The sequence below is a fragment of the Solanum dulcamara genome, chromosome 9, assembly GCF_947179165.1.
Source record: "Solanum dulcamara chromosome 9, daSolDulc1.2, whole genome shotgun sequence".
Classification (NCBI taxonomy): Eukaryota; Viridiplantae; Streptophyta; class Magnoliopsida; order Solanales; family Solanaceae; genus Solanum; species Solanum dulcamara.
In genome coordinates, this window is record NC_077245.1 from 9,878,915 (window position 1) to 9,951,003 (window position 72,089).

Sequence of the window (72,089 nt, forward strand, 5' to 3'; positions counted from 1 at the left end):
ATGGTTTAAATTGACAATGAGACTTAAAACTAACTCACGGTTCATTGTTGCTCTAAAAATAAAACTATAAGCAAGTTGCAAAATTTAGGATTAAGAAAATATGACAATCAACATAGGTAAATATTGGTTTTTCTTCAAAGATATTTAGGAAAACTCTCTTTACTGAAACCAAACAGCTTGAATATTTGCTCAAGGCATTATGAAAAGAACCAATACAACCAAACTCACAAATAATGAATATTGGGGAAAAAAATCAACGCGATAGTTGTATGACACACCAAAACAAATAAAAACATTAGTTATTGTCGTTGACACGAAGCTACCAAAATATTATCATAAACAATTCCAAAATCTTGGAAGTGCACCAAGATCACACGAATCATGTTTAAAACCTCAAGATCGACATGTCCAAACTTACGAGTCTAAGCAAACAAAATCGAAGACTATTAAGTACTGAATAAATCCATGTCAGTATCAAGTATTCAAGGGATGAGGCATCCATAATTATGGGCTCAGCGCAATCTACTGGCCTCCCTCTCAGACTCCAACAATGTGAGAATATCACCCTTTCTGACTGGTCCCTTGACATTTCTCATGAAAAAACCATTCTGATCGTCCAGAAACTTGACTCTTATCTGAGTCACATGCCCTCTGGATCTGGTACGAACCATGATTTTAATCACAAGTGCATGCTTGGTTACAGATTCCATACCGAAAATACAGAATATATTTGTAAGAAGCCATAATGGATAACATATTGAAAGGGATCAAATGAAACAATAGCAGGCGAAAGCCAAACAAACCACACCAAAACCTAACATTCAATTAACTTAAGAATCTAATAAAATTAAATATTCAAAAAAAAACACTCCAACACTTTCAACTATTGAAGCATTTCATCAGCGGCAGATCCATGATCCAATATACTACATTTATAACATCTCTGCACCTATTACACCTCCGTGACAACAGGTCTGGGACTTGGTTCAAACATATACTATACAAAAAATTTCAACTATCCATCACATTGTTTAATGCTATATACCAAACAGACATAACACATGTTGAATGACATTGTAAATACGCATTGGAGACTTGGAGGTAACAAGATACCAACACACAGTAACTTAGCAACTTCCATTATTGCAGGTTCACATATCTTCTCCAACCAGTATAAGCTTCAACAATAGTATGCTGATATTTATACCTCAAAAATAGAGTAAGTTTCACAATTTCAAGTGTGTCAATAATATATTGATTATTGAGTTAGACCCTTATTTTTGTTAGCTAATTATAGAGTAAGGTTAGCTAAGATACACGTTAGCGTTACTTGATTTTTTTCTAACGCCTTACCTATATTCTGTTAGCATGTAAATGTAAGACTATCAAATGAAAAATCTTATATTTTCCTTTTTTCCTCCCTCACTTCCTTCTCTTTTATCTTCTCCTACAAAACTAACATTGTTGAGCTCATCAGAGCTAGACTTCATTGGTGCATATAAAAGCCAAGACTTTACATTTAGTCACACAAAGATGATCTTATTTTCAATCAAACCTTCAATACTAATAACCATAAAATTCAAAGAAATAAACCTTAGCAACGACATAATTCAAATAAAACATAACAAAGATGCAACCAAGGGTGTGACCGAGTAGTTAATAAAGTGGGTTGCACACTATCCCAGGTTCAATTCCCAACAAAGACAAAACACGAGATGATTTCTTCTATTTGTTCTAGATTTTGGTGTACAGATTTAATTGATACGTATTGCTTATTCGATCCAAAAACAAATTTTACATAAAAAAGAAAGCACTTGTTTTCCAAAATACCGATTTCATCAACAACCAACATTCAATCAGAAAAAATCAATAGCAAAATGATATGATAGATATATTATAAAATTCTAGCAAACTAATAACAATTGATTAAAAAAAATAGCTAAGCTTGAAAGAGGGGAAGTAGGAGAACAAAGCTATGACGGCCGAAGAAAAGCTCACGCAACACTAAAAGATTTTGGAGAAAAAACCCTAAGGAGTATAGCATTTATATATTGATTGATGAAGTTCATTGAAATTACTTTTCTATGCCTAGTCATAGTCAACAATGGAGATTATTAATTAGTTAATTAATAGAATAAATATTCGAATACATAAAAATGTTAATAAATAAATAAATATCGATATTAAGAATTCATTTGTTTCAATTTTTTTAGCTTACTTTCTGTTTTAGTTTGTTTGAAAAATACGTCTTTCTTTTATGACAAATTTTTAATTTTAATTTTTTGTAAAACATATTTAAGACCACAAGATTAATAAATATTTTTGGTACTTTCTCCGCATTTTTGTTTAAGACTTCAAGATTTAAAATTATTATATATTTTTTCATAAGCTTAATGTCAAGTCAAAATCATACAAATAAATTTAAAAGGATGCAGTATAAATTATCTCAAATTGGATAGTTATGTGTATATACAATTATACAGTCAAGTCAAACCTTTCTATAACGACGTTGTATATTGGATATTTTTTGTCAATAACAAAGAACATATAATATAATTAACATTGAAATCGACTACTAAGAAAACTTGGTTGTTATTGAAAAGATGATTGTGATAGAATATCTGACTATATATGTGATTGAGATAAATATTATCTCTCCATCCTTAACTAGAGGTATTGATTTTAAACCTTGCGTCTCGAATTCGAATTAGTCGGAGTTCAATATGGATACACAACACTATCAAAAAATAAAAATAAAATAAAAAATATGAAAGGAGTGTAAAATACTCGATTTACGATTTTAGTATAAAGTTGCATTGTATTTTTGGTTCCTATCAAACTTAAACTAATGTAAATACCTAATGAAGATTGAATACTAGCTTTTTATATTTGTTGTCACAGTAATGTTCGTTTTGTTTCATTTTTATTTGTTTTTGCAATGGATGTTATGATGCGACATATTAATTTAAGGGGAGGTGCTTTGGCGTCTGTTAATTACTGATGACATTATATTGATTGACAAGATGCGTACGTAGCGAATTTAATAACAAGCTAGAGGTCTTAAGGTTTCAGACTAAACAGGACTAAGAAAGAATATGTAAAGTGCCTCGTGTAAGTTATATGTATGGAAGTGGGGTTGGATTCTCAAGTTATCCCCAAGAAAGGGAGTTTCAAGTACCTGGGGCTATTATCCAAATCAATGAGGAGATTGACTAGGATGTCACACATCGCATTGGTGCGGGATAGTTGAAATGGAGGCTAGCATCCGGTGTCTTATGTGATAATAAGGTGTGACTACGACTTAGATATAAGTTTTATAGAACAATAGTTAGACCGAATTTATTGTATGAGAAGGAGTGTTGGTCAATCAAGAACTCTCATGGCCAGAAGATGATAGTTGTGGAAATGAGGATGTTAAGATGTATGTGTGCGCTTACTAGGAGAGATATAGTCAGAAATGAAGATATTCAGGCTAAGGTGGAAGTGACCTCTATGGCGGACAAGATGCGAAGGCTAGGCTGAAATGATCGAGCATGTCAAGAGAATATGCACATACGCCCAAAGGAGAAGGTGAGAGAGATTTACGCTAAGGGGCCGATGAGAGGTAGAAATAGGCCGAAGAAATATTGCTGAGAGGTGATAATACAAGACATGGCAAGCCTTCATCGTACCGAGGACATACCCTTGATAGAAAGATGTGGAAGTTGAGGATTCAAATAGAAAGCTGGTAGTAAATAGTTTCGCGTTTAGTCTCTTCGGCTAATAGTATTAGTATTAGTTTCAAAATTTTTATTATTTTACTATTTCCGTGTTTCCCACTCTAAGTTTTCTACTACTTGTCTCATATGCCTCTATTTTGTTATTATCATACGATTACTTATGTCTTCATAAATGTTGTATTTATGCTTTCTTTGAGACAAAGGTCTTTCGAAAACAAACTCTCCACCTGAGAAGATAGAGGTAAGATTTGCATAAAATCTACCTTAGAAGATCTAAGCAAAACTCGGATACCTAGGATACCATGTCTTCAAGCATTCAAAACCCATCAAAGTAGAAGACATTTTTGTAGACCTTGCACACACGTCGATCAATTTATTATTTCCTACCCGCATAGATATTGAGTAACTATATCCACTAAGGCGTAGATAAATAGGAAGAAATCACCTAGCACTTTTGGCTCCACTGAAATAATTGAGTAATTGAGAACTTGAAACATTCTGAAGTCTCTAAAATTCTTGACCAAAAATAGAAGAAGAATAAGGATTATCAGATGAACGCAATTGAATAAGAGAGAAGTAATTATGATAGGGGTTGTTTGGTTTAAATACAAGTTATGATGTGATTAGTTATGATGGGATAAATTATGCTGGAATTAATTATGAAGGGATAAGTTATGTTGGGATTATTTCTTATTGATTGGTTTGTTTGTTGTGCTCAAAATAATATGCATTGCATAAATTTTAAGAATAAATTATTTGTTTACAAAAAAACCCTTCACTTTATTTAGTTTTTTATATTTTCTTTGCAAGCTTGGTTATTCATTCTTAAAAATAAATTTTTTATCTTATTTAGCTTAAATATTACCATATGTATTTAAAATAAAATATTCATCTTATTTAGTTTGAAAATAGAATTCTTATCTTAAATTTGTTTAAGTAAAAGAAGGTTTATTATTTGTATCATTTCATTTAAGCACATGTCTCTCTTAAATTGTAAAATACTAAAGTTTTCATTTTATTTGATATATAAAATACAAGCTTTCAAGTGACTAAAAAAATATATAATTAAAAATATGTAATTTAGTAGTAGAGAAATCAAAACATAAATAAACACAAGAATTAGTCTAATAAATTAATAAATAAAAATTATATTTGTATAGACTAATTTTTTAATAAAAAAATAAAGAATTATCGTAAAAATAAAAAGTAGTGAAGATTGTAAAATTTATTATACATAATGTGAATATACATGGATATGAAAATTGATATATAAAATGGATATAAAAGGATATTTTTGTCATTTTCTCTACTTTATCCCGAGATTACTATGCCACCCAAGAGGAGGGATAACTTATCCCGGTTCTAATTATTAATCCCGGAATAAGTTATCTCTAACTTGCCAACCAAACGATAAATTAAGTGTCACTATAATTTAATCCAGGACTATTTGATGTTATACTTCATACCAAACGATTCCTTAGTCTTTTATTCTAAATAATTTTCAAAAGAATGTGTTAAAACATAATCTACATCTTTCTGTACATACCTATACAAGGAAAATGATTCAAGAGGGAAAAAAAGATACAAAAACAACCAAAAGTGGAAAAATGCTAGCAGAAAATTATTTTCCTCTCTGGAATTACTAATTAATCAACCAAAAATTCCATCTCTTTTTACTGATGGAGTATTTGATTCAGAGAATACAACTAGTTCAAAATCGGGTCTTTTGCCTTGATCATTTGCTTCTCTAGAAAAGATTGTTGGCGTATAACGACGAGTAAATTTCGAGGAAGTTGGAAATGCAGTTCTTGGAGACAATTGGATTTCCTCCATAACGCGAAATTAGAGCTCGGATGGATAGTCCCTCATGCACCCGATATGAGGTCCAGCTCCCGTTGTCCATCTACATGAAGACAATTGATGAGCCAAATGATTTGACTGTTGGGGAAGGAAGCACCACAACTAAAGTTTGATATGACAATAAATATGAAAATAAATTGGACACGAGAATTTTACGTGGAAACCCTTCAAACAGATAGAGGTGAAAAACCACGAGGTAGAAGGATTTTACTATTCAAATATGGAAGTACACTGCTCTCAAATACAAGGAGAAAATAACAATTAACACTCTTCTCTTGTAAAAGGAACAACTCATTAAAGAGGGCACTCAAGACTCCAATATTTATCTTGGTGTATAACTCTCTTTGTATTCTTACTCTCTTTTTTCTGGGATGATTTCAATGAGGGCAAGATGCCATCTATTTATAGGAGCAAAAATGCGTAACAATTTACGCGGTGCATTTCTGTTAAACGCATATACGTGTTAAAAGGAAAAGTTGCTGCTTTTTATTGCTGCTTTTTCTTCCTCTACTTTTCCTTTTTTCTTCCTCCTTTTCTATTTTTTCTGACTTTCTTGCATCCTCCCACTTGAAGATTTAATTGCGAATCAATTAAGTCTTCGCACCATTCTTTCTACCCAATTACTGCAATGTTATATTTTTGCTAGGCCAATAGAAGATCGACACCATATGAACTTATTATTGTTGATCGACTTTATAAACATATCTGCTAGGTTGTCATTGGTGTGAATTTTCTGAATATCCACACTGCCTTCTTCCACCTACTCATGACCAAACTGATACTGAACTCGTATGTGCTTTGTACTTGAATGAAATGCTGGATTCTTTGCAAGATGCAAAGCACTATGTCTGTCACAAAATAGAGCAACCTTCTTGTGTTTGTGCCGAGCTCCTCTAGTAACATCTGCATCCGTATTGCATCTTTGCTAGCTTGTGTAGCTGATACATATTCTGCTTCCGTCATAGATGTAGCCACGATAGATTGTAGTTTTGAAACCCAGCTTACAGCTCCTCCAGCAAGAGTAAACACATAACCTGTGGTGGACTTGCTTTTATCAAGATCACCTGCATAATATGAATTAACATAACCTTTAACAGTAAAGTCTGATCCTCCATAACACATTGTAACATCTGAGGTACCCTTGATATATCTCAATATCCTCTTAACAGTATTCCAATGCTCTCTACCAGGATTAGCCATGTATCGACTAACCACTCTCACTGCTTGTGTAATATCAGATCTTGTACATACCATGGCGAATATTAAACTTCCCACTGCTGATGCATACGGTATTCGAGACATATCCATCCTTTCTACTTCATTGCTAGGACTCATACTTGAGGATAACTTGAAATTAATAGGAAGTGGGGTAGAAATTGACTTACAATCTTGCATCTTGAAGCTTCTCAAGATTTTTTTCAAGTAGTTCTTTCTAGAGAGCCAAATCTTCCTATTATTTCTGTCTCGATGAATTTGCATCCCTAGAATCTTCTTTGCTAGTCCCAAGTTTTTTATTTCAAACTCCCTAGCTAACGGTGCCTTTAAATTTGTGAGACGATCTTTGTTGGGGCCTGCTACCAACATGTCATCAACATACAACAGCAAAATAACAAAATCGTAATCACCAAATCTCTTGTAATAAACACAAGGATCTGAACTATATTTGTTGTATCTAAAGCCTATAATGAAGGAATCAAATCTCTTATACCAACACCTCGGCGCTTGTTTGAGACCATATAGAGATTTGTTCAACCTGCAAACCAATTTCTCTTTTCCTGTTCTTCAAAACCTTTTGGTTGGAGCATGTAAATTTCTTCTTAAAGTTCTCCATGAAGAAATGTAGTTTTGACATCTAACTGCTCCAAGTACAAGTCAAATGTAGCACACATCGCCAGAACCACTTGAATTGTTGTGAGTCGAACCACCGGAGAAAATATCTCATTGAAGTCTATACCTTCTTTCTGAGCGAATCCTTTCACCACCAATCTTGCATGATACTTCTCCACTTGATCATTACCATTGCGTTTGATCTTGTAGACCCATTTGTTTCCAATGGACTTCCTTCATTATGGTAATTGAACAAGATCCCATGTTTTATTTTTATGAAGAGCTTCAATGTTTTCTTGCATTGCTGCCACCCACAGAGATGATTCTTGGCCTTTCATAGCCTCATGAAAAGTTGAAGGCTCTCCATTTTCTGTTAGTAGACAGTATGCAATATTACTCTCCATAGAATAATCTGAGTGCCAAGCTGGTTTTCTTCTCTCCTTAGTTGACCGTCGAACTTCTAGAGTTTCGATCTCAGCTTGCTCTTGTTCTTCGTGCTCTGGTGCTGCTTCAGAAGAAATTGGAACTTCTTCTATTTCTTCAACTTCAACTGTAGTAGTCTCTAATTTTTCTTTTGAAGTGCTACTTTCTTTTGCTTGTATCTTGTTTTCAACAAATACAACATCCCTGCTGATTACCACCTTGCGGGCTGTGGGATTCCACAAGCGATACCCTTTGACTCCATCAGCATACCCTAAGAAAATGTATTCCCTGGATTTTGGATCCAACTTCAATTTTTCTTGGGTGTTGTACATAATATAAGTAGGACTTCTGAATATATGTAAGTGAGAATAATCAGTTGGTTTTCCTGTCCACATCTCCATTGGCGTTTTCAGATCAATTGCAGTTGATGGTGACCGATTGATCACATAACAGGCAATTTTGACTGCTTCTGCCCAAAATGGTTTTTCCAACCCTGTAGTTGCCAACATACCTCTTGTTCATTCCAACAAGGTTCTGTTCATCTGCTCTGCTACTCCATTTTGTTGTGGAGTATATGCCACCGTGAACTGCTGTTTAATACCTTCTTGTTTACAGAAGTTATCAAATTCATCACCAGTGTATTCTTCTCCATTATCTGTCCTCAAACACTTGATTTTTTTCTCAGATTCAAGTTCCACCCACGCTTTGAACTATTTGAAAACTGAAAAAACATTTGTCTTCCTCTTGATTGGATACACCCAACTTCTCCTGAAGTTATTGTCGATAAATGACATGAAATATTTTGCTCCACTTAGGGACTCCACCGGTGCTTTCCAGACATCAGAGTGGACCAGATCTAATATTTCCTTGCTTTTAGTAGAGGAACTTCTAAACTTTAGTCTATTTTGCTTACTGATAACGCAATGCTCACAAAAGGGTAGCGAAACCTTTTTGAGCACTCGAAGAAGCTTTTGCTTAGCAAGAATCTTCAAATCTCATTCAGACATATGGCCAAGTTTACGATGCCATATCATCGTTGATTCTTCAAATAAACTTGCTGATACAGTTGATGTTTCTCCTTCTTAGTGTGTTTCACCTTTAAGCACATATGGATTTACAGCAAGTTATTCCGCTTTCATCACTACAAGCGCTCAATTGGATATTTTCATGACTCCATCATGAGTATTATATGAACATCCATTATCATCTAATTGTCCCAAAGATAATAGATTCTTCCTCAAGTCTTTTACATGTCGTACCTCCTGGATGGTGCATATCGTGCCATCATATATATTTTTTTGATGGATCCAATACCAATAACATCCAAAGCATGATCGTCTCCCATGAACACAGACTCTCCTGAGATAGGATTATATTGATGAACCATTCTCTCCGGAAAAGTCATGTGCCATGTTGCTTCTATGTCCATGATCCAGACATCAGTGAAATGTTTTCTGCCTTCGTTATTTGATATTGCTTCACTACAAAAAATATCGCCATCATCCGAGGTACATGCAATAGTTCCTTGAGCATTTGATAGCTCAGGGTGTTCACTCTTCTTCTTGAACCGACAATCTTTCTTAAAGTGCCCTTTCTTGCCACAGTTGTAGCACTTGATATTCTTCTTACTTCTTGATTGAGATCTACCATGATTGTGACTCCCACTAGGGCCACGTTCTGTTGGTCTTCCTCTCACCATCATCAAAGTTTCAGCTTGCTGCGAACTTGCTTGTCTATCTTCCTTATTTTTGCGTCGATTTTCTTTTTCTAAGACGGCGGTTGCAATTTCATCGAAAACTCATCTGTCTGTATTGTTCGTCAGGTTAATGATGAGTTGATCATACGAGTTAGGCAGACTTTGAAGTAGAAGCTCCGCACGTTTAGTCCCCTCTATTTTGCAACCCATTGTTGTAAGTTGCGAAAATAGAGTATTCAAAGTATTGATGTGTTCAGTAACTGACATGGACTCTGCCATTCGAAGAGTATACAATCTTCTTTTTAAGAAGATTTTATTGTGCAAAGACTTGGCCTCATACAATCCCGTAAGAGTATCACATATTTCCTTCGCAGTCAGTTTTTCAGCCACACTAGATAACACTTGATCAGCTAGTGTCAAGTGTAAATCAGCAACTACATTGCTGTCTATGTCGTTCCACTTGCTATCATCAGTGAAGTCTATGTGCCTGCCTTTAATTGCAGTTAAGCAATTGTCTTTTCTTAATATCGCTTTTATTTTCATTTTCCACAATGAGAAATTAGTCTCATTGAATTTTTCAACGTCAAACTTTGTTGTACTCGACATTGTTATTTGCTTCACATCCTTCTAGATCATTTCTGAATATTTTTATGAACAATCGTGACAAATTGTACCGTCATCGAAATTTACTATTCACGTGAATAGTACTATTCATCGAATTTACTATTCACGAAAATTTACTATTCACGAATAGTACCTTTGCATAAAACAGATAGAATAACCGAGGGCTCTGATACCACTGTTGGGAAAAGAAAGCACCACAACTAAAGTTTGATATGACAATAAATATGAAAATAAATTAGACACGAGAATTTTAATCAGAAACCCCTCAAACAGATAGAGGGGAAAAACCACGGGGTAGAAGGATTTTACTATTCAAATATGGGAGTACACTGCTCTCAAATACAAGGAGAAAACAACAATTAACACTTCTCTCTTGTAAAAGGAATAACTCACTAAAGAGGATATTCAAGACTATAATATTTATCTTGGTGTATAACTCTCTTTGTATTCTTACTCTATTTTTCTGGGATGATTTTAATGAGGGCAAGATGCCCTCTATTTATAAGAGCAAAAACGCATAACAATTTACGCGGTGCATTTTTGTCAAACGCGTATACGCGTTAAAAGGAAAAGTTGCTGCTTTTTGTTGTTGCTTTTTCTTCCTTTACTTTTCCTTTTTTCTTCCTTCTTTTCCATTTTTTCTGACTTTCTTGCATTGACTTCATACCTATATGTGAATGTATTCTTTTGATTATCTTTTCTTCAGTAACAGGTTCTTTGCTATCTTCTTCGGTTTTATGATCGAATAAATTCTTCTTCGAAACTGAAAACTCTGTATCTGATAAGTACTCGTCTGGTGTTTCGTATCCGCTTGCTGGAGTTTCCACAGGCTGCATCTGTTGAGGTGTCCCCTTAAACAACTCGAAAATTCCCTCCTTTTTTTGGATTTCAACAGTGATTTTGGGTCGTACTCCTCGGGACTGTCTTGAAAAATATGGTACTGAAAACTCTTCATCGCCACAATCCTTGTTTGTAGAATCAATCTTCTTTGTGTCTGAGCTTTTGAGGCTGCTCTCTTCATTGGATTGGCTGAAATCCGTGACTGATAAGTTATTAAGTATGTTGGTACAACATTCCTTCCTGATAGAGGGCACTTCCTCCTCATAATTGGTGAATTTCTGCAATATCAGGATTGAATTTTAACAATTATACATAGCTCATCTTGCCATAGAGATCAAGGTAGTAACAGAGGCGAATTCAGAATTTAAGTTAGTGATCATTGATCAACTAATCTTTTATGGCAGGGAGTACAAATTTAGCACATATATATTATTTCTTTGAACTTTTTTTTATTTTTTAATAATAAGCTCTATAGGCAATTCTCAACGACATGTATTAGTGTAATTTCATAAGTAGGATAAAGAGGGTAAGATATACATAGACTTTATCTCTATCTTTATGGATAGAGAGGTTGTTTCTAATAGACGCCCGACTCAAAACAAATATAACTAATGCAGCAAATTAAGACAAAAAAGGGACAACAAAATAGCAAATCATGTACAAAGCAAATATAGCAACATTATATAATACACACTGAGAAAATTGGACTACATGATACCTAAATCATACTGCTAGAAGTACGATAACACTCGACGACCTACTACCTTTCTACCTTAATACTCGACTTTCAGATATTGCAAAATATCAATTTTGTTTGAAATAACAGTTTTTGCGTTAAAAGGACCATCTATTAGCAAATGCTTATATTTGGACAACAGCGATATCAACGTGATATTGCTTAAGAAATGACATGAATGCTTTGAAAATCTCCTCTATAGGGAGATAATGTCCACTCTGAGGCCAGACCGCCTATTTCTTGCAAGAATTTAGATACATCAACAACCTGTAGGTTATTTCGGAGAAAAAAACACACAACTTGTTGGCAAAATCATGGCAGTTCTCTTTACCTTTGTAATACCATCTTCCGCCACTAATCTCCCAGCAAACAACGCGGCACCACTTGACAGGAAACTTGAATGCTGAAATGTGCCTTTTTGCTTTATCCCAATGTACAAGATTTTGGACACGCTTAGCACAAATATCCACTTTGCCTCTGGAGGGCCTCTTTTCATATCGAGAAGCCTTCTACTCTGCTTGTATAAGAATTTTCCTCCCACAATGATAATTTCATATGCCTCCCTCTCTATCTGTGATCATTCATAGCTCGTGAGTTGCAATTAATGTTTTCTCTTGAGAAGTGAACTTACTGCTTCAAGCCAATGTTGCAAAGCAAGTTTTTGTGCTTTCCCATCTTTGGACAGACCTTTACCGACTTACCAACACACAAGTAAAGTCCTAAAATTAGAACTTAACCAACCAAAAAAAAAGGAAAAAACAAGAAAGAAATCTGGCAGGGATTTAGCGTAAATATAAGGTTAATTCATACCTTTGCAGCTCTAGTTAATGCTTGTGACCAACGAGAAATGGCAGTTTGAGGTTTCTTAGTGTCAAAGTATGATATAGAACTGTGCTTGAGTTCAACAGAATCCAGTAGCTTCCACCTGAAAATTACACCAAAAATTCCATAGTCAATGCAATATACGTGAAGGCGTGAAATGCCACGACAAATATCCACAACAAAAGTTCCCTAACTAATCCCTCCATCTCAATTTATTTGTCCGATTATAAGGAGGGAAACAATGCACTCACATATAGGGAGGGAATAAAAAATAGTGCATTTTTTCACAACAAGTCATCATATGATTCTTTTTTCCCATTGAACCTGATTATAGGATTTCTAGTCTCTAGGTTAGGTTTCCTTATATATGACTCATGAATTTATAAACTTCAATCCCATCCCCCTCGACGCTCTCCAGACCTTTTCTCTTGTTAAGGCTTTAGTAAGAGGATCTGCAAGATTTTCACAAAATTTGACATAATCAACATTAATGGTACCACTTATCAAATACGGTCTTACATTACTGTGTTTCCTCCTTATAGGTCTGGATTTACCGTTGTAATAATGAATTTGAACTCTACCAGTTATTGCAGTGCTATCACAATGAATTAAAAATGGAGGAATTGGGTTTTCAAAATAAGGTATTTGAAATAATAAATCTCTTAACCAATTTTCTTCCTCACTAGCTGAAGCTAAAGCAACTAGTTAAGCCTACATGGTAGAGTTAACAATTATAGTTTATTTTTTTGATTTCCAACAAACAACACCACCATCCAATGTAAAAATGTAACTAGTGGTAGAACATGAATCACCTGTTAAAGTGCTCCAATCTGCATCAGAAAATCTTTCAAGTACAGCAGAATATTTTCTATAAAACAAATCACAAGTTTTTATTCCAATTAAATATCTCGCAACTCTTGTTATAGCATGCCAATGCTCATTGCATGGCTTGCTTGTAAACCTGGTAAGTACTCCTACTGCATATGCAATGTCACGACCCAACCCTGTGGGCGCCGCGACTGGGGTCTGACCTGGACCCTCATATCCGTATCTATCAGATGTAATGATCAATATAAGAACTATCCATGAGAACCCCAGTGTGTCCTAGCATCTTCATACATGTAGCCTCTTTCATTTGTATCTTATCATGAAAGGGCGTGCAAGCCAAAAAGGCTGCCATAGTACCTTAATATTTACAACACATCATGTAGGCATAACCGAACCAAACTTACATGTATAACCCACACATATGTCTACAGACCTCTAAAAATATTAATAGTAACATATGGTGGGATAGGGCCCCCGCCGTACCCCTGAATAAACAATATATACATAGGAGGTTTGGTACTATAACTCAGCTCCAAATCAATTAAGCTCCTTCCAAACTGGCTGAGTAGAATCCTAAGCTGATAGACTCCCAACATCTGTGTATGTACTTGCAGGCATGAAACACAACCCCTTGGAGAACGGAGGGTCAGTATGACATATGTACTGAGTATATATAAGCATAACATAACTGAGATAACAACAGAAACAGGGATGCAGAAAATCAAGTATAGCATTTAATAGGGTGTTGTACCTGCACCTCACAAAATAAAGTCATGTATACAGTTATCACGTACCGTATCCGGCCTATCGGGGACTCGGTGTTACAAATACATCATTTATCATGACAGGCATATGCTTATTGTTAGCATTGTGGAACGTACAGACCGATCCATATATATATATATATATCAGGTTAGTGCCGAAGAGCGTTCGGCTCGATCCATACATACATAACATGTTAGTGCCGAGGAACGTACGACCCGATCCCTATACAAATAATACGTTAGTGACGAGGAACGTACGACTCGATCCCTATATAATATAATAATACATATACGTACATGTAAAACTCTGTAACATACCAAACAGCTCTCAGATATCACCATAAAGCATGTTCAAGAGCCCGTAGGTATAGGAGCTTACACATCCCATCATTATTCAGTATATAGAAGGCTCGAGGAATAAGAGTTTAACCACTTTAAGAATCATAACCTCAAGGAGTGAATACAAGTCACGAGTTGTACTCAGAATTTATGAATGGAATCACCTCTAACTCATATCATATATCGCTTCACTTACCTTAAACTGTTTCAAGAAAAAGAAGGGATAGGCTTCACGTGTACTACTTTTTGTCATGTAGAAGACTTACAAGTCCATAACTCAACTATCACAGGAGTTCTAATATCGAGAAGTGAATAAGATTGATGAACCATACTCGAGGTTCTATGAATGGAATTATTCTCATATTACATATACAATTCACTTAAGACTAAGATATGCCAAAGGGAAAGAAGATAAGTTTTACATACCTCGTACGGTTTACTCTTTGTCCCGTTCACCTCATCGTCCTTTGAACCTATTCAACACGGAAGTAATATGAATATCAACCACTCTTGACTTTCCATCACCTTAAATTGCACATTAGTTATTCATGGAACCTATTTCCTTGTTTGTCTCCTCGACTAGGTTTTTAACTAGTTAAGGTGTTAACGAAAATTGGGCAGCACCTCCCCTATAAAGTGCCCTATCCGAATTTCCGATTATATCCCTAATCACTACAGCCAACCAAAATCAATACCCTACAACATATATACACATAAAACAGGGCGACATCACACAACACAAGCTCCAAACAACTTGCTGAAATTACGACACCAAAATAGGGTTTCTAGTCTTTATTTCGCAAAGCCTTTATTTATACGAAACGAGGGGTCGTGTGGTTGCAACCAGCAGTAACCACACCCCTTTTAGAACACATTTAGGCCCTTCAACAAACCCCCACACACCTTCAGCAGTACACAACAAGCACAACACTTTACTTCGACGACAATTCAACTATAGCGACTCCAATTTAGTTTGTTTCGAACGTCAAGCGTTTCTATGACATTTTCACATTTACATCTACCTATAGGGCATGTAACACACTCCATAATAATACCATAAAGTCCAAATTGAAAGGAGAAACGTTACCTTACCCGAAATTGGCCAAAATTCGCCAAAACCACATCTTGGAAACTTCTTGATGTGCTAAATTGGGGCAGACTGTTTGTGCCCCTTATCCGCTTCCCCAAATTTGAATTTTATGTTATCAAACACCATTATATAACCATGGTATATCTTAAATAAATAATTCATGGAACGAAACTTGGAGGCTTACCTCAAAGGGGCCAAACCCATAGCCCTCCTCTTTTGCCCCTCTAGCGTTTTCCTCTTCTTCTTTCACCCTCTTCCAGGTGTAAAGCTAAAGAAATAACTCCGTAGATACCGTAAGACACATATATACATCTTCACATGCTTGAGGAACACCGTAGATAATTAATTCATGGAGGAAAATTAGAGACTTACCTTTGTTTTTCTTGTTGCCGTAGCTAGCCTCCCTTAGGCTCTAAGTTTTCCTTTCCTTTGTTCTCTCTAAGTTTCATCTCAAGTAGAATAGGAAATGACTTAGTAGTCATCAAAACACACTTATATACACCTCATTAGGAGGTGACACATGTCATCCCCATAGGGTGACATATGTCAAGCCCTTATTGGGCCACGAATCCATACATAGCCTCCAAGGCTGCCATGTGGCAGTGGGGTCCACCTCCCCCTAAGAAGGTGGGTCACCTACTTGACCCCAAGCAGTTGGGTCACCTGCTTCCTCGTGTCACCTTCTCCTCTTCCCTGTGGGTTCGTAATCTCGTCTTATTTTAAGAACTCCGTGTAATCCATGCTACCTAAGCATGATATGTCTTTAAGTAACTCAAGTGTATAAGACTTCTAAATTAGTAGCTTACGTAGGTAAATCAAGTCCTACGATTCATTTCTTGACCTCCAACTTATTTCGGATTCTCACGACTCTATTTCCAACCTTCCCTCTCACGGGGTATCGCATTATTCTTTCCTTAGAGTTGTTTGATGTGTGTGGACAGTGGGGATCTCATGGACACTTTCAAGAAGACTAGGAACACGTTTCAAGGTTCAAAAGTGCGGAGTGTAACATGCAATATCAGGCCTAGTGCAATCAGTCACATATCTCAAACTTCCAATTAAGCTAGCATACTCCTTTTGATTTATCACATCATTTTCACTTTGAATAGGAAACAAGTGTACACTTGAATCAAAAGGAGTTAAAATATGCTTGCAATCAAGAAAGTTATATTTTTTCAAATTTTTCTCAACATAATGTGACTGGTCAAGGAAAATTCCATCCTATGTTCTTGTAATTTTTATTCCAAGAATAAAATTTGGCTCACCAAGATTTTTTATATCAAAATGGCTTCTAAAAATGTTCTTAGTATCATTAATAACATTCATATTTGAGACAAAGATCAATAAATTATCAACATATAGGCAAATAATAACATGTATATTTTTTCAAGACTTATGATACATGTACTTATCATACTCATTTATTTTAAAATCATGCAGGAATCAAACTTTTCATGTCATTGCTTTGGTGCTTGTTTCAAGCCATATAGGAATTTAGTAAGTTTACATACTTTGCTTTTTTGGCCTGCTTCAACAAAAATTTCAGGTTGTTCTATATAAATTTCTTCATTAAGGTCTCCATTTAAAAAAATTGTTTTTACATTCATTTGATGAATATGCAAATCAAAAATTGCAGCCATAGCAATTAAAAGTCTAATGGATGTAATTTTAATAATCGGAGAAAAAGTATCAAAAAAGTCTAGGCCTTCTAGTTGCTTAAATCCTTTAGCAACTAGTTTAGACTTATATTTATCGATAGATCCATCCGGTTTTAACTTATTTCGTAAGATCCATTTGCAACCAATTATTTTACAACCTGGTGGTAAATCAACTAACTTCCAAGTTTTATTAGAAATTAGTGATTCTATTTCATCATTTACAACCTCTTTCTAGAAAATAGAATTATGTGAAGATAAAACTTCTTGTAAAGTGAAAGAGTCATCTCCAACATTAAAAACATAAAAATCAGGACCAAAATCTTTTTCTACTCTAGCTCTTTTACTTCTTCTTAACTCAAAATCATCAATTTCTTTATTTTTAAAATGGAAGAAGAAGAACTAGGTAGTGCTAAAATATTTTGTTCAATCATTTGACCCCTACTATTTTTAGAATCAAAAGGAAATTTATTTTCATGAAAAATAGCATCACCTGATTCTATTACAATATTATCTTCAGATTAAAAAATCTATAGGTTGTACTATTTGAAGCATAACTAAGAAAAGCACAAGTAGTAACTTTCTTACCCAATTTTGTAACCTTGGGATCCATTAAACTCACAAAGGCTAGACAACCCCAAACTCTTAGATATCCCAAACTTGGATTGTGGACTTTCCACAACTCAAAAGGTGTTAGTTTAATATTTTTATGAGGTACTCGATTTAACACATAATACGCAATCAAAATAGCTTCATCCCAAAAATTTAAAGGTGCATTTGACTCAATAAGCATGGCATTAGTCAATTCAACCAAAGTTCTATTTTTTCTTTCCGCTACATCATTAGATGAAGGAGAATAAGGAGAAGGAGTTTCATGAATTATTCTCAATGATCTAACAAAAGAATTAAACTCATTTGACTCATATTCACGACCTCTATCACTTCTAATTCTTTTTAATTTTTTTTCAAACTGATTTTCAACCTCATGGAGAAAAAAAAATTAAAATTTTCAAAAATATCACTTTTATTTTTCATCAAGTAGACATATGTAAACTTAGAAAAATCATCAATGAAAGTGATAAAATATGTATTTCCTCCATTAGTTAAAATTCCTCCAAGTTCACAAATATCAGTGTGAACTAATTCTAATAAATCAGTTTTTCTTTCAACTTGAAAATGAGGTCTTTTAGTGATTTTAACTTTATTACAAGCTTCACACTTTTCAAAAATCTTTTTAATTACTGGGATTAATCCTAAACTACTCATGATTCCAACATAACGATCATTAATATGACAAAAACGAGCATGCCAAAAATTAGTAGAAGAAAGCATGTAAATAGAAGTAGAAACTTTATTCATTTCAACATTCAGTTTAAACATCTCATCACAAGCATACCTCTTTCCCACAAAAATACCTTTTTTCACAATTACATATTAATCAGATTCAATAATCTGCTTAAAACTTGCTTTGTTAAGAAGAAAACTAGACATCAAGTTTTTTCTAATAGAAGGAGTATAAAGTACATCTTTCAAAGTTAATACCCTTACAGAGGTAAAATACAATTCGACATCTCCCGTTCCAAGCATTAGAGTAGTATGAGAATCATCAAACATGATGGTTTTGGGCTCTTCAAAAGGAGTATATATTTTAAACCAATCTTTGTCATAACAGACATGACGGTTTGCACCAGAATCAGCCCACCATCCATCAACATTCTCAATCATGTTTATGTCTGTATTTATTGCCACAAAAAGCTCTTAGGTAACGTTTTCCTGAGGTGTAGGACCACGTTTTCAGTATCTGCAAAATCGAGCAATATGCCCACTCTTGCCACAGTAAAGTACAGTCATTTATTATAAACTTGTTGATTTTGTGCTTGACTATATTCACCATTATTTTTCTTGGAAAGACTACCATTATTTTTCTTGAACTTTTTCTTCTTAGGCTTCAAAAAGGTATTTTTGTTAGATTCACGAGTAGCATTTTTTGAAGTTACTAAATTTACATTCGTTGTGATGTTGCTCTCTTCATTTTGTAAAAGTCCATCTTGGCCCCTTGCCTCCTCTTCCATGTAAATTTTCATTATCAAAGTCTCAAGAGAGGTTTCCTTTTGTTTGTGGCGCACAGTTTTTTGAAACTCCTTCCACGAAGGTGGAAGTTTGTCTATTATGCCACAAACAATAAGTTTGTCTCCAATTTTGACTTCCTCGAACCTGAGCTCTCCAACGATCATTATAAAATCTTGAGCTTGATCTATAACTGATTTGTCATCCACCATTTGGAAACAAAAAAATTGGCTAGCAACATATTTTTTCACTCCAGGTTCTTCGATATCATATTTACTCTGCAATCCTTTCCATATTTTCTTTGTACTAGAGTAAGTTCTATCATCATAATAATAAAAATTATCAGATAGACAATTAAGAATATAATGCCAAAACTTTTAGGAATCATTATTGTACTTTTCCACTTTCTCTTGATGAGAAATAAGTTCATCATTATCCATGGAGAGGATGTCAACTTTATTAGGATTTTTCTGAGTTAACACTTATGAAACATTGAGAAGACTTAAGTAGAAAAGTACTTTACCCTTCCATCTCTTGAAATGATTACCATTGAACCAAAATGGCTTGTTTAAATCTCCCATCTTGATATCCGCGGATTTTTCAATTGTAGCCAAATTGAATCTCCTTAAAATTGTTGTTGATATTACAAGATTATAAATTACAATTAAAAAAATAAAATGAAGAAAATAAATTCACTTCTTGGCTGAGTCACGGATATCTCGCTCTCTTTAAGAAGATTCAAGCCCACTTTCGTAGGGGAATAGAATAATTTTTGGAAATAGCTTCCTTATGGAGGAAATTGTACTTCCTTGTATATTTCCTAATAATTTAAGCCTATAATATTATTTACCTTATATTTATTTTTTCTATTCTCTGTTTTGTTATTATTCTTTTCAATATTGAACTCTCTCTTACAAAACTTATTGAATTACTTTTGCTTACAAATTGCAAAAGAACAAAATCTAGTATTGTTTTCAAAATTTTAAGAAGTGCAACAAGCCAACAAGCAATCATATATTGAAGGAATACAATACTATTTCAAAATCGTTATATCAATTTTATCAAATTCTTGAGCCAAATTTTATTATTCTAACTTTAATTTTTAGTTTTCTCTTGAAAATTTGTTATTATTGATATTCTTAGTTCCTAAGCATATACATTCTTGTTTTAGTTATTATTAAAATTTAGTCAATTTAAATATGTCGATTAGAAAATATGATTCCGATTTTATAAAAAAGAGAAAAAAAGAAAATTTGAAGAATTAAATTAATCCCAAAAAGGAACACTTGATAGATTTTTAACAAATAATAAAAATCTTGAACCGAAAAATATGGGAGAATGTTTTTCAAATGAACAAGTCACTAATAGAGTTGAGTATAATAACATCCAAAAAGAAAATCTAAAAGAAGTTGATGAAAAACATGACATATTCCCGATAATCAAGAACCCCTAAATAAATTAAATAGTTGCATTCCTAAAAATAAATAAATGTGAGGATCTTTTTTTTAAAAAAAAAAACTCCCTAAAGTTTGACTTTAGGCCTCCAATCTTGTTGAGTCGGCCGGTAATTACAAGTATGAATGTCAAACTTTTGTGGGGAGTTTCTCCCTTACACCTCCTTGACTTTGACACACCAACAACAAACTTGAATTGTGTTGTTAAATTGTTAAGACTCTATTGCATGTGAGCAAACTGTGAAAATTAGGTATACCATATTTCACTCATCATCTTTGTTCCACATAAAAAACAGAAGCAGACATAACTCATTTGTTCCTATTCTAATTTTTTACTCCCTAGCTCTATGTAATTCGACTTTGAGCAAAGTGAAATTTACTAGATTACCATAATTATAAATTGGATTCTGACGTTTACCCACATACGAATGAGTAATTCCTAAAGTAGCTACTGTACCGATACAAAGTATGTAAAAGAAAAAAGAAAAAGAGTTAAGTAAATCTGTCCTCATAGTAAAAGTGGTCATATTTACAGTAAATCCTCTAAAACTCATATACTAAACAGTGTGTTAAAAGGCGGAGGCATGAGAAGAAGAGAGTAGTGTGAAAATGTGTTATTGTGCCTTTTCGAAAACAGTGACCATATTTGAAATTTACCCAGCTAATCAACATTAATAAAAATCAAGAAATCAACATATTTATTCTGCTTAAGAGACTAAAATCAATTGAATTCAATAAGGTGATGAATCCTCTTTACAGAACTGAAATGCACACTACAAGTGTGATCTAATTATTAAGACTGTATTTTTATATGTGATTAAAGGTTCATATGGAAACAGTAACAGAATATTTCCAAAATCTTGGAAGTGCACCAAGATCACACGAATCATGTTTAAAACCTCAAGATCGACATGTCCAAACTTACGAGTCTAAGCAAATAAAATCGAAGACTATTAAGTACTGAATAAATCCCTGTCAGTATCAAGTATTCAAGGGATGAGGCATCCATAATTATGGGCTCAGCGCAATCTCCTGGCCTCCCTCTAAGACTCCAACAATGTGAGAATATCACCCTTTCTGACTGGTCCCTTGACATTTCTCATGAAAAACCTTATCTGATCATCCACAAACTTGACTCTCATCTGAGTCACATGTCCTCTGGATCTAGATAATTAAATTCCGTTAAATAAATTTTAATTTTTAGATAATTAAATATATGGCTACCACATTTTAAAAAAAAATAATTCAAATTATTTATTTAAAATTCTGTTAAATAAATTTGGAGTTATAATTAATTTTAAATAATTAAATTGTAGCCAATAGATGACCACCACGTGTTTAAAAAAATTATTCAAATTATTTATTTAAAATTCTGTTAAATAAATTTGGAGTTATAATTAATTTTAAATAATTAAATTGTAGCCAATAGATGACCACCACGTATTTAAAAAAATTATTCAAATTATTTATTTAAAATTCTGTTAAATAAATTTGGAGTTATAATTAATTTTAAATAATTAAATTGTAGCCAATAGATGACCACCACGTGTTTAAAAAAATTATTCAAATTATTTATTTAAAATTCTGTTAAATAAATTTGGAGTTATAATTAATTTTAAATAATTAAATTGTAGCCAATAGATGACCGCCACGTATTTAAAAAAAGTATTCAAATTATTTAATTAAAATTCTATTGAAATGGCCTAAAATACACTCGAACTATTGGAAATGGTACAAAAATGTCTCATCCATCTATTGGGCCTAAAATGCCCTTTTCTGTTAAAGAAAATATCAATTTTGGACCTAAAAGATGTCAAAGACATTTTAGGCCCAATATATGGATGATGGGCATTTTTGTACCCTTTCTAATAGTTCAAGAGTATTTTAAGCTTTTTTTCCGTATTGATCACGGTCATTTTGTTAGTCATATTTTCTTGTAATTTTGCTTTGAATATTTATCTTTTAAGTGGAGAGTTCTATTTTTTTCAAAGCGTATATTATTATTGGATTAATCATGTTCATGCATTTTTATTCAACCTGAAAATCTTGACAAGCAACTTGCAAAATCATAGAGCCCATTGGTTCATAAATCTTGTTATGTTTATATATTGTTTCATAGTTGTGTTTTTTTATCAAAATAATTCCTTATTTCGACGTCAAAGTTGAATAGATTTTGAATTTTATGAGTTACTATATAACCTAAGACTTGCATGCGGTGTGTTTGTAGATTTCCCGACAAGGAATTTGTTGGTTGTTGTAAAAACAATTTTCAAACTTCAATTGTAGTTACATGTCTTGTTAAACTTGAGTGTTAATATTATGTGGCAAATTTGAAAAAAGGTAGGAGTATTGGATTGTTTACTCAAAAAAGGTTAGAACCAAAATATATTGTTGCTTGACAAAAAAAGCTTTCTTCTTCCTTTAGAAATCATCATATTTTTAAAATGTTGTTTATATGCTTCAAAAACAAGTTGCTACTTGATAGGAGATATGAATGATTTGTGAAAACATTTGAAAGTAGGAGATATGAATGATTTGTGAAAACATTTGGAAGCTTCCAAGCATATTAAAACATATCAAATTTATTTATATTTCCAAATGTTTGAACACAAAATTTAGCTAAATTCTCACTATTTACTAAAGGAAATATATTACCTTTATGAGGTAAAAGAATTGTTTCCAGTAAGCTCTTGACTCAAAAAAATACATGATCAAAGGATCAAAGGAAAATTAAAACAGTAAAAATTAGCATGAAAGTAATTTTTTATTTTATCCCTTTTCTACACAGTTTTTAAATTATCGTTGAGGATCAAAACTTTTCAAATGTTGCGAGATTGTAACATGAAGGAAGAACTATACCTAATTGGGATTAGAAAATAAAAATTAACTAATATAGAGTTTATGGAATATACACATCCAAAGTATTAAATTTGAAGCCTTTTTTTGGTAATAATAATTCTGAATTCTAATAAAACCATCGACTCTGACAACAACCAATATAATCAAAATCACACATAAGGAACATTGGAAAAAGATTAAACATGATAGATGTATGTCCATCCAGTATACACAAAACAAATAAGAACCATTACTTGTTGCCATTGACGCAAAGCTAGAAAAATATTATCATAACACTACTCCAGAGACTTAAAGTGCACCAAAATCGACATGTCCAAACTTAAAAAGAGTCTAAGCAAACAAAACCAAAGACTATTAAATAGGGAATAAATCCCAGCCAATATCAAGTATTCAAGGGAATTTCAATATGGCACTCATAATTATGTGCTCAGCGCAATCTCCTGGCCTCCCTCTCAGACTCCAACAGTGTGAGAATATCACCCTCTCTGACTGGTCCCTTGACATTTCTCATAATAAACCTGTTCTGGTCGTCCAGAAACTTGACTCTCACCTGAGTCACCTGCCCCCTGGATCCGGTACGACCCATGATTTTAATCACAACTGCATGCTTGGTTACAGATTCCATTCTGCAAATGCAGAATATATTTGTAAGAAGCCATAATGGATAACACATTGAAAGGGGTCAAATGAAACAGCAGCAGGCAAAAGCCAAACAAACCACACTAAAACCAAATAATACTCTACAGAACAGTTGATATTCAAAAGAAACAACACTACAACACTTTCAAATATTAATGCTTGATAAGTAGCAGATCCATGATCTAACATCTCTGCACCTATCACACCTCCGCGACAACAGGTGTGGCCCCGTGGGACTTCGTTTAAACATATACTTAACAAAAATCAACTATCTGTCACATTGTATAATCATTAATAATACAGCAAAGAGACGTAGAGCATATGTTAGTGAAAGAAAATAAGCAGCGGAGGTAACTAGACAACACCACACATTCACTTAGCAGCTTCCATTATTGTAGGTTCACGTATATTTTCCAACCAAAGAGACTTAGAAGTTAGATAACTCCACAAGTTCATGTTTCTTTCTACTGCAGGCTCCTTTTTCTAATGTACCTCCTCATGATCAGTATACTGTGAACAATTTGTGTATGCAACAATGCATTTTTTTTCATAAGGTAATCATTTATAACAATGTAGTGACAAAACCATACATGTAATGCATGTATGAGCTTCACAGTACTACAATGATCTATTCAAAGTTAATAACTGAATATATATTGTTAGTTCAGTTAGAACTCTTATTTGTTAGTTAATTACAGAGTAAGGTTAGCTAGGAGACGACTGTCGATTGAAAAACCTTATTTTTTTACTCTCTCCCCCTTCTACTCTTTTCCCTCTGTAAAAAACTGCCATTGTTGTTCTGGAAGGAGCTCAACTTTCCTTACATACAAGTGGTAATAAGTAAAGAGTCCACACCTAATCATATAATTTTTTCCAGGCTAATTCAACAAACTGGATGCTTGTTAGCAGTTGCTGTGATATAATCCTCAATGGACATGTCATTGATCTTCACCAGAAATTAAGATCATAGTGATTAACAGATCTTCCAAATTGTATTCAAGATTACAGCCTTACTAATAGAACTTAAAATAATACTCAACTATAAAGGCAGAAGCAGAAGGAATATTCATCCAAGAACGTTACTGAGGAAAAATACACACTTCCACTGAGAACTACAAACTCTTGGATTCAATGCAGACTAGCAAAAACTATGGCAAAGTGGATGAAAAGAATTACATAGTTGATACCAATTTGCTAAGGTCAAGTTTCAGTCACTTTAGTAGCTTCACTCAAGGTCCAATGTTCACTCAAGTCTTTAAGGAAGACTTTAGACAAGAAAGTTTTCTGCTTTCAACATTTGGCCATAAAATTAATGTTGATTCTGCTTTTTGTCCAGTCCAAATTACTCCTCCCAAAAATTCAAAAAAACTCCAACTTGCATTCATAGCCAAACAGCACCAAACTGTTGAAAACAAGAACTATTTTTTTCAAATAATCAATTTTAATAGAGAAACACCCAATCTTGTTAAAGATTTATATACCTTTAAGAAACGTATAGAACTTCTAGTGCTAAATGGATCAACATCGACTCCGAAGATTCATGTAATCAGCCATTTAATGTGGAATCTAGCCTAATGTTGCTACCTTCACATCTACACATTAATAACTTACTGCTTTTCTATCCATTAGAGTCGGAAAAAAAATCAGTTCTTTACCCTTTCAAATCATGGAAGTTAATACAAATTAAAAAGCTACATCAATCACATTAGTTTATACTCATAAAAATTACAAAAGCTACATCAACCAGATTACTTTATACTCATAAAAACTAATACAAATTACAAAGCTTAACCAACCGGATTAGTTTATACTCATAAAAGTCCACACAACTTACAAAGATACATCAACCAGATTAGTTTATAGTCATAAAAGTTAATATAAATAATGAAGCTACATCAACCAGATCAGTTTATACTCATAAAAGTTAATACAAACTACAAAGCTACATCACCTGTAAAATCTAATAGTTAAACAATATATTTTGCTTGATTTTGAGTGTCAAATAAAGAGAAAGATGAGCCGCCGGCGTACCTTCCGGGGAGAGGAGTCTTTCTGATGTATGCTGCTGCTGTATTAGAGAATGAGAGAATGCTAGAAACCCTAGAGATTCTATAGTAGGGTTTCGTCAAAGAGGGTTGGGCTATTGTATATCAGGTCGGCCTAGTAATTATTGGGCTTTTTAGTTAAGCCCAAAACAGCTGAGGATCCTACTTATTATTTTATTTTTTTCAGCGAGGCCCTTACTTATTTTATTTTTTTCAGTCAGGCCATACTTATGAAGTCCACAAAGTTTGGATAATTCATGGATATAACTAACTACGTAACTAGGAAAATATAAACGTTCATTTTGTTAGTCATATTTTCTTGTGATTTTGCTTTGAATTTTTATCTTTTAATTGGAGAGTTCTATTTTTTTTAAGAGCGTATATTGTTATTGGATTAATCATGTTCATGCATTTTTATTCAACCTGAAAATCTTGACAAGCAACTTGCAAAATTATAGAGCCCATCGGTTCATAAATCTTGTTATGTTTATACATTGTTACAGAGTTGTATTTTTTTTATCAAATTGATTCATTATTTCGATGTCAAAGTTGAATATATTTTGAATTTCACGAGTTACTATATATCCTAGGACTTCCATGCAGTGCGTTTGTAGATTTCTGGACAAGGAATTTGTTGGTTATTGCAAAAATAATTTTCAAACTTCAATTGTAGTTACAAGTCTTGTTAAATATTAATGCTTGATAAGTAGCAGATCCATGATCTAATTAAGTGCATTGATAACATCTCTGCACCTATCACACCTCCGCGACAACAGGTGTGGCCCTGTGGGACTTCGTTTAAACATATACTTAACAAAATTCAATTATTAAGTACTGAATAAATCCCTGTCAGTATCAAGTATTAGATCAATCAACACAAATCTAAGTTGATCTAAAAGATTGAATCATATTATAGAATTAGAGCAAAAACAACAACTGATTAACAATAAATTTGTTACAGAACATTGAAAAACGTGAGGTGTTTTCAAGGAAATTACACAGAGAGGGATTCGACGACGAGAGCGGCTTACCTTTCAGGGAAAAAATTCTGTTGATGTATGCTGCTGTTGTGTATCAGAGAATGGAGAAAGATAAAACCCTAGAAGTTTTATAGTAGGGTTTCGTTGTTGGGTTGGTGGGTAGGCTATAATAGGATAGGCTCGGCCCAGTAAACATTGGGCTTTCAGCTCTGTTATGTCCTGGATCCAACTGTCTTCAGGCCCAAATCTAATATTATTTAGAGCAAATAATACAAATCTCACTAATTTAGGGCATAATTACGTGTCTTTCACTATAGTTTTTGAAATTACTTTTTGTATCACAATTACTTCAGATATATATTAGTCAAATTAGGTGTAATTTGTTTCAAATACATTATATTCGAGTGTGATTCATATGTATTTGAAATACACTGACTATCTCCCTCTTCTCTCGCCTGTCTCTCTACCTATTTATCTATATTTCAGTATGTAGATGGTATCAAATATACATGTTGAATATCTCTCCCGCCTCTCTCCTCTTTCACCCTTCTCTCTTCCAATTTATTTGTATTTCAGAATATATATGGTATCAAAGATACATATATCTAGAATCAAAAATACATGGTGACTCTCTCGCCCACCTTCTCCTATTTCGCTCCCACTCTCCCTCTCTCGCTCGGTTATGTACCTATATTTCAAAATGTATCTAGTATACTAGATACATGTATCTTGCATCAAAGATGCATGCACTTGGTACCAAACTACCTAATTAGTGAGATAATATGTAATTATTTTAAATTATAAAATAAATTAGTGTATATGGTAAGAATGCTTATGTAATTAGATAGTTTTTATTCTTAGTAGGAAAAGAACGATCTCTGATAGAAAGTCGAAGGTAGTCGGCCAAATTTACTTTTTTTTAATAGGTACAAATAGTTACATCTTAATTAAACATTGTCATACATATTATACATATATTTTATATTCGCCGACTAGTTTTAATTTAAGCCGTAGGGATAGTTATTTAGGTTAAAAAAAATCCCTAAATTATGGTAAAAATTTTCAAGTGTTCCTCCCAAAATCTATTGATTAAACCTTATCGATTCGTGTCATTTTATCAATACACACTAAACAATAAATTAATGAATCATTTTTTAACGAACCTGTCTATATAATTCGTCCCCAAAAATGTAAAAATCAATTTTTTGAAGATCCTTTTTTTTTCAGAAGCTCAGAAATTAACATTTGAATTTTAATGATTTAATTTGAGAAATAATGAAGTTTTAATATGATCACAAACGAATTGGTTGGATGACCCTACAAATTTATGGTTTAAATTGACAATGAGACTTAAAACTAACTCACGGTTCATTGTTGCTCTAAAAAGAAAACTATAAGCAAGTTGCAAAATTTAGGATTAAGAAAATATGACAATCAACATAGGTAAATATTGGTTTTTCTTCAAAGATATTTAGGAAAACTCTTTTTACTGAAACCAAACAGCTTGAATATTTGCTCAAGGCATTATGAAAAGAACCAATACAACCAAACTCACAAATAATGAATATTGGGAAAAAAAATCAACGCGATAGTTGTATGACACACCAAAACAAATAAAAACATTAGTTATTGTCGTTGACACGAAGCTACCAAAATATTATCATAAACAATTCCAAAATCTTGGAAGTGCACCAAGATCACACGAATCATGTTTAAAACCTCAAGATCGACATGTCCAAACTTACGAGTCTAAGCAAACAAAATCGAAGACTATTAAGTACTGAATAAATCCATGTCAGTATCAAGTATTCAAGGGATGAGGCATCCATAATTATGGGCTCAGCGCAATCTCCTGGCCTCCCTCTCAGACTCCAACAATGTGAGAATATCACCCTTTCTGACTGGTCCCTTGACATTTCTCATGAAAAACCCATTCTGATCGTCCAGAAACTTGACTCTTATCTGAGTCACATGCCCTCTGGATCTGGTACGAACCATGATTTTAATCACAAGTGCATGCTTGGTTACAGATTCCATACCGAAAATACAGAATATATTTGTAAGAAGCCATAATGGATAACATATTGAAAGGGATCAAATGAAACAATAGCAGGCGAAAGACAAACAAACCACACCAAAACCTAACATTCAATTAACTTAAGAAACTAATAAAATTAAATATTCAAAAAAAACAACACTCCAACACTTTCAACTATTGAAGCATTTCATCAGTGGCAGATCCATGATCCAATATACTGCATTTATAACATCTCTGCACCTATTACACCTCCGTGACAACAGGTCTGGGACTTGGTTCAAACATATACTATACAAAAAATTTCAACTATCCATCACATTGTTTAATGCTATATACCAAACAGACATAACACATGTTGAATGACATTGTAAATACGCATTGGAGACTTGGAGGTAACAAGATACCAACACACAGTAACTTAGCAACTTCCATTATTGCAGGTTCACATATCTTCTCCAACCAATATAAGCTTCAACAATAGTATGCTGATATTTATACCTCAAAAATAGAGTAAGTTTCACAATTTCAAGTGTGTCAATAATATATTGATTATTGAGTTAGACCCTTATTTTTGTTAGCTAATTATAGAGTAAGGTTAGCTAAGATACACGTTAGCGTTACTTGATTTTTTAGAGTAAGGTTAGCTAATTATAGAGTAATCACAAGTGCATGCTTGGTTACAGATTCCATTATCTGTCCTCAAACACTTGATCTTTTTCTCAGATTCAAGTTCCACTCACACTTTGAACTATTTGAAAACTGAAAAAATATCTGTCTTCCTTTTGATTGGATACACCCAACTTCTCCTGAAGTTATTGTCGATAAATGACATGAAATATTTCGCTCCTCTTAGGGACTCCACTGGTGGTGTCCAGACATGAGAGTGGATCAGATCTAATATTTCCTTGCTTTTACCAGAGGAACTTCTAAACTTTAGTCTATTTTGCTTACTGGTAACACAATGCTCACAAAAGGGTAGTGAAACCTTTTTGAGCACTCGAAGAAGCTTTTGTTCAGCAAGAATCTTCAAACCTCGTTCCGACATATGACCAAGTTTATGATGCCATATCATCGTTGATTCTTCAAATGAACTTGCTGACGCAGTTGATGCTTCTCCTTCTTGGTGTGTTTTACCTTTAAGCACATATGGATTTGTAGTAAGTTTTTCCGCTTTCATCACTACAAGCGCTTCTTTAGATATTTTCATGACTCCATCATGAGTATTATATGAACATCCATTATCATCTAATTGTCCCAAAGATAATAGATTCTTCCTCAAGTCTTTTACATGTCGTACCTTCTGGATGGTGCGTATTGTGCCATCATATATTTTTTTTGATGGACCCAATACCAATAACATCCAAAGCATGATCGTCTCCCATGAACACAGACCCTCTTGAGATAGGATTATATTGATGGAACCATTCTCTCCGAGAAGTCATGTGTCATGTTGCTCCTGTGTCCATGATCCAGACATCAGTGAAATGTTTTCTGCCTTCGTTATTTGATATTGCTTCACTACAAAAAATATCGCCATCATCCGAGGTACATGCAACATTTCCTTGAGCATTTGATAGCTCAGGGTGTTCACTCTTCTTTTTGAACCGACAATCTTTCTTGAAGTGCCCTTTCTTGCCATAGTTGTAGAACTTGATATTCTTCTTACTTCTTGATTGAGATCTACCATGATTGTGACTCCCACTAGGGCCACATTCTGTTGGTCTTCCTCTCACCATCATCAAAGCTTCAGCTTGCTGCGAACTTACTTGTCTGTCTTCCTTATTTTTGCGTCGATTTTCTTTTTCTAAGACGGCGGTTGCAATTTCATCGAAAACTCAACTGTCTGTATTGTTCGTCAGGTTGATGATGAGTTGATCATACGAGTTAGGCAGACTTTGAAGTAGAAGCTCCGCACGTTCAGTCCCCTCTATTTTGCAACCCATTGTTGTAAGTTGCGAAAATAGAGTATTTAAAGTATTGATGTGTTCAGTAACTGACATGGACTCTGCCATTCGAAGAGTATACAATCTTCTTTTTAAGAAGATTTTATTGTGCAAAGACTTGGCCTCATACAATCCCGTAAGAGTATCACATATTTCCTTCGCAGTCAGTTTTTCAGCCACACTAGATAACACTTGATCAGCTAGTGTCAAGTGTAAATCAGCAACTGCATTGCTGTCTATGTCGTTCCACTTGCTATCATCAGTGAAGTCTATGTGCCTGCCTTTAATTGCAGTTAAGCAATTGTCTTTTCTTAATATCGCTTTTATTTTCATTTTCCACAATGAGAAATTAGTCTCATTGAATTTTTCAACGTCAAACTTTATTGTACTCGACATTGTTATTTGCTTCACATCCTTCTAGATCATTTCTGAATATTTTTATGAACAATCGTGACAAATTGTACCGTCACCGAAATTTACTATTTACGTAAATAGTACTATTCATCGAATTTACTATTCATGAAAATTTACTATTCACGAATAGTACTTTCGCATAAAACAGACAGAATAACCGAGGGCTCTGATACCACTGTTGGGAAAAGAAAGCACCACAAGTACAGTTTGATATGACAATAAATATAAAAATAAATTAGACACGAGAATTTTAATCGGAAACCCCTCAAACAGATAGAGGGGAAAAACCACGGGGTAGAAGGATTTTACTATTAAAATATGGGAGTACACTACTCTCAAATACAAGGAGAAAACAATAATTAACACTTCTCTCTTGTAAAAGGAATAACTCACTAAAGAGGACATTCAAGACTATAATATTTATCTTGGTGTATAACTCTCTTTGTATTCTTACTCTATTTTTCTGGGATGATTTTAATGAGGGCAAGATGCCCTCTATTTATAGGAATAAAAACGCATAACAATTTATGCGGTGCATTTTTGTCAAACGCGTATACGCGTTAAAAGGAAAAGTTGCTGCTTTTTGTTGTTGCTTTTTCTTCCTCTACTTTTCCTTTTTTCTTCCTCCTTTTTCGTTTTTTCTGACTTTCTTGCATTGACTTCATACCTATATGTGAATGTATTCTTTTGATTATTTTTTCTTCAGTAACAGGTTCTTTGCTATCTTCTTCGATTTCATGATCGAATAAATTATTCTTTGAAACTGAAAACTCTGTATCTGATAAGTACTCGTCTGGTGTTTCGTATCCGCCTGCTGGAGTTTCCACAGGCTGCATCTGTTGAGGTGTCCCCTTAAACAACTCGAAAATTCCCTCCTTCTCCGGATTTCAACAGCGATTTTGGGTCGTACTCCTCGGGATTGTCTTGAAAAATGTGGTACTGAAAACTCTTCATCGCCACAATCCTTGTTTGTAGAATCAATCTTCTTTGTGTCTGAGCTTTTGAGGTTGCTCTCTTCATTGGATTGGCTGAAATCTGTGACTGATAAGTTATTAAGTATGTTGGTACAACATTCCTTCCTGATAGAGGGCACTTCCTCCTCATAATTGGTGAATTTCTGCAACATCAGGATTGAATTTTAACAATTATACATAGCTCATCTTGCCATAGAGATCAAGGTAGTAACAGAGGCGGATTCAGAATTTAAGTTAGTAATTATTGATCAACTAATCTTTTGTGGCAGGGAGTACAAATTTAGCACATATATATTATTTCTTTGAAGTTTTTTTTTTATTTTTTAATAATAAGCTCTATAGGTAATTCCCAACGACATGTATTAGTGTAATTTCATAAGTAGGGTAGAGAGAGTAAGATATATATAGACCTTATCTCTATCTTTATGGATAGAGAGATTGTTTTTAATAGACGCCCGACTAAAAACAAATGTAACTAATGCAGCAAAGTAAGACAGAAAAGGGACAACAAAATAGCAAATCATGTACAAAGCAAATATAGCAACATTATTTAATACACAATGAGAAAATTAGACTACATGATACTTAAATCATACTGCTAGAAGTACGATAACACTCGATGACCAACTACCTTTCTACCCTAATACTCGACTTTCAGATATTGCAAAATATCAATTTTGTTTGAAATAATAGTTCTTGTGTTAAAAGGACCATCTGTTAGCAAATGCTTATATCTAGACAACAGCGATATCAACGTGATGTTTCTTAAGAAATGACATGAATGCTTCGAAAATCTCCTCTATAGGGAGATAATGTCCACTCTGAGGCCAGACCGCCTATTTCTTGCAAGAATTTAGATACATCAACAACCTGCAGGTTATTTCGGAGAAAAAAAACATACAACTTGTTGGCAAAATCATGGCAGTTCTATTTACCTTTGTAATACCATCTTCCGCCACTAATCTCCCAGCAGACAATGCGGCACCACCTGCCGGAAACTTGAATGCTGAAATGTGCCTTTTTGCTTCATCCAACGTACAAGATTTTGGACACACTTAGCACAAATATCCACTTTGCCTCTAGAGGGCCTCTTTTCATATCGAGAAGCCTTCTACTCTGCTTGTATAAGAATTTTTCTCCCACAATGATAATTTCATATGCCTCCCTCTCTATCTGTGATTATTCATAGCTCGTGAGTTGTAATTAATGTTTTCTCTTGAGAAGTGAACTTACTGCTTCAAGTCAATGCTGCAAAGCAAGTTTTCATGCTTTCCCATCTTTGGACAGACCTTACCGACTTACCAACACACAAGTAAAGTCCTAAAATTAGAACTTAACCAACCAAAAAAAGAAGGAAAAAACAAGAAAGGAATCTGGCAGGGAGTTAGCGTAAATGTAAGGTTAATTCATACCTTTGCAGCTCTAGTTAATGCTTGTGACCAACGAGAAACATCAATTTAAAGTTTCTTGGTGTCAAGGTATGATATAAAACTGTGCTTGAGTTCAACAAAATCCAATAGCTTCCACCTGAAAATTACACCAAAAGTTCCATAGTCAATGCAACATACGTGAAGGCGTGAAATGCAACGACAAATATCCCCAACAAAAGTTCCCTAACTAATCCCTCCGTCTCAATTTGTTTATCCGATTATAAGTTGGTACGGACTCTTGAATCTAGTGTTTTAAACATGTCATGTTGAAATTGAAGAGTTACAAAAAACAAGAGAAAAGAGACACTCTTTTTGAAACGGATTAAAAAGAAAAGTAAGACAAACAAACTGAAACTGGTGGAGTTTCATTTATAAACTATTATACCATTTGTGCTCAACAAGAATATCACAATCAGCTAGCTGTCTTTGCCTACGAAAACTTTTATATGTCTTCTGCAACTTTACAGCAGCCTGATCTCTATGTTTTCCATACTCTGCTGGTAGCATCCTAGTATCTTTATCGGGATACTTTGCAATTTTGGAGAAACTTCAGCCCTGTTCCACAAGTTGTCTGATCTAGTGATTTTCTTATCCTCCTTATCGAAAATAAGAGTCCTCAATACAATCTTGGCGTCAAATTCCCTCTTTTTATAGGTAAGAGTTCCCTCAAGGATCATATTCCCAGAACCAAATGACTTCAAGATTTTCGACTTTCTAGTAATTTGGTCATTGAAATTCTTGGGTTGTAATGCATTCCTCATATCGTCAATTCCTAAACTTAATGTTCTCACCAAATATGATTCAACCCGACTATCCAAATCCTCGAAATTGGTATTAAAATGCTAAAACTAACAATCCTCCACTCATTTTAATATTATATAAGAGAGTTTATCATCTACACGAAGACTACTATACATAATAAAGGTGTGCTTTGCATTGAACCTCCACTTAGTGAAACAATAACATTTTCTCCAGAGTCGTAGTGGTCTCAGACTTGAACTGCGACTGCTTAAGGAACATAATATATTACTACTCACACATAGTAATAAGGTGTTGTCACGAGCTTTATAAGCCAACACATTACGGCCTTATGTTATTCCGATTTTATGAGTGCTTTTGAGAATAAGCTCAATTCTCATAGGAAGCGGCCTACTTCCACACTCACATAGGTGAAATCTGTCGAGAGTGCTCCTGTAAATTTAACACTCCACCCATACGGGCTACAGATTTTCATTAAGAGTTTTTTAAACTCAACCTCCACAATTCACTACAGGAAATAATGCACTCACATATAGGGAGGGAATAAAAATAGTGCATTTTTTCACAACAAGTCATCATATGATTCTTTTTTCCCATTGAACCTGATTATAGGATCTCTAGTTTCCAGGTTGGATTTTCTCATATATGACTCATGAATTTATAAACTTCAATCCCACCCCTCGATGTGCTCCAGACCTTTTCTCTTGTTAAGGCCTTAGTAAGAGGATCTGCAAGATTTTCACAAAATTTGACATAATCAACATTAATGGTACCACTTGTCAAATACGGTCTTACATTACTGTGTTTCCTCCTTATAGTTCTGGATTTACCATTGTAATAATGAATTTGAACTCTACCAATTACTGCAGTGCTATCACAATGAATTAAAATTGGAGGAATTGGTTTTTCAAAATAAGGTATTTGAAATAATAAATCTCTTAACCTATTCTCTTCCTCACTAGCTGAAGCTAAAGCAATTAGTTAAGCCTCTATGGTAGAGTTAACAATTATAGTTTATTTTTTTGATTTTCAACAAATAGCACCACCATCCAATATAAAAATATAACCAGTGGTAGAACATGAATCACCTGTTAAAGTGCTCTAATCTGCATCAGAAAAGCCTTCAAGTACAGCAGGATATTTTCTATAGAACAAATCACAAGTTTTTGTTCCAATTAAATATCTCGCAACTCTTGTTATAGCATGCCAATGTTCATTACATGGCTTGCTTGTAAACCTGGTAAGTACTCCTACTGCATATGCAATGTCACGACCTAACCCCGTGGGTGCCACGACTGAGGTCTGACCTGGACCCCCATATCCGTATCTATCAGATGTAACGATCAATATAAGGACTATCCATAAGAACCCCAGTAGGTCCTAGCATCTTCATACCTGTAGCCTCTTTCATTTGTATCTTATCATGAAAGGGCGTGCAAGCCAAAAAGGCTGCCATAGTACCTTAATATTTACAACACATCATGTAGGCATAATAGAACCAAACTTACACGTATAACCCACACATATGTCTACAGACCTCTAAGAATATTAATAGTAACATATGGCGGGATAGGGCCCCCGCCGTATCCCTGAATAAACAATATATACATAGGAGGTTTGGTTACTACAACTCGGCTCCAAATCAATTGAGCTCCTTCCAAACTGGCTGAGTGGAATCCTAAGCTGGCAGACTCCCAACATCTGTGTATGTACCTGCGAGCATGAAACGCAGCCCCTTAGAGAACAGAGGGTCAGTACGACATATGTACTAAGTATATAAGCATAACATAACTGAGATAACAACGGAAATAAGGATGCAGAAAATCAAGTATAGCATTTAATAGGGTGTTGTACCTGCACCTCACAAAATAAAGTCCTGTATACAGTTATCATGTACCGTATCCGGCCCGCTCGGGGACTCGGTGTTACAAATACATCATCTATCATGACAGGCATATGTATATTATTAGTGCTATGGAACATACAACCCGATCCATATATATATATATATATATATATATATATATATATCAGGTTAGTGTCGAGGAGCGTTCGACTCGATCCATACATACATAACACGTTAGTACTGAGGAACGTACGGCCTGATCCCTATACATATAATACGTTAGTGCCGAGGAACGTACGGTCCGATCCCTATATAATATAATAATGCATATACGTGCACGTAAAACTCTGTAACATACCAAACGCCTCTCAGATATCACTATAAAGCATGTTCAAGAGCCCCTAGGTATATGAGCTTACACATCCCATCATTATTCAATATATAGAAGGCTCGAGGAATAAGAGTTTAACCACTTTAAGAATTCTAACCTCAAGGAGTGAATACGAGTCACGAGTTATACTCGGAATTTATGAATGGAATCACCTCTAACTCATATCATATATCGCTTCACTTACCTTAAACTGTTTCAAGAGAAGGAAGGGATAGGCTTCACGTGTACTACTTTTTGTCATGTAGAAGACTTATAAGTCCATAACTCAACTATCGCAGGAGTTCTAATATCGAGAAGTGAATAAGATTGATGAACCATACTCGGGGTTCTATGAATGGAATTATTCTCACATTACATATACAATTCACTTAAGACTAAGACATGCCAAAGGGAAAGAAGATAAGCTTTACATACCTCGTACGGTTTACTCTTTGTCCCGTTCACCTCGTCGTCCTTTGAACCTATTCAACACGGAAGTAATACGAATATCAACCACTCTTGACTTTCTAGCACCTTAAATTACATGGAACCTATTTCCTTGTTCGTCTCCTCGACTAGGTTTTTAACTAGTTAAGGCATTAACGAAAATTGAAAAGCACCTCCCCTATAAAGTGCCCTATCCGAATTTCCGATTACATCCCTAATCACTACAGCCAACCAAAAACAATACCCTGCAACATATATACACATAAAATAAGGCGACATCACACAACACAAGCTCCAAACAACTTGCTGAAAATTAGGACACCAAAATAAGGTTTCTAGTCTTTATTTCGCAAAGCCTTTATTTATACAAAATGAAGGGTCGTATGGCTGCAACCAGCAGTACCCACACCCCTTTTAGAACACATTTAGGCCCTTCAACAAACCCCCACACACCTGCAACAGTATACAATAAGCACAACACTTTACTTCGATGATAATTCAACTATAGCGACTCCAATTTAGTTTGTTTCGAACGTCAAGCGTTTCTATGACATTTTCACATTTCCAGCTACCTATAGGGAATGTAACACACTCCATAACAACACCAAAAAGTCCAAATTGAAAGGAGAAATCTTACCTTACCCGAAATTGGCCAAAACTCGCCAAAACTACATCTCGGAAACTTCTTGATGTGCTGAATTGGGGCGGACTGTTTGTCCCCCTTATCCGCTACCCCAAATTAGAATTTTATGTTATCAAACACCATTATATAACTGTGGGATACCTTAAATAATTAATTTATAGAACGAAACTCGTAGGCTTACCTCAAAAGGGCCAAACCCATAGCCCTCCTCTTTTGCCCCTCTAGCGTTTTCCTCTTCTTCTTTCACCCTCTTCTAGGTGTAAATCTGAAGAAATAACTCCATAGACACCGTAAGACACATATATACATCTTCACGTGATTAAGGAACAACGTAGATAATTAATTCATGGAGGAAAATTGGAGACTTACCTTTGTTTTTCTTGTTGCCGTAGCTAGCTTCCCTTAGGCTCTAAGTTTTCCTTTCCTTTGTTCTCTCTAAGTTTCATCTCAAGTAGAATAGGAAATGACTTAGTAGTCATCAAAACACACTTATATACACCTCATTAGGAGGTGACACATGTCATCCCCATAGGGTGACATGGGTCAAGCCCTTATTGGGCCACAAATCCATACATAGCCTCCAAGGCTGCCACGTGACAGTGGGGTCCACCTCCCCCTAAGAAGGTGGGTCACCTACTTGACCCCAAGCAGCTGGGTCACCTGCTGCCACGTGTCACCTTCTCCTCTTCCCCGTGGGTTCGTAATCTCGTCTTATTTTAAGAACTCGTGTAATCCATGCTACGTAAGCTTGATATGTCTTTAAGTAACTCAAGTCTATAAGACTTCTAAATTAGTAGCTTACATAGGTAAATCAAGTCCTACGATTCATTTCTTGACCTCCAACTCATTCTGGATTCTCACGACTCTATTTCCAACCTTCCCTCTCACGAGGTATCGCATTCTTCTTTCCTTAGAGTTGTTTGATGTGTGTGGACAGTGGGGGTCTCATGGCCACTTTCAAGAAGACTAGGAACACGTTTCAAGGTTCAAAAGTGCGGAGTGTAACATGCAATATCAGGCCTAGTGCAATTAGTCACATATCTCAAACTTCCAATTAAGCTAGCGTACTCCTTTTGATTTATCACATCATTTTCACTTTGAATAGGAAACAAGTGTACACTTGAATCAAAAGGAGTTAAAATATACTTGCAATCAAGAAAGTTATATTTTTTCAAAATTTTCTCAACATAATGTGACTGGTCAAGGAAAATTCCATCCTATGTTCTTGTAATTTTTATTCCAAGAATAAAATTTGCCTCACCAAGATTTTTCATATCAAAATGGCTTCTAAAAATGTTTTTAGTATCATTAATAACATTCATATTTGAGGCAAAGATCAATAAATTATCAACATATAGGCAAATAATAAGTTTTATTTGAAATTTCAAAATTTAAATTGAATTTTGAATTGGCTTTAATCATATTTTTAGTATAGTAAATATTTAGAAAATTTTAGGAAAAAAGAATGCATAAAATAAAGAGAAAAATGCTGAGAGGTAAAAAAAAAAAGAAAGAACAAAAATACTGATAAAGGATAAAATAAAAGAGTCGACTAAGAAAGTTTATATGGAATTCTTATGAAATAAAATAACTAATATCATGAATTTAAATTAATAATAATTAAATTATTTTCTTTAATGTTGTGAACAAATAAATAAAAGTTTTAATTAAATTGGAAAAAGATAGAATTTTATTCTTTAGTACTTCCTCCCATTCGTAGATTTATTTTTCAAATTAGCAAAACTATTAAGTAATTAAATTAGAAATAAAGTAAAATTTGATTGTAGTATAATGTTAAATGTCAAATTGATAAAAATACAATTAAAAGTAACAATCATAAAATAGTAGCAAATAAAATATATTCTAAATGAATTATCATTTTTTACACTTATCCTAACAAATGAAAATTGTAAATGTTCTTTTATATATTAATAAGTTATTTCACTATTTAACAAATATAATTTGGTAACAAAAAATTAATAGTAAAATTCGTTGTTAATTTTATTTAGTGATGTATAGTGATGTATTAATAACAAATTATCAAAAAATAAATAGTTACTAGTAATTTAGCAATCGACTAATATCAAAATTTATAGCCAAGTACAATTTCTTTGATGTAATATTTTTTGGCAAATAAAAAATGCGCTTTTATTACGCGCAAGGCGCATGCGTATATTGTAATTGGTACCTAAAAATATATGACCTCAATAAATTAAAAAAGACAGAGATGTCAATGTAGATAGATAATGCAACTCTATAACTTTTGAAAATCATACTGCAGTGGGAAAATTTTGAGGTGAAAGTTAGAAATATATTAAAGTTAATTGATCATTTTGCCTTATACCAGAAGGAGTGAATATTATATTATTTTATAACAGGAGATAAAATTAAGGGAAAAGAGGCAAAATAACTTTTAACTTTACGATTTTGAGTTAGAAATATTATTCGTTAAAAATATGATGCATTTATAATCTAGTTTTGTAACAAATAGAGCACATTTACATTTCATTAATGGAAATCGATATGCAATATAAATAATTATTTAGATTATTTTTAATTAAACAGATGTCACGTGGTTAAAAAATACGTCAAATATTTTTTTCGTACTTTAAAAAAAAAGATTTTCCTTTACACTACCGGACCCCTATTTTTTCAAATTAAGAATTGTCCCGTGGCTTTTGTAAATAAAAAAATGCCTTGCTCATTTTTTAAGAGGATATTTTTAAAAACAATTGACTATTATTTGGGCATAATTAGATATTTATAGTTATAGTTTGACTATTTGCAATTTATAGCAACATGAAAGAGACAAATAAAATTGTGGTGGTGGTGGTGGTGTGGTGGGGGTGGGGGGAGCAAGAGTTTTGAGAGAGAGATGAGAGATGCTAGATACAATTTGTACCTACGAATATAGTCTGATACATATAGGTGGATGTATGTTGTATTTGATACATAAAGATTATTAGAGAGAGGAGAGATGCGGGCGAGATTCTGGAGAGAAAAAAGAGATACTAGATACATGTTGCATTTGACGAATATAGGTTGCATCTATGGAGGTTGTATCGCACATATGTATCAACACGTGTTATATCAAAATGTACAATATCTATGGAGATTGTATCAATACATATGGTTTTTCTCATTTCCAATATACTTTTGTCATTTAAGCTTGTGTAACTGTGGTTCAATTTTCTTGTTGACAGTTGTATTGGTTCAAACCCGTGAGGTTAAAAAGGGAATGTAGGAAGATGGTAAGTTGTCCTCTCCATCACCTCAAAGTGATCAGGTTGTGCGGATACTTTGGCTGTACCTGCGAACTTGAGCTTGTCAAATATTTTTTGGAAAATGTATTGTGCTCGAGAAAGTTATTATTGATTCTCATTCTCAAACTGTTACTCCTGTGTTGTCACTTTCGACAATTGAAACGGAGCGGTCAAGAAATTTTGCTAAGGTGAAGTACCTCCGCATATTGAGTTGGTGATATTGTGAAAGTAAATTTTATTGTAGAAGAGAAATCTGGTTTCATATAATATATGATTGTATTCATCAGGGAATGATCTAATTTATATATCGGATTTTGCTAATTCTCACACTCCTCTGTGGTGTTCGTTTTAAATATTTGCATAAGTCAAAAATACTAATTGGATAAGACCACTAGACCAGATTATATTATAAAATCATGAATATTAAAATATTTACGAAGCCGATCAACAGTAACAAGTTCATATGGTGTCGATCTTCTATTGGTCTAGCAGAAACGTAACATTGCAGTAATTGGGTAGAAAGAATGGTGTGAAGACTTAATTGATTCTCAATTAAATCTTCAAGTGGGAGAATGCAAGAAGTCAAAAAAGGGGGCAGCCGAAAGTAATTAAAAAGGGACAGCCGAAAGCAGCCTCCCTTTACTCATTTTCAATTGCCGAATTTTCCTTATTTTTTCTTTACGCGTTTTTCATTCTTTTTACGTGTTTTTGGCTCTTATAAATAGAGGGCATTCTGCCCTCATTTAGATCATCCCCAAAATCCCAGAAAGTGAGAGTAAGAATACAAAGAGAGTTATACACCAAGATAAATATTTTTAGTCTTGAGTGTCCTCTTTAGTAGTTGTTCCTTTTACAAGAGAGAAGTGTTAATTGTTGTTTTCTCCTTGTATTTGCGAGTTGTGTACTCCATATATTAATAGTGAGATCCTTCTACCCCATGGTTTTTCCCTTCTATCAGTTATAGGGGTTTCCACGTAAAATTCTCGTGTCCAATTTATTTTTATTATTTTCATCATATCAAACTTTAGTTGTAGTGATTCCTACCCCCAACATGTGACACCCGATCCAAATATGTGTTGGAACGTGACACCCGATCCAAATTATGTGTCAGAACGTGACACCCAATCCAAAGGTACCACAATCACAAATACATTCAGTATTCACAACATTTATATCACCAAGAACAAGTTCATCATACAAACAGGTCGGCAAGTGATCATTTCACACATAATCTAGCATGTTTTCCTATTCATATATATACATGCATATAATGAAGCAATTTAACAAGTATATGAAACACATAGGTAAACTAGACCATCACCTAACTCAGAATTCGTCCAGATCTAGCCTAAATTCAAATTTTTCGTAGTTACTATCCTTCCCTATTGGCCTATTCCTACCAACGGGGACAGGTTGTTACAGGCCCTCAATCCTGCTTCGTTCAGTATTTCGCTCATGATCTATTACCATTTGAATAGCTTGACCATCCTGAGAAAGAACAGCTTGTGAATCTACCACAATAGCTACCCACAATCTTAGGCCATTTATGAGTATGGCAGTAACAACAGTGAACCCACCTCTCCCCAAATTAAAACTATTTGGAAGTATTGTCTGGTCAGTTTTTTTTCAGGCTTTTGTGATTGCTCGGCATGGATATATCCAAAATACCACCTAGTATAAAAACCAATCTTTTCGAAAATGTTATATACTTCAAGGCAGCAATTGGAAATGCTGGATGCATAGAAAGCATACCTCCTCTTAAGATATTGGCAAACAGATGTTTCTGCAAATAAGAAGAAACCTCATCCCCAAATGACCATCATAAATAGCAAATAATCCAAGCTTATGTAATTGTATTTGTACAAATTTAGCAACATGGTAATCTTCCATAGGATTGAGGATGAAAATCGAGATGAACTTGTTGATAAATTAGAGATATAGACACAAAATGACAATGCCTTTGCAAGTAAGATGAACTCATCTCAATACCATTATCATCACCAAATAGTTAGTATTCGAGGGAGACCATACATGAACTACACCCCCATCCCTTTCGATTTGTTGCGTAACGAAATTGATCCAAAAGAATATATTGGACAAGCAGGCTCACAATCTCAATCTCAAACAACAAATGAATCCTAATTCTTAAAAACAACCCTAATTCCATGAGACCTCAGTAAATCTGTCATCCTTTTCTTCTCATCATCCTTGCTACACACGACTCTAACCTTACCCTTGCAACCTCCAAATTGTTGTGCCAAATCAAAGAAAAGTTCTGCATCTTCAGAATTTCTAATCACTGTCTCCCTTTTTTTGAACTCATCTAGAATATCCTCCGCATGCATCTGAGGAGTGAGATTGCCAGATGCTCGGGCACATTCTTCTCAATGTCAAATTGGACTTCTTCTTCAACCTTAATCGAGCCTTCTCCAGCCGCAATTTGTCCGTAATCCCGAAACAGTTCAAATTCAGCTCTATATAATGGTCATCATTTTTTTACGTACCCTTCATTGTCTCCTTCATCTCGTACTCGTCCTCCATGCGCACATCCAACTCTTTCCTGATTTTCCTTAGTGGCAACCGGGCTCTGATAACACGTTGTCACAGACTTAGACTTCAACTAGGACTTAGGTGCGGCACTTGACAACGTAATCACGAATCTTTCACGATCTTGCAAGCTTAAGTAAGCCTTTGGTACTAGATTGCTAAAGAAACGCTAGATTGAAAGAAAGACAAGAGAGCTTTTATGAAGAAGGTTTTGATTTTTGTAAGATTGCTAGATTGTTTGATAGTTTACAAATGAATGAGCCCCTCTATTTATACTACTCCTAATGACTTAAGTGGAAATAAAAATTACTATACAAATCCCTTCATATTAACGAAGAAGTCGCTATTCTAGAATTCTCTACACATTCTAAAGAACTCTAAGTCTTTCAAGATTTCTCTACAAAATTCTACAAGGATCTAGAGTCTTCCATTAACATCTCTAAGACTCTAGATTCTTCCCCTTTCTTCATGATCAAGTGGCAGGTCATGACATTAGGCTACCTTATAAATGAAAGCCAAAAAATTTTTGATTAATAAATCACCAAAAATTGCACTTAAATTGGAAGTGGCATATTCATAGTTAAATTTAATAGTCCTAATAGTTACTCCCTTTATCCCAATTTTTGTGACACACATTTTTATATTTAGAAACAATCTAATTTTAAAATATTCATTTTACTCTATTTAGATGATTTATAGCCACACAAACATCTGAGACTTGTTTTAAACCATAAATTTTAAAACTCTTTTTTTAAAAAAAAAACAAAAAACTACATCAAATCAACTAACATCATATAAATTGAATTTTCTACTTCAAGAAATAATTTATTTTCCAAAAGGTATAAACTCTACTAACATTACTGGTTATCTTTGTCGAACGAAATTCGGTCCCATCATATATCATACAATATAGAAGAGTTATTGAAACGGTACTGTTTGGATTGATTTTCTTTAAAGTGTTTTTAAGTTAAAATAATTTTAAAGTATTTTTTTGATGTTTGAATAAATTTTAAAAGTGCTTATAAGTACTTAATTTTAAATTAAAATGATAAAATTAAATCAAAAGTCAATTCAAACAGATTTTAATCTACTCTAGAAGTCCAAGAAAAAAAACTAAAATTGTGACATATACCAATTAATTATATATGAAACAACAATAGTCTAATTTCACATATTAAATTATTATAGAATAATATGTATGCGGCCTTAACCCCCACCCAAAAAAAACAGCTCAGAAAGCATAGGGGCCTAAAGCTAAAATCTTTTCGGAGGCCTTATTACCTGACACTGATTCAAAAATTACATTTGAATAACTTGATTCATGCTTTATAATTGACATATTTAAATTCCAAGAAATAAAATAAACCAATATATTACTATGAGTTAAGAATAAAAAATGACTTTTGTAATTAAATAAAAAAAGAGTAAAATGTTAGAACAATAAATATGATTTTAGAAGTTGATTATATGGTATAAGAAAAAAAGTTCATTATTTCAATTGTTTATTGTAATGCTTTAAAATTGGAGAACAAATAATTATTTTTTAAAAAATAAGTTATCTACCTTCCATCTCCTAATTTTATGAGAATAGATATCTTGATCAGAAAGAGAAGAGAAAAAATATAGGTTTCCTTAACCATCAATAACATTTGCTAAAATATTATTTTTATTTTACTATTAATATTCATATTGTCTTGAAGGAAAATTACCATAAAACTAACCTAAAGATTTTTACGCTATCACTTGGCTTCATGCTTATAATCAATTTTTTTAAAAAAAATATTATCTTATTTGCTTAATTAGTGTAATAGATATATGAATTAAATTCAGTTGAGTTTTGAGTCAGACATATTTCTATGTAAATTTTTGAGTATAAAAATTTAAATATTTTTATCTTTTATACAATAAACTTTCACCTTGCCAAATTTTATATTAGTACATGTCTTGTGCTTATCCCAAAAGTTGATAATCCCTCTACCTTCTCATAAAACTATTAATATTCATATTGTCTTGAAGGAAAATTACCATAAAACTAACCTAAAGATTTTTACGCTGTCACTTGGCTTCATGCTTATAATCAATTTTTTTTAAAAAAATATTATCTTATTTGCTTAATTAGTGTAATAGATATATGAATTAAATTCAGTTGAGTTTTGAGTCAGACATATTTCTATGTAAATTTTTGAGTATAAAAATTTAAATATTTTTATCTTTTATACAATAAACTTTCACCTTGCCAAATTTTATATTAGTACATGTCTTGTGCTTATCCCAAAAGTTGATAATCCCTCTACCTTCTCATAAGGTAGAAATGAGACCCATTAGCCTTTCAAACTTCTCTAACAAGGTGATCTTCAAGATTATGAGTAATAGATTAGCTGGAATTCTTCATAGACTTAACTATGAAAATCAATCAGCTTTATTAAAGGTAGACTTATTACTGAAAATATTCTCCTAGCTCAGGAGATTATTCATGGTATTAAAATAAAGAATAATAATGACAATGTTATTATTAAATTTGACATGTCAAAAGCTTATGAGAGGAATAATTGAAAATTTCTTAAAATAGCCCTCAGAAAGTATGATTTCTTTGATTTTTGGGTGGATTTAGTTTGGAGGCCCATCTCCAACGTATGATATTCAGTTCTAACCAATGCCTCCAGGAAAGGATTTTTTCAATCTTCAAGAGGCCTAAAGCAAGGAGATCCCCTCTCCCCGGATCTCTTCATTTTGGGGGCTGCGCTCTTATTCAGAATGCTCAACAACCTTCTCCACAATCAATTATATACTGATTTTTCTATGTCAACATTTGGTGCTCAAATTTCTCATCTTGCTTTTGCTGATGTGATCATATTCAAATCAAGTAATCAAAACTCCCTCAATTTGGTTAAGAAAACTATGACTAACTATGTTGCTAGTTCTGGACAACTCATTAATGATGAGAAGAGTTTCTTCCTTGTTAAACCTAATGAAAGTCCAAAAAATCTTGCTAAAATCAGAGACACTACTAGTTATAAACATAAGGTATTTTCTTTGTCCTATCTATTTGTGAAAGAAACTTATTGCCACTTTCAATGACTATGTGACAAAGGTAGTAAGAAAGATCGAACTTCTTTTAATAGGTAGGAAAGTTATTCTTATTAAACATGTCCTCCAATCCCAACCTATCTATCTACTTGCAGCTATGAAGTCTCCAAATAATATCTTCTTACAAATAAAAAAATACATGACAAGATTTTATTGGGGTACTACTGATGAGGATAAAAAATGACACTGGAGTTCTTGGGCAAAAATGTATTACCCCACCGATGAAGGTGGGATTGGCTTTAGAAGATTGAAGGATATCAGTGAGTGAAGATAAATGTGAGCTACACAGATTGAAGAAGGAAGGAAGAAGAAGATGAAGATGAACAATAGAGAGAAGAGAGAAGAAGCAGAGAAACGAAAGAAGAAAGAGTAAAGTGAGAAAGAGTATTAATTATCACTAAAAAAATATATTTACCGATAACAAAATTATTATCATTAAAAATCATTTTTAATGTAGTGAAATTCCATATTTTAATGAGGCTTACTTGCATATATCACTTGATGGTGTAATACTTACAACTCTTTTACTATACACGTACCACATGAAAAATAGTGCGAGTTCTTAGGAATTATTCTATCAAGTGTATTAATTAGAATATATGTTAATTTGCATGAAATTCTTATGTTGAAATATCTGGAGTCATAGTTTACGTAGGACGTACGTGATTAAAAACACACACATATATTTAATAAAAGTTGATGTTTGATCATTTAATTTGATGGATCTAAGTTATTTAGTTAAACCAGAGAAAAAAAAATATTCCTAGGTTTGACAATATGGCATTGGTAGCTTGTCGAAGAAGCCCCCAACGGGTAACACACGTGCATAGATGATTATAAAAAAGAAAAAAGAAAAAGGGAAAAAAAGAAAGGCTTAAGTTATATATATTTGCGTCACTTGTAAGTAATTTTTTACATAATCACGTCATCTAAAAAATATTCACAAGTCTCTTTAAAAATGTGAGATATATAATTTTGAAAATAAGATAGATTACCAATCATACGTAACAGTTAAAGTTGACATGTTGGTATGATTAAAAAATTCGTACAATGACCGTGTATACACTTAAATTAATTTTAAAAAAAGAAAAAAACTCAAATATGCCGTTGAACTTTGAGAAAAGACTCATTTATGTCATTCGTTAAAAGATTTGATTCATTTATGTCATTTTCATTTGAGAAAAGGTTCATCCATGTCATTATGAGTTAATTAAAAACCCATCCAATTTTGCAAAATCCATTTTGTCCACGTGGCAAATGATGATTTTGCCACGTCGCATAGAACGATGATTCATCCATATGGCATAGAATCAAACTTTTAACAAATGACATAAAAGAACTTTTTCTCAAAATTTGATGGCTTAGTTGAGCCTTTCTCCTTTATATTTTTTCTTTTTCTCAACAAAAGAATATTATGACAGTCATAACGAAGTGCAAGCCGATTTCCATAAATATTAGATTTGGATCCATAAATTTAACATTATGTTGAATTTAATATTGAAAATCTTAAGAAGTTAAAACCCATTAAATTTAGATCACGAATATGCCTTTGACTTCTAGGCGAGTAATAATCTTCTCAGGTAGAAGAGATGCACATGACTTTTTAGGTAATCTCATGTTGAAAATGGAAGAGAAAAATGAAAAACTTTATACTAATAATACATAACGCAAAATCATATGATATACACTTTTGTGCTTGATGATGATATATAATCCAAGAAATAAATTCGTACGTGATGCCTTTTGAGCAAAGAGAACAAGGCTTGGGTTGTGAAAAACACTAGAGAGTTTGCACTGTTCTTTAAAAAAATCATCAAACAATACTTTTTAATCAACTATCTCAAATATTTTTAGCGTTAGCAATTTTCATTATATTACTCTTTATTAAAACAATTATTTGGATATTTTCTACGTATCGGAGCAATCGGTATCCAAAACCAAACTGAGCATTATGAATTTAATTCTAATACTCCAAACCTTATTATCATTTTCGCGTCAAATGTTTTTTTTTTTGTAACTAATAGAACTTGCTCTTTTTTTTTTCGACATGGGAACCCCAACTGTTGTTTTTCGGGTGTACACAATGTAAATTTTGCTCCAGTGTAATAAATAGTCCGTAAACTACACAAGAAAAGTAAAATGCACTAGGTATATATAATCCATGTGCGACTGGGTTTCTAACCTGAGAATCCTATTTAAAAGACCATCTGCTCAACCAACTCAACCATCCGCTCAACCCCTTAATGTATAATATTGTTGAATGTTGATATATCTAAATTCCTGATCGCCCGTTTAGGATACATGATATATAAATTACTATCATTTTTTTTACTTGGTACAACAAATATCAAAGTAGTGCAGAAGAAATTATATATTGGCCGGTAAATATACTCATCCTAGGTCTTATTATATTCAACATCGTCAAATAATTTTGGGCAAATTACCTTTTTACACAACTTCCCCTAATATATTTACTTTTACTCCCATATACACCAAAAAATTTCCAAATTCCCTCCTTTTCCTTTCTCTCTCTAAAAGTCAATGATACATCCGCCCTATCCCTCTTTTCTTGCCCTAATTTGCTCCTTCAAGTGTTAATCAGGTTCCAAATAAGGTAATGTATCAATCTTTCCTTATATGAAACTTTAATTCATCCTCATTCAATATGATTTCTCCTAAAATTTGTATATTTTGATTTCTTCTGAAAATCTTTGATAAATCTTCTAATTTTTTATCATTTGCTTTCTTCTGTAAATCTATCTATTTGTGTTTCTCATACTTTAGCTTATACATATGGATTCCGTTCATGGTCTCAAACAGTCCACTAAAAATCAACGAATTCTTGTTTCTCCCGGGTCTGATTCGTCTTGGGAAGGTTACGACGAAGTTAGATCAAAACATCGTAACGATCCAGCAGTGATGAATAAGCTACGAGAGAATTTGAAGTCAAAAGCTACAGTTAAACATGCACCCAATGAAATAGTCAAAAAAATTGAAGGGGTTACAACACGCCCTAATCTCCCAAAGGTATGTGTTCAATTAAGTTTTTTTGTTTTAGAATGCATTTTTTGTGAAGGTTTTAATGTTTCTGATACATATCATTTATGTATCAGATACATAATATCTTTTTAAAAGGAAATCTTTTGGAGGTTTTTTATTTCCGATACATCATGTTTAGGTGTCTGTTGTTTTAATTTTTAATGATTCTGATACATATACATTTATGTATCAGATACATATTATCTTTTTCAAATGTATTTTTTATGGAGATTTTATATTTCTGATACATCATTATTAAGTTTTAGTTTCTGTTGTTTTAATTTTTAATGACTCTGATACATATATATTTATGTATCAGATACATAATGTATTTTTCAAATGTAAATATTTGAGATTTACTATTTCTGATACATCATGTTTTAGTCTCAGTTTATGTTATTTCAAGTTTAATGAATCTGATACATCTACATTTATGTATCAGATACATAATGTATGTTTCATATGAAATTTTTTGAGAATTACTAATTCTGATTCATCATCTTTAAGACTCAGTATTTGTTATTTCAAGTTTTAATGATTCTGATACATATATATTATGCATCAGATACATAATGTATTTTTCAAATGCAATTTTTTTTGGGATTTACTATTTCTGATATACCATGTGTAAGTGTCATTTTTTGATGTTTCAAATTTTAATGATTCTGATACATATACATGTATGTATCAGAATATAATATATAATTGTTTCTGATACATCTTCTGTATGTATCAGAATCTCATCTTATGCATCAGATATCTTAATGCATATGATACATCGTATTCATGTATAGAGTTCAAGTTGTATTTAACTATTTTCATGTCAATGCAGGGAATGAAATACGTCATCAAGAAGATCCCGTCACACCCATTGAGATTCGGAACGGCATATAGGGCTAATTTTCTTGATGATTTTGAATCATCAATAGGTGAAGAAGGTATAAAGTTATTTAGGCAATCTATATTTGGTCACTACTTAGATATGCCAAACTGCAACTTTCAAGGGCAAATCATCAAATGCCTCTTACTTCTTGAGGTAGACCAAAAAAACAAAGAAGAACTGCACATTCGTCATGTGCAGGGTAATATACTGCGATTTACAATAAATGATTTTGCTATCATTACTGGTTTGCGATGCACCGGTAATATGAATGACTTCAAGTATTCTGATGATCAAGCAAGTAGATTATTGTCTTTATATTTTCCTGGTGCCAAAAATGGGGTCAACAAAGCTCGTTTCGTTGAGCGTTTTCTGGTTGGAGGATGGAAAACAAACGAAGATGCCGTTCAGATGGCCATTCTCTATTTCATCCATACTTTTGTTTTTTCTCAACTAGGTGATGCACCTATATCAGTTGATGATTTCAAGATGGTAGAAGATGGTAGTTATGAGCAATATCCATGGGGGAAATTAGCATATTCAAAATTGATAAAAGGAATGCGTCAGGAGTTTTCAAATGCCAAACAAATGTATCGTCTAGGCGGCATGCCATACGCTCTGAATGTTTGGATATATGAATGTGCATCTCAAGTTCCCTCTGAAATTGCTGTAAGAGTGGGTAATAAAATTCCCAGAATTCTTAACTGGCGTGTTATCGCCGTGAAGCCAAAATTTGAGACATTCATGTCTACCATCTTCAGTGAGGTACATGCTTTGAATATTATTTATTTATGCACTGATTCATTATACATAAAATCTAAGATACATTATATATCCATGACCTTGATACAGTATAATTTGATTCATAAAGTGGATGTATCAGCTCATATATTTATGTATCAGGATATAAATGTATCAAGATATAATGTATCTTATACATATACTTTATATAACCTTTCTGATACATATAATGGTATGTATCAGAAAGGTATTTACAGCTCATAAAAACTCATTTATCAGTATTTACAACTCATGAAAACTCTATCTTATGTATCAAATTATAATGTATCTAGAATTACATCTCATGATACATCTGTATGTATGTATCAGATAATGTTGTTTTTCTATCAATTTAGCATGTATGAAGGAGTAATGTTTATGATACATCATGTCTATGTATCAAAATTAACATGTATCAATTATTCAATTTTTTTGCAGTATCCATGCTCCAACATTGTCCAATCTCAACATGAAATGGAATCTATTGTCGTTCATGACAGCCAACAGAAACCTGAAGATTCAACATCGGCTGCCAAGGTCAATTTCAGAAAACCTCATGAAGTCACTGGATTTGAGGACTTCTCAACAACACCACCCACTGAATTTTTAAAGAGATCCAGGGATGTCGCTGAGACATCTTCTCCACCTCCTTCCAAGAGAATGAAGACTTCCCCTGCTAAAAAGCCAATTCAAGTAGAAACAGCCAACATGCACAAGAATTTCATACCACCAAATGAATCAGAAAATCTTGTTTCTCCTGACAATGAACCGCTGGCAAAGTCACCAAAGGAATCAGAAAAGCCTGTTTCTCCTGACAATGTACCAGGGGCGAAGTCAGCTTTAGGAGGTGAATCTTCCGGTCATTCGGATCGAATTATTCATATGCAATTCAAAGCATTGAAGAAGTCCATAAAGAAGTCTCTAAAGAGATACGTAAGTTATTACTTTAAGATGTATCACGTACAATATACTTTTAATTAGGTGATACATTCTGATTTTTCATATACATGTATCAAGGTTGACCGGAAGTTCAAGCGTTTGGAGAACAAAATGGATTCAAATCACATTGATCTTTTGAAAGCCATCGACAGTATGGCGAACCGAATGACTGGCACATCATCTCAAGTTAAAAAAGATGATTTTGATCAATCATTCCATGTGGTTGAACAACAAGAAGCACCTACTGGATTGGAGGTGCACAATTTTGCAAATAAATCTGACCCACCCCAAAAAAATGACAAATCTAATGTCCAGGAAGATATTAAGGTACATACATCATGTAATATTTGATATTTATGCTTTTAAATTTCTGAATAATTTTCATTGTCATGTATCAATTGTAAATGTTATTATGTTTTCAAGGACCTGAACCATCCACCATGATAAATCAGGTGGACAACATATCGGAACAAAGCATTTTAGCAGATGTTCCTGAATTATTTGATCAGCAAGTTTATTCTGATACATTAAAGGTAATGTATCAGAAACAAATTGATGAATAATTTGATTCTGTATATATATTTTGTATAAGCTCTACCTCTTTAAATATATATATATCTAGACATTTAGTACATATATATCATAAGTAAATGTTATTATGTTTCCAGGAAGATGAACCATCCGTCAAAGATGTATCAGCACACCAAATGGAACCACAAAGAGCAGATACTGATCAGCTTATTGCTGATTCTGATACATTACAGGTAATGTATCAGATTCTTTATTGAGATAAAATCAACATTATTAATTTTTTTAATGACGTTATACATTATGTGTAGAACACTGTAAAGAAAGATGGAAGAGTAGCTGATGATAAATCTGCCAAAGTAGAAGAGCAAGTCGAGGAGATTGAAAAAGAAAAAATTAAACCAAGCACATCAGAATCCAATACTTCAGCACCATTTTCGTCAGACACTCTGGATGTGATAGATGCTCTAATATACGGACTTCCATTACCAGCCATGCCATTGACAGCTGTTAGTCATGAGCAAGTTCAGGATGAATGTCTATTACGCGATAGCCAGCTACCAACCACTCTTCCATCAAAAGCTAATGTATTGTCTGACGATGCGAAGACACCATCTCGAAGAAGCAGGATTCCTTCGAAGATCTTACAGTCGCCGTATCTTTCAAACTTTGGGTCGAGTGAAAAGGGAAAGGAAAATTTGTCAGATGTTACGCATCAGACACACCCTTTTGAAGGTTTTGGTATATGCTATCAACCCCCTTCCGAGCTTGTCACAGAATACTCTGAATGGATAGATAAAGGACTTCTAAAATCACATGGCAATAAGTAAGTATGACATATTCAACTTATACCCATACAAGTCGTGTATTATATTTGTTATGTTATTAAACTACAAGTTTCCATTCAGGAATTCGAAGGAGGATCATTACAGATCTAAGTGCTCTTCATTCGGCTTTGAAAGAATGGACTTTGTTGTGGCATTTCCTAAAGATAAGAACTGGTTCTACCTAATGTCACAGCCGGACAGATGCTGGAACGATGAGGTAAAAATTTCATCATAAATAATATGATACAACTCATACTAACTACCTGATACATACATATTAATGTATCTGATACATAGATAGATAAATGTATCTGATACATACATAATCTGATATGTGATGCTAGTTGTTATATAACTAATACTTTCTTAAAATGTGCAGCACATCGATGTAATATTTTACTACCTTCGGAAGAAATCGAAGATGCAGTTGAGCAATCAGTATCGATACACAACGACAAATTGCATTTTCAAAAATTACATCGAATATGCACACACACGCTACTATCACCTTCCACCTAACATTTCTACACAAGAAGATATGGCAAGGGCCACTGTTACAGCTCATCAAGAGAGATCCGTGAAGAACATAATAAGAGGTTTCTCAATACCAGCCGGTTTGCCCTGGCATTTGGTAGATGAGGTATACATTCCAGTAAACTGCGACATGGATTTTCATTGGGTTCTTGCGGTAGTTGTGTTGAAAGAGAGGTTGATACGTGTGTATGATTCATCGCCTAGACGAAGAAGTAGCAACCCTTTCCAAGAGATCCAAAAGATAGCAGCAATGCTACCAACATACCTGCAAGACAGTGGTTTCTTTGACAACAACGAACGTACTGATTGGTCGTCTCTTGATTCATACAAGGACAAATCAACCAGTAATATGCTTGAACCACATCACCCATTAGCAGTTGAGTATGTTGAAGGAATTGCGCAACAGGGAAGTGGCAGCTTGTGAGTATTAACATCGGCTATGTATACCTAAATCATTCATATGTCAATTTTACTTTTTTTAAATTCCTGTATTCCTTTATTTGCAGGGATTGTGGAGTTTTCCTGGCCATGTTTGCTGAATATCTTAGTGATGGAATTTCTATTCCAAGTACCGGACTAAACACTGAATTCTTCCGTTCAAGATATGCCGCACTCTTATGGAGATATGGTTGTCAGAAGGCCATGGATGGTTATGTTAGCGATAACGACGATCCAAAAAAACCAAGGAGAGACATATCTCCAAACCAAGGAGAACTGATTGATGTTCAATAAAATTTTTTTGATAGTACACATTTTAGGTGATTCTGATTCTTCCAATGTATCTGATACATAAAGTGTAATGTATCAGATTTAGTATATTTTAATATTTCCATACCTCAGATTTACTATGTTTTTCTCTGGTGTCAAAATGGAATATAAATTCAAAGTTTATGTTTTATACTCTACTGTATCAAACTTGTATCGAGTATAATATTCATAAGTGTCACATTTTGTGAATTCTGATACATGAATCAAGTTTTTTTTATTATGATACATCATGCACATGTATCAGATTCTCATTTCTCAATATTTAATGATTCTGATACATTAATTTTTTTGCATAAGAATTCTGTCTCAAGATTTAAAGTATATGATACATCTTGCTTATGTATCAGATTTGCATTTATCAAGATTTACTGCATATGATAATCTACAACCTATATCAAATAGGATCTTATGTATCACCAATAACTTTTGTGTAATTATGGTTGTCGAAAAGACAAGAATGTTTATGTTTGGGAAAATAACGATCCAAAAAATAAACCATGTGAGATTTGTCATTAATCCAAGTCATGGCGAACCGATGGAAGTCCTGTATTTTATTTTAAAAAAATTGTAGCAATAAAATGTTCTAATCTTGATACATAAAAAAATTGTCACTAAAAGATTTTTATATTTATGTCACGTGTCAAATTCAAATATAAAATATAATAATAGATGTTATTTTATGATTCAATTAGAATGTACACCGAGATACCACAAACATCATATCTATTTAGGAATGAAATTACAAGTCTTTCTGTTGTGGCCTTCGTGGCCACAACGTCCACAAGAATTTGTGCTACTTGTTATTTTCTCATTAGCAAACTTTTTTCTCCCTTTCTTTGGTCTTCCTGGCATCCTTTTGTATATTGGCGGCAAGACAATTTCTTCCAAAATTTCCTTCGGAGCAGTCCAGTCTTTCTTATCTGGCATTGGAACCATTGGTAATTCATAAGTATTTGCCAACGCCTCTGGTTTGTAGTAATCAGAACAATATGGGTGCAGGTCAGTAATGTTCTTGCTCTTCAACACTGCAATTGCATGTGGACATGGTATCTCGTCTAGTTGAAATCTACCACAAGTGCATGTTTTTCTCTCTAGACACACAATGTATCTTATACCTAATTCGTAAACAGAATAAAGATACTCTGATGAAGCAACAACCTGCAGGAATTATATTTCAAATTTATGTATCAGTATTGCTTCCTCACATACACAACTATGTATCAGAACTGATGTTAAAGGGTAATAATTATCACAGGATATACATATCAGGTGAATCAACAATCAGCAAGAAATAAATTTCACATATATGTATCAGAAAGTACGTATCAATTACAGAAATGATGTATCAGAACTGATGTATCAGTATGTATTTTAAACATGTTATGTTTATATGTGTCAGTACTTATGTATCAACTACACATTTTGATGTATCTGAATTGATATATCAGTGTATAATGAACACAGGCTTTACTTGAATGACGAAGCAACAAACTGATATAAATAAACTTCACATATATCTAATAGTACTTATGTATCATCTACACTAATAATGTATCTACACTGATGTATCAGTATATATTTAGAACAATTTATGCATAACTGATTAATCATCAGCCTGAAGGAAAATAATCTTTACATATATGTATCAGAACTTATGTATCAAATATAGAACTTATGTATCATAATTGAAGTTTCATTATTTAATTAGCACATGTTATACATAACTGATGAATCATCAGCCACCAAGAAATAAATAACACATATATGTATCATAAAGTATGATTCAATTACAGAAATGATGTATTAGAACGGATGTATCAATATATATGTATCAGAAAGTATGTATCAGAAAGTATCTATCATGTATCTACACTGATGTATCAGTATATATGCGTCAGAAAGTATGTATCGTGTACCTTCATTCTCGAACACTTGATCGTGTTTGAAACTAGGATATCTTCGAATTTTCTACCCAAAGTATGTTTTGTATAAGATGCTATTTCTCTATTTTTGCAGTTCCAAGAACCAAATAACATTCTCGTTTGCTCCAAAAAGTCAATTATAGGCAGCTCTCGTGCTTCAACAAGACATCCATTGATACATTCTGCGATGTTAGAAGTCATCATTCTACCCCTGTTGACAGTGGCATGAACCCTTGACCACTTTTCGTATCCTGCATTTTTTAAATATTGTGCCACCCGTTGATCGATTCTTTCAACTTTGGCCATTAATTTATCGACTTCATCTTTTCGGTATGCCTTGGCCATTGAATAGAAGATGTCACTTAGTACAGCTTTGCTCCTTCTGTATTTAGTACACACATTTTTCCATATATGCCATATGCATGCAAAATGAGGAACATTGGGAAATACCATGCTTACACTCTTGATTATGCTTTCGTTCCTATCTGATACAACACACATATTGTCCCTCTCTCCAAATGCATTCTTGAAATTCTGAAAAAACCACGTCCATGATGAATCATTTTCCGTATCAACAATACCATACGCCAACGGCAATATGCAACCTAATAAATCAATAATAGCGATACAATAGTTATTAGAATTCATCAGAATCACAACAAACGTGAAAAATGAGATGACACACTATTATTCAATAAGACACAGTATAAAAAAGTAATACCTGCCCCATCAAGTGTGCTAGCTGATACAAACGTCCCTTTATAAGGTCCATCAAGATGTGCACCGTCAACAACAACTACTGGTCGACAAAACTGAAACCCCCTCATCAAGGGCCTTAACGCTATGAACAAATACATGAATTCATCAGTTGATGACTTGTGCATACTTATGTACGAATTTGGATATACGGTTTTTAGAATATGTATATATACAGGCAGCTGTCTATATCCATCAGCAGGTTTTCCCCTTAACATCTGCAAAGCATGCTCTTTTGAACGCCATGCCTGTTGATAGGTAATATCAATTCCATACGCTGATTTAATATCCTCTCGTATATCATTAGGGGTGACAATTCTCTTATGATTAACCAATTTAGGGGCTGTGAATGCACTAACAAAAGCCTTTGTAGCATGAACTTTGTTGAAAATCCTATCTCTCAGTGCACATGAATGTTCACTATTGAAATATCTAACTTTGAATATATCCGTTTTTTTCCAACATGAAGCTTTCATTCTCCAACAACATCCTTCTGAAAGGCATACTATCACATAACTGCATTTGTATTAAAAAAATGACATGTATCATATCAATATTTTTTCATTTATAATATGAACAAATACAGTGACATACTGATAGGAAGTGTGTCAACCCATGTACTTGATACATGCTTCTTTGTATGTATTGTTAAAAAAAAACATCTGATACATAGAGTATTATGAACCTGATACATACTGACAGCATTATTATCATTTTTTAACTGAGTTACAGGAATGTAGTTTTGATGTATCATGACATGAAAAATTATTTTATTTTAAGAATGTATCAGATACATACAGTAATATGTATCTGATACATACTGTTGGATACTATCCAACATCAAAATTTCCAAATGCAGAAATGGAGTTTTGATGTATCATGACATGAAAAATTATTTTACTTTAAGAATGTATCAGATACACACATTAATATGTATCTGATACATACTGTTGGATACTATCCAACATCAAAATTTCCAAATGCAGAAATGGAGTTTTGATGTATCATGACATGAAAAATTATTTTACTTTAAGAATGTATCAGATACACACAGTAATATGTATCTGATACATACTGTTGGATACTATCCAACATCAAAATTTCCAGATGCAGAAATGTAGTTTTGATGTATCATGACATGAAAAATCATTTTACTTTAAGAATGTATCAGATACACACAGTAATATGTATCTGATACATACTGTTGGATACTATCCAACATCAAAATTTTCAGATGCAGAAATGTAGTTTTGATGTATCATGACATGAAAAATCATTTTACTTTAAGAATGTATCAGATACACACAGTAATATGTATCTGATACATACTGTTGGATACTAAACAACATCAAAATTTTCAAATGCAGAATATGCGCATACCTTTTACTGTCGGATCTTTTAACCTTGAAATTAAATTCATTATTGATTTTGTATTTGGCCATTACATCAACTAGAGTTGCTTTATCCTTATAGAATTGATTCTCCTTCACTTCCGCACCATTTGTATCATCTATGTAGTTCGTCAACTCCAATTCTGCTATATAACAACTTGCAACTTTACCAGATTCTTCTAAACCAAAATTATGGAACTCATTCGCATTTGATTCGGCACAAACGATTGCTCCAGATGTACTGTCGAATGATTTTATCTCACATCTTTTTATATCAAAGCTTGATATGCAAAGGGGATAATTCACGAAATCAGGCTCTTTCTTCTTCAACTCTACGTAAAGATTAACACCCATATCATTACGAATATATATTGGCGACGAGTTACCTTCAACTATGTATCGGATTTCAATTTCTTTCTCTGATTCATCCACACTCAATTCAGCAGCGATTGCTGCTTTTAAATTTGAGTAAGATACATTGTCACCGACAACGATTCCATCACTTTTGTATTGTTCATAAGTAATATCGGATTGCCAAACTCCAGAATGTCTCAGTAGTATCGGGATATTCATATCGATTAATTGATGAAACGCGAAGTTTGCTTTGAATTGATGCTCTGTTGTTTTTCTTGTACTCGATGCTCTGACTTTTGACTTCAAAATTCATCTACATAACTGTCGCCTTCTTTAATAGATCAGTAATTGATATAAAGAGCCAATCTTTTATCCATAAATAGCTGATGTGCATTAACTATTATATAGCTAAAGTTATGTATCAGATACATAACCTATGTATCAGCAAAAGTTGAAAAATAAATGAAATCAACTTCGGTATGAATTGATGCTCTGTTTTTTCCATTCGAGACGACGCTGTGTTTTTTGGCTTGAATCTTCATGGACATAACAATTGTTTTTTTTAACAATTGATGTATCATATACATAACTGATCTATCAGATACATAACCCAAACTGGAAAAAAAATGGAAACGAAGTTGGTTTGTTTTTATGCTCTGTTTTTTTTGGCTTAAATCTTCAACTGCACAACCGTTCTTTTTTGGGCCAAATTAATCCCATTAATTAGATCACTAATTGATTTGATACCAATCATCCCTTATATTAAGATAATATCCATAAATAGATGATCTTCATTAATTACTGATTGGATAATTGATGTATCAGATACAAATCTAATGTATCAGAAAAGTTGAAAAAAAGGGGATATCGGGTAATTTTGATACAATGTGGGATGTATAGTAATTAAACTTTTCCATTATGGGATTTAGGTAAAGTTTACAATAATTTTCCAAGATTCCTTACCAAATTTTTTAAAAAAAAAAATTGAGGTGATTCTATAATTCGTTTGTTCCAATCGAGACTTTCTTCAATATTCATTATGAATATAAATTAACTACTAGAACCAATTAAAATGAATTTTATAACCCCATATAATTGACACAAAAAAGTATCTAGTCACATGTTCATTGGCCGTTAACCTTGACTATAGTAGTAATAAATTTGTTCACAAAGAAATCAAGACAAATTAAGTCAAAATTCGAGTTAGGCCTCTCTTCATATTGGGATTCTCAAAGGAGGAATTAACCAGGAAGGAAGGTTTCTTAACCTAAAAGTTATTCCCATTTAATTTATTTTCAAAAGGTATGAAATCAAAGATTCATTTCTTTGAACCTAGCATACATACATACATAGTAACGTTTAGTTTGCCTAACTTTCTCTTTTGACAATTGTCGTTTATATTAATTGTATATATATATTCTTTCTCTTTTTAAATTACTTATATATATACTGTGTCTCCTACTAATTAATATACAACATGGAAAAAATATCATAAGTGAATGTCAAATTAAGCATCTTTATGGTCTCCATTTGCGTCTGTTCATTGGTTGAAGGGCTTACTTTGGTAGTAGAAAAAACAGAAACGGAGCCATTGCATTTACAACAAATGTGAAACACTATTCCAAAAAAAAGTTAAAACTAGCTTCAAATCGCTAATTTGTCAATAAATAGCTCATTGCTAATAATTGTTTTTGATAATCTATTACTAATTTGTTGTGAAATAGGATTAGCAATAAATTTTACAATTTAGCTATAAAATTTATCAGTTACTAATTTCTTCTTCTTCGTTTTTTTTTTCCAGCAAAGGTAAATGAAGTTCAAACTTCAAATATGTGACTATTTTAAGAAAGAGTCCAAAGAAGAATCTTTAGCGAATTTTCTCAAATCCCAATAGTAAGAATTAAGGAGAACAAAAAGTAATTAAAAAATGATTCAATATCTTAATGGGAGTTTGGCTAATTTTTTTTATTTACTTTTAATGTTCCTTGAATATTTCCTCTTCAACTAATCTGTGGTCGGTTGATTTCGTGGCCTTTTTTCCCTATCAATATGCAAAAGTTACTCAATCAACAAAAAGTTAATTAAAAAGAAAATAAGTTTTTTCAAAATATTCCACATTCTCTTGGCCATGCTAAAAGAAAGTTTTGATTCTCACCTTAAATTCTAACACAATTTCCACGAAAGCACTCAACAGATTGATTCTATGTCATCATCTTTTTTTTTTTTATTATTGTAATAAGAAAGAAATTAAAATTGGATATGTGGCCTAATGACAATAGAAATGACATAAAATAATGGAAAGATGAGTTCATGCAGACATGTACAATACTACTATGTTTTAATTACCGTTGTTATAAAACAAATAAGGACAAGAAGCTGCTGGTTTTTCTCATGCAGTTGTTTAGGTTTTTAGGGGCAGCTAGTTTTATTTACAAGGGGCGTTACGTAGGGGTTTTAAGGTTTGAGTTAATTTTTGTTGGTTGTTAGGTCAGGTGGTTTATATGTCAAACTAACATCAAGAGAGTATGATCAACATGTAAAGAAAATGACACTGGAGTTCTTGGGCAAAAATGTATTACCCCACCGATGAAGGTGGGATTGGCTTTAGAAGATTGAAGGATCATCAGCTGCTTCTTGCCTTTTCTTTACATGTTGATCATACTCTCTTGATGTTAGTTTGACATTAACATCCATAGGTATTCCTGCTAGTTTAGCTGCCCCCATTTCAACTTCTGCTATAAGCTCAAAGGCATATTTCCTTTGATGCATTAGTATCCCTTCTGTGGATCTTGTAAACTCAATTCCCAAAAAATATTTAAGCTCCCCTAGGTCTTTCATCTTGAATGCCTTTTGTAGAGCCTCCTTTGTGTCTTCTATTAACTTCAATGAGCTTCCAGTGATCAACATGTCATCTACATACACAAGTATAAGTATAATTCATGTTTCTGATTTGCTGATGAATAGTGAGTGGTCATATTGGCTTTGTTTAAATTTAAGAGAGATAAGGGCCTCAGTGAGCTTGTGATTCCACTATTTTGGGGCTTGCTTCAGTCCATATAGGGACTTTGTCAGTCTACACACCTACTCCCCTTGACTGAAAAAACTCTGAGGAAGGTGCATATATATCTCATCATCAAGATCCCCATGAAGAAATGCATTGAACACATCCATTTGATGGATGTGCCACTGGTTGGAGGAAACAAGAGTTAGAATAGACCTCACTGTAACAATCTTCATAACTAGAGAAAATGTCTCTTTGTAGTCAATACCTTCTTGCTGACTGTAACCTTTGGCAACTAACCTGGCCTTGAACCTTTCTACTTCACCTGTGGACTTGTATTTGATTTTATAAACCCATCTGCAACCAATAGGTCTTTTACCTGCAGGTAAGGTAGTAATCTCCCAGGTATTGTTGTTTTCTAATGCTTGAATCTCTGATTGCATACCATCAACTCATCTTGGGTCCTTGATGGCATCTGCATAACTGGTAGGTTCTGTTATAATAGAAGTAGCAGCAATATAATTTTGATAGGTGGGAGATAGATGAGAATAGTTCACATAGTTAGACAAAGGATATTGAACATCATTGGTTATATTTAGGGAAACAAAATCCCCCAGCCATGTTGGAGGTTGCTTAGATCTTACAGATCTTCTAGGAGCACTTGGAACCTCAGTGAGGATTACTTCTGAAATAGTTGATGCCTCAGAGCCAGCATCATCAGCAGCAGTAGTATGCTCATATCTTGCATCAAGGCTTAGATTCTGATTAATATTGTCAAAAGATATGGGAGCCATAGTAGATAAACCTGGAATAGTCATATCTGCTTCTGGTACACTGTCTACAAATAGCTGTTGTGGAACAGCAGCTTTATTGGCAAATAGGAAGATATCCTCCCTGAAAACAACATCTCTACTGATAAAGAATGATTTGTTAAGTAAGTCAAACAAAATATATCCCTTGTGCACTTCAGAGTAGCCCATGTGAGCAGCTAACCTTGACCTGGGCATGAGCTTATCATGCTCAGTAAGGTTTTTAGCAAATGAAAGACAACCAAGAATCTTCAAGTGAGATAGCTCTGGTTTGATGCCATATAGTCTTTCATAGGGAGTTTGAAACCCAATTACACTGCTAGGGAGTCTATTGATGAGATAGGCTGCAGCTAGAACACAGTGACCCCAAAATCTTATAGGTATTTTGGCTTGAAATCTCAAAGCTCTTGTCACTTGCAGCAGGTGTTAATGCTTTCTCTTAGCAACATCATTCTGCTGAGGAGTATAAGGGCAGGACCTTTGATGAATAATGCCCCATTCTTTGAACAAATTGCAGCACACAGAATTAACAAATGATGTACCATTATCAGATCTAACAATCTTCATAACTTTGTTAAATTGTGTTTTTGCATATTGCAAGAACATGTGAAGAGATACAGACACATCTGACTTAAGTTTAAGTAAAAATAACCAGGTCATTCTTGAAAAATCATCCACAATTATAATAAAGTATTAATTGCCATCAAAAGTGGCTGCATTATAGGGTCCCCAAAGATCAACATGTATCAAGTCAAAGCATCTACTGCTTTTAATACTGCTAGAAGGAAATATAGGTCTAGTTTGTTTTGCAAATGGGCAAATTAGACACTTAGACACTTTACACATAGTGATTTTATTGTCAGCAAACATCTTTGAGAGTACTGTTGAAGAGGGATGTCCAAGCCTTTGATGCCATAGCTCCATGTCTGACTCCTTACCATTTGAAGGGATTATATCAACAGCATGAGCAGATTCCTTGATATTATTAACACTACCTTGAGTTAAGTGTCTCCATAGCAGGTATAGTCCTCCTTCTTCCTTCCCAACTTCCTTCACCTTCCCAATGTAAAGCTCTTGGAAAACATAAAAATCAGGGAAGAAGGAGTCTGAGCAGCCTAAATCCCTTATTATTTTACTGACAGACATTAAGTTATATTTGAACTCAGGTATATGGAACACATTAGTAATCATACTTCTAGCTGATAGATTACAAGAGCCAGTGTGAGTAACTTGTGTAGTACCACTATTTGGTAAGCATACAGCCTTGGGAGTGTCAAGCTTGAGGACAGATTCTTTTTGTAACATATCTAACTTAGATACCATGTGGTTTATTGCACCTGTATCCACAATCCACACATTACTATTTTCAGTTACAAACAGGGCTTTACCTATATTATTTGCCTTATTACAGTCAGATATAGTAGCAAATATAGTAGCTCTTGGCTGTTGGTTCATCATCTTGAGTATCTATTCATATTATTCCTTTGTGAATGTGCACCCTTGAAGTAGTTGTTTGATATCCTTCTCAGCCTAACTCAGAGTTTTAGTTGAAGCTTCAGCTGATGTTGTGTCTATAAAGTGTTGTCCTGTAATATTCCTACCCCACACTGATTCATCAGTTACATTTGTATTCAAACCATAGGAGAAATTAGCTTAACCTGATTTCTGAGTACGATTAGAGAAGCTAGATGTATCAGTATATGTACTTTGTGCCTTTCTCTTAGACTTGAAATCTGGTGGATATCCAACAACCTTGTAGCAGAATTCTTTGGTATGGTCTCTACACTTACAAAAGTCAAAAATTAGAGGTGTATTCTTCCTATATTTGTTACTTACACTTGAACTATTGCCACCTTTAGAGTACATAGTAGCTGAGTCAAGAACAGATGAATGTAATCCCAAATTATTGATGCCTGTAACTACAGATTTTTGGCTCTCATCTCCTACTACCATGGCATATGCTTGGTTTACAGTTGGCAATGGATCTACCATGAGAATCTGACTCCTAGCCTGAATGTATGAATCATTTAATCTTATTAGAAATTGATACAACTTTTGTCTATTCATGTGAGCTAAAAATCCTTTGGACTTTTCACAGTTGCAACAAGGTGAGGGTACTAACACTACAAATTCATCCCACAATACTTTCAGCTTTGTATAGTATACCGAGACAGAGTTAGTACCCTGCTGTAGAGTAACAATTTCTTTATGTAAACTGTAGGTTCTTGATCCATATACTCTATCACATCTCTCTTGTAAATCATTCCATACTTGCAATGTACTTGAGGCAAATGCAATTCCACTAACTAAACTCTTTGAGACTGAGTTCATTAACCACGAAAAGACAATTGCATTTACCTTCTCCCATTGACACCACAGTTCTTCACTGTATATGTCTTTGCTGCATGTTCCATCAACCAGCCCTAACTTGTTCCTCCCTAACAAAGCTAACTTGACTGAACGACTCCACAGAGTATAGTTCTCAACACCAGTCAGTTGAAAAGAGATGATGCTAACTCCACTTACATCTATAGGACTAAGGAATAATGGGTGATTATAGTCAATAACTTGCCCTTGAGTAGCTTGTTGGTGATTTTGGTTGAAATTTTGAGGTGAACTTGCTGCTGCTCCCGTGTCAACTGCCATTTCTTCAAACAGTAACATAATCATGAAATTTCAACTCAGACGGAGCTCTGATCTGTTGATTTGTCAAACACAGAACAAAAAAAAACTTATGAATCAGTGAATCTTATTACGATTCTTTGACTCCACAATGAGGACTAGCTTCTTACAGTGATAATTGTGACGATCCCGCTCTGATACCATGAAGATAAATGTGAGCTGCACAGATTGAAGAAAGAAGGAAGAAGAAGATGAATAGTAGAGAGAAGAGAGAAGAAGCAGAGAAACGAAAGAAGAAAGAGTAAAGTGAGAAAGAGAGAGAAGATATTTTTATTTTCAGTAGCTTAACTTCTAATTAGACTTAGTATGTGTATATATATACACTTTGTCATACTAGTTACCCAAATCAGTTACACTTACAACTTTAACAACTTGTTAGTTACACTAACTAGTTTTTGGTAAAGTGACAATTCTACCCTCCAACTAGTTAACTTCTCATAATAGTGAGGCTCTTGCTATGAAAAAATGGTGGAATTTTAAAACCACCAATTCTCTTTGAGCTAACTTTTTTAAGTTTAAATATTATCGATTATCTCATCCAGTAGACAGAAAATGGAGAGCAGGATTTTCCCATAGCTGGCAAAGTATGTTGGAGGTCAAAGACAAAGCAGAGGAGCAAATGTTATGGAAAATTAACTCAAGATCTTCTAATCTATGGTGGGACAATTGGACGGCTCTAGGGGGCCATTGCTCAAATTATTAACCATGATAACATTAATAAAAATCATATGATGAAAGATCTAATTGTGGATGGTGTTTAGAACATAGACCATATGCATTTTCCTGAATTTTCTCTGAAATCATTCTTAATATCACAATTGCAAGACCTGCCAGGCATGATAAGTGTGTTTTCATGCCTTGCTCTAGTGGAAAGTTCACCACTTCTTCAGCATGGATGATTAACCGACAAACTCATCTTAAAGACCCTTTATTTCAAAATATTTGGCACAAATTAATTCTTTTTTAAATTTCTTTTTTATTTTGGAAAATGTTAAAAAGAAAACTTCCTTTTGATGAAATTATTAGCAGATTTGGTATTGTTTTTGCTTCCAAGTGTTGTTGTGTAGTCAGCAAAACAAAAACTACTCAACACACATTCGTAGATGGAAACATGGCCAAGGATATTTGGAAATTTGTTGGAACTCCAATTGGCATACCATGGAAACCTAGCACAATCAAGACAATTTTTAAAAAATGATGGACAACTAAGGCAAGAAATGGACTTCATAAAGAGATTATCAAAGCAACTCCTATGGTCATAAGCTGGGAAATCTGAAAAGCTCGGTGCTAAAACAGGTATGGTAACACTAGTGTCTAAAACTAGACTATTTTATAATGTTGTTTATCATCTGAGGTGGATAATATCAAAGACAAATTACAACCCACACTAGAAATGGCACTGGAATAGACTAAGCTGGCAGAACATGAAGATTACACACAAGATTGAGTAAATCATAGTGAGGTGGATCAAACCCCCATTAGATTGGATAAAAGTCAATACAGATGACAGTCATAATAGCGAGGAGTCGATAGGAGCCGGAGGAATTATTAGAGATCATAATGGAGCATTTATCTGTGCATTTTCTAAAAATCTGGGCAAGAGGAACAACAATCTAGCAGAAGCATTTGTGGCCAAATTAGGGGTACAATGGTGTATTTCTCAAGGTTTTCAAAACATAATTCTTGAATATGATTCCTTGGTTATTGTCAATATGCTCAAGAGCAATACGAACATCTTATGGAAACTTCAAAACTCCATTGATGATATAAAACAGATGTTCTCTTAGACAAATCATATGATCCAACATTGCTATAGAGAAACTAATCAAGTTGTGAATGCGCTAGCCAAATGGAGCATCGAGAAACAAGATAGACAATTTTTTGAGTCCAGTGATCTTCCCAAAGCTGCGAGAGGGCCATACATTCTTGACAAGGCTAACATGGCATCAATTATACATAAACAAAGGAAGAACATTTTTGTACAAATTTAAATTTTTGGGAGCCTAATTGTTTTTAGTGGGTTCTTCTTTCATTGTAAAGTACCTCAAGTGAGCATAGATCATGTAAATGTTGTGCTTCGGAGGCTCTCTTATTCTTTATTTTCTGTATATTCCACTCTGAAGAAATAAAAGGTCCATGCCACCTCAAAGGCGTAAATTTTTTTAAAAAAAACATCTACTATGTTAATACTTTATTCTAATTCCAAATGAATTTTTTTGTGAAAAAACACTACTACTATTGTAAGGTATATAAAAAATAAAAAAGAAAAAAAAACTACTGAATAAATGGCAGTAGCAATCTTTGGAGTTCAGACTTATCAAAACTTAAAAGACTCCATGAGCAATATTTTTAAAATCTTGGTGTATACAAGGGAAAGTAATGAAGCAGAACCATTAATGATTGTTAGCTTGAATTTTATTTTATTTTATTTTATTTTATTCATACTCTTCAAACTTATTTTAGGAGGTCAAGTTTTTTTTTCTTTTTTAAAAAACCAACATCATGAGATTGGTATTTTTTTATTTTAAAATTAACTATAGCGACCTCATAATGTTGCAATTGTGATTTTATTTATTAATTATTTTAAAAGCATACCGACCTCATGAGGTCACCGTATTTTCAGAATTTTGTTTTAACCTTATCCACCAAATTTGGATTATCATTTAACCCCTCATGAAGTATGTTTTTTTAAAAAGAATTTAAGAAAAGGCAGGAAGTTATTTTTTTCGATCTATTCTTGAGGTCTATTGTTTAGGTCGATTTTAACAGTTTTTTAGTTGTGCAACAACTTCTCCCTCATCTCCTAAGCGATGGTTATAGTCAAACTGCACCATTTCTATTATCGATGGATCATGCAAGGCCCTTTTATAATTCCTCTTCCTCAAATAACCAAAATTTTATGTTGAGTTCTCAGGTACTCACTCTAGATAACCTTAAATTCCTTATAAAGGTTTTTAAATACAATTGATAAAGAGTAAGTAATCTATCTAATTCTTAGCCATCATATCAAAAAAAGTTATCAAGTGGTCCTCCCTATTCAGGAAACTCAAATCAGTTATCACCAAGTCAAAAGCTATTGCAAAGTCAAAAAATGAAACTCCTCCTTCATTCTATTCCAAAAACAAAAATCGATTGTGGCGATCATCAAATTAAAGTCCTTTGGAGTCGACCTGATGTGGCCATTAAAATCTTCATCTATAAATAGCTTTTTGATTGTCCAGAATACCTTCTCACTACCTCGTCCAAATCTTTTCGTAATCGCTTCAATTCTTATCCTCCTCACTAAAACCGCTTGAGGAGTGTAGGCACTAACAATGTTCAAGATAAGTTCTTTCACTACTAAAAATTTGCCAAAACATGACGCAAAAAAGCGACGGACTGCGTCGCTTTTTTTGTCAAACTCGACGGAAAAGCGACGCAGTCACTGTCGTTACTTTTTTGCTCGATACTTTTGAAGGAGCGATGGACAGGATCATAAAAAGCGATGGACTGCGTCGTTCCTAATTTTTTTAATTAAAAATATATATAAAAAGAAACGACGGACTCCGTCTTTTTATTTTTTTTAAAAAAGAAATTATTTAATCCAAAACGACGGACATTTAGTCTCTGTTCGTCGGTTTGTTTATCTGAAATTTTCCAGAAAAGCGACGAACAGGGTCCTTTTGTCCGTTGTTTTTCTGAAAAAATAGAAAAACAAAAAACCAGCAAAGTGACAGACCCTGTCCGTCGCTTTTCTGGAAAAATATTTTTTTAAAAAAAATAGAAAAGCGACGGACTAAAGGACCCTGTCCGTTGCTTTTTCTACAACACTTTTGACAGCAGAAACCTCCATTTTCTGCTGCCCACCTACAATCAAAATTCAATTCAATTGTATTTAATTCAGCCCAGTCAAACACAAATAACAGCAAACAAAATTCGCAAAATACATAATAACAAACATAATTAAACACTTAAAATTAAAAAAAATCATAATTTAGAACGATTTAAAGTGTTTCAAAATTAACAAAAAATATTCAAAATGTTCATAAACAAAAATAGGGAACCCTAAGGACTATTTGTTATATATTCATCACTATCGTCGAAATCATCCGGAGTGGACACTTTTGACTAACGGAGCGGAGGCTGACGGGCGAGGTTGAGCACTTGTTCTTTAATTTGCTCAACTTGTTCATTCATACTTTTTTGATTCTCGGTCCTTCTTTTCGCTGATTCTGCCAATGCGCGTGTAAGTTCTGCAGTTTGCTGAGATATTGCAGCTATCTGTATCCCGTCAATGGCCTCAGTTTGACGCGATGATCCAATACCTTCTAAACCTAATTAGAGTCGTTGTACATTATTCCTAAATCCCATTCCATATATTCGACCTTTGTGGCTGCCTCCAACCACTTTTTCTGTCCAAATTTGAGTGGACTATTCAGGCGTTAGCTGAACCGAATCTCTCATCTTAAGTACGTGCCGCTCATAATATTGCTGCATATTAGAAAATAAAAGTTATAATCAAACTATATATATATATATTAAAAATAAAACTTAGAAACAAAATACATTATAATATATCTTAAATAACTTACATAGGCTCGTTCGGCTCTTTCCTCCATCCACTCATCCGGATCCGACTCATTAGTCTTTTTCTTCACATAAGTCTTTTTAAAGACTTCATTGCGATAGGGAGTGCGTCCCAATTCTTTTTTATATAAATAAAAATACAATTAATGAAATAATATTCAAGGTGGGATGAAATCCGACTGCCTTCTATATTCACGGTGCCATCTCATATGTGGGGCAGACCTCATTGATGCATACAACCTCTTTAATATGGAAATAAGAGGTAAATAATGCATCGCCTTAATTGGGACCATCTTTCCAGCAGTAGTCCTCTTATAACGAGCTTGTCCATAAAACTTACAATTTTCTAATTCACTACCAATCTTGTAGAACAACATGTAGTCATTAACACAATAATGAATTCTATCATACAACAATCCTAACTTGGAAACCAATCTCTTTGCCTGATAGAAGATCTTAGGTATGTTAAATTCAGGATTAACCAATTCGCCCAAAAAATCAATCATTGAGTCCATAGCCGCATGAGGAACACTCCAATCTAATTTAATATTCATTAACCTAACTGCAACTGACAAAGCAGAATGCAGACTCCCTTTACATAGTGTACGACTAGCCTCTTCTAAATGTTGATAGAAGCGTCTTGCTTCTTCATTAAGAGTTTCATCAAAATATTGTTCGGGTTCCATCCCACCTTGAACCCCGAACACATCATTAACCATTTCATGAACTCTATCATGTTGAAATGTATAATGTTGAACTCAATCATGTAGAACCCTATCATGTTCAATACTAATTTGACCATGTAGTGCAAGCATATTATATTCATCCACGGACAATAGATTATAAAATATATTATTCAATTCATCTATTTTTTCATGATCAACCCATACAAAATATCTAGACTTAAATCCATTACCATACAAATGAACCATAACTATATCTCAATTAAAAAATTTCAGGCACCTACATTCACGACAAGGACACCTAACCAATCCATTTCGCTTAAAACATCAAGTGTCATGGCATGATCGATAAAACTTCTTACACCGTCAATAAATTCAGATTTCAAACCACCAGCAACTTCATAATGCATGTTATCCATCCACAAATGATGATCCATCTACAAAATTATATATATTCAAGCTTAATTAATTAGTTCATAGTGACTACAATTCATCGAGACTACAAATTCTAATTAATTCAAGTTATAATTAATTAATCCATATAATAATTAAGTTCAAGTTATAATTAATTAATTCATATAATAATTAAGTTCAAGTTATGA

The 72,089-nt window shown here is 33.5% G+C and overlaps 5 protein-coding genes across 6 annotated transcripts; 1 reads left to right on the plus strand and 4 right to left on the minus strand.

Annotated features, from left to right (window-relative positions):
* Nucleotides 1-512: 512 nt before the first annotated feature.
* Nucleotides 513-710, minus strand: LOC129904408 (40S ribosomal protein S28-like). The gene has a single exon (XM_055979970.1). It carries the CDS (start codon nucleotides 708-710, stop codon nucleotides 513-515), a length of 198 nt encoding a protein of 65 aa, XP_055835945.1.
* A 23,033-nt stretch (nucleotides 711-23,743) lies between these two features.
* Nucleotides 23,744-26,404, minus strand: LOC129904083 (40S ribosomal protein S28). 2 transcript variants are annotated; one of them, XM_055979613.1, is made up of 2 exons: nucleotides 26,274-26,404; nucleotides 23,744-24,229 (listed from the first exon to the last, which is right to left on the minus strand). In XM_055979613.1, exon 2 carries the CDS (start codon nucleotides 24,226-24,228, stop codon nucleotides 24,031-24,033), a length of 198 nt encoding a protein of 65 aa, XP_055835588.1. In that variant the 5' UTR covers nucleotide 24,229; nucleotides 26,274-26,404; the 3' UTR covers nucleotides 23,744-24,030. The 2 variants fall into 2 exon arrangements, with proteins under 2 accessions (XP_055835588.1, XP_055835589.1); XM_055979614.1 differs by having other exon boundaries at nucleotides 26,194-26,371.
* A 2,694-nt stretch (nucleotides 26,405-29,098) lies between these two features.
* Nucleotides 29,099-29,319, minus strand: LOC129904084 (40S ribosomal protein S28-like). Its single transcript, XM_055979615.1, has one exon. The coding sequence runs from the start codon at nucleotides 29,302-29,304 to the stop codon at nucleotides 29,107-29,109; it is 198 nt and encodes a 65-aa protein (XP_055835590.1). The 5' UTR covers nucleotides 29,305-29,319; the 3' UTR covers nucleotides 29,099-29,106.
* Nucleotides 29,320-50,914: 21,595 nt separating this feature from the next.
* Nucleotides 50,915-55,287, plus strand: LOC129903514 (uncharacterized; the record flags this gene model as incomplete). The annotated part of the gene is made up of 9 exons (XM_055979077.1): nucleotides 50,915-51,712; nucleotides 52,166-52,621; nucleotides 52,745-52,921; nucleotides 53,119-53,199; nucleotides 53,335-53,430; nucleotides 53,506-54,020; nucleotides 54,103-54,238; nucleotides 54,401-54,975; nucleotides 55,062-55,287. Coding segments are annotated over 9 exons (3,060 nt in total), but the record flags the coding sequence as incomplete, so codon positions are not given.
* Nucleotides 55,288-56,030: 743 nt separating this feature from the next.
* On the minus strand, nucleotides 56,031-59,533 carry LOC129904025 (uncharacterized). Its single transcript, XM_055979554.1, has 4 exons — nucleotides 59,382-59,533; nucleotides 57,967-58,517; nucleotides 57,240-57,850; nucleotides 56,031-56,481 (listed from the first exon to the last, which is right to left on the minus strand). The coding sequence occupies exons 1-4, from the start codon at nucleotides 59,441-59,443 to the stop codon at nucleotides 56,047-56,049; spliced, it is 1,659 nt and encodes a 552-aa protein (XP_055835529.1). The 5' UTR covers nucleotides 59,444-59,533; the 3' UTR covers nucleotides 56,031-56,046.
* Between the last annotated feature and the right edge of the window lie 12,556 nt (nucleotides 59,534-72,089).

Bases quoted from the DNA above. Each gene is read 5' to 3' on its own strand.
- LOC129904408 (XM_055979970.1), bottom strand. From the start codon at position 710: ATGGAATCTGTAACCAAGCATGCACTTGTGATTAAAATCATGGTTCGT.
- LOC129904083 (XM_055979613.1), bottom strand. From the start codon at position 24,228: ATGGAATCTGTAACCAAGCATGCAGTTGTGATTAAAATCATGGGTCGT.
- LOC129904084 (XM_055979615.1), bottom strand. From the start codon at position 29,304: ATGGAATCTGTAACCAAGCATGCACTTGTGATTAAAATCATGGTTCGT.
- LOC129904025 (XM_055979554.1), bottom strand. From the start codon at position 59,443: ATGGCCAAATACAAAATCAATAATGAATTTAATTTCAAGGTTAAAAGA. The intron at 57,851-57,966 runs GTATTACTTTTT...TTGATTTATTAG, and splicing joins TAGCACACTTGATGGGGCAG to GTTGCATATTGCCGTTGGCG. The intron at 56,482-57,239 runs GTACACGATACA...TAATTCCTGCAG, and splicing joins TCAAGTGTTCGAGAATGAAG to GTTGTTGCTTCATCAGAGTA.